The sequence below is a fragment of the Panthera leo genome, chromosome D3 (assembly GCF_018350215.1).
Source record: "Panthera leo isolate Ple1 chromosome D3, P.leo_Ple1_pat1.1, whole genome shotgun sequence".
Taxonomy (NCBI): Eukaryota; Metazoa; Chordata; class Mammalia; order Carnivora; family Felidae; genus Panthera; species Panthera leo.
The window spans coordinates 71382654-71454742 of record NC_056690.1 but is presented as its reverse complement, the minus strand read 5'-3'; the positions used below and the strand labels follow the sequence as shown (position 1 = coordinate 71454742).

Sequence of the window (72089 nt, the reverse complement as noted above, 5' to 3'; positions counted from 1 at the left end):
TAACATTTAACTGAACATTATAAATCTACTTGTAAAACATATATTCATCCCTTGATTTATCTTTGGAAAAAGTAAAATACAACTTACATTTCTATGAAAAGCTTCTAAAATACTTTCAATTAAGGATAAGTGACTAGCATTTGGATAATATTACTCTACTTTAGCAATTTAATTATACAAAGAAGCTTAGGTCATTTTTCAATAAATTTTTCAATTCATTGACCTAATGGTTGATTTCAAATACTAGACTTTTTTCATATGAAACAATAATGACACATATTTGCATATAGTCTTTTCCAATTTACACCAATCATACAAAAAAAACACAATTCCTAACAGCCATGCAAATGAAATTCAATTTTGTTTTTTCTAAATAGTCTTCTAATGGAAAAACTAGGATCAACAGACAAACATTTCAGGGCAGCAGATTTTGGCTCATTTAAGAAAACTATTAAATCTGAAATGTGTCAAATAGGATGGACTAGTTCATACTGTGGGAGTATGCTGGGAGGGATTAAGTATCACCTGAATGATTGTACCCCTTGGAAAAAATGTTGGACAATAGCTCCAGTTACTTGGGTAGTCAACCTGCTATACCATTAAAATTTCTTGCCAGCTTAAGCACATTATGATTCCATGTTTATTTTTATAATGACGAACTATATAAATTTCTACTACTGGTTTGTACAGATTAACAGAAATAGAACATCCCAGATATCAGACCCTCTTAACTAAAAAACATAATGTTTGTTTTATTTAAATTCAAGTTAGTTAACATACAGTGTAGTCTTGGCTTCAGAAGTAGAACCCAGTGATTCATCTCTTATATATGACACCCAGTGCTCATCCCAGAAAGTACCCTCTTTAATGCCCATCACCCATTTAACCCATCCCCCCAACAACCCTAGTTTGTTCTCTATATTTATGAGTCTCTTATGGTTTGCCTCCCTCTGTTTGTATCTTATGTTTGTTTCCCTTCCCCTATGTTCATCTGTTGTGTTTCTCAAATTCTACATATGAGTGAAATCATATGATATCTGTCTTTCTCTGACTGACTTATTTCACTTAGTATAATACCCTCTAATTCCAGAGGGGGGGGGGGGGTTAAAAAAAAAAAGAAAAAAAATACAAACTCCACATTCCTACTCTTCCCATGCATTCCTGGAATTCATCTCCACATATATCCCCATTCACCTATTTCACTTCCTGAATTCTAAGCAAAGTGTAATTATAAATGCATTTTAAAACTTAATACAGATTTTTATAAGGTACTCACCACCACATGGTTTCCTACTCAACAGTAAAATTTTAATCTTAAATACTATTATTACCCCAGTACAGTTCAAACACAATAAAAGAATAAAATGAATGTATACCTCCTGGAGACATTGACATTTTCACAGGAGAAAGAATGAGATTTCACTGCCTTCATTGCTTACTAGCTTTCTCTTGTTGCCTTTTGAACCTGCAGTTAATAGAGATATTTCAATCTCCTAAATGGCTGACCTGGTCCACTAAGTAGGCCAGGCACATGAGGGGAACTGCCTCTCTGAAAGGAGTATGTAAAGATGGGAGGTCCCAGGTAGTATTAAGTGCCAAGAAACACCTTGAGGACACTGTGCCAAAGGGAAAAACGCTAAGCAAGAAAATAAATAAATAAATAAATAAATAAATAAATAAATAAATAGAAAAATAAATAAATAAAATAATTCAGTAATCTATTTGAACTATCTGAAACTGCCATTTTTACAGGTCAAAAAGTTTGAAAGTTGGTGAGTTCATATGGTTCAAATTAGATAAATGGAAAAAGGGGTAGATAAAAGCCACAGTGAAGGACCTACTTATACCAAAACTTTTATATTGAAACTTGGTAGTCCCTACCTGCTCTGAATCTAGGCAGGCTGAAATCATAGCATGGCTCTACACTTTTCTAGTCTCTCTCTTGCTCAACTTGGAATTCTGTTATTGTATGAGAACAACATGAACTAGCCTGCTGGAGGATGAATGACCACATGGAGCAGAGCCCCACATCCCAGCCCAACTTCCAGCTGATCCCAGATGCATGAGAAGGCTCAAGGCTGGACAAGATTTACACAAACTTCTCATGTTTCTGAAATTGGTCCCAGAGTCACAGCTGAGTTTTGTTTTTGCTACTGTTGCTTTTTAAACACCTTCTTCCATTTCCCATTCTTTATTCCCATTGCCTTAAGCAATCTCCTTAGTTGGCCATGGTTCCTTGCTTGATGAAGTGACCCAAATCTTTATTCTTAAAGAGCCTACACTATTAGTAATCCTGACTGAATTAGGCTGTTTAGTTTTCCAGGGGCTTTAATCACAGGGCATGGGAATACTAAGTGGCACTCCAGAGGTACCATTTGTATTGCATACAGAGTTTGGTTTACCCCCCTGTGAAGCAGCAATCCATTTTCCCCTTAATAATCAGAATCAATTATCCCAGCCGGTACAAATAACCCTCTTCTTTGCCTTGATTGGTTGATTACTAGTATGGAGAGCCCCAAGTGTCCAGTGGAGAGTCTCAAAATCCAGTTTAACTATTTGACTGAATGATTGCCTTCTCTTCTGGTGAAAGCATTCTTCACTTGGGAACTACCTTCTAAACCATCAGAGCCCAAAGTTTCAGGGAGGGGAGGCAAAACTTTTGCTAATCTAGCATGAAGGGGTCATAGTGAGAAGATTCACTTCCACAGCCATTGCTCTATAATCACATCCATTAATTTTGTCTATAGTGGAAATAGTACTATATATTAGTCACTAATTTAAACCATTAACCTCCTGTGTGATATTTCCTAGCCCTGCCAGGTGGTGCCACTCTAGCTAACACTGTGTTTCTGAGACTTCAAAAGCCATTCCACAAACCTGTAAAACCAGCTGCTTCAGGGCTATGGGGAACATGGTTAAAGACCAGTGAATTCCATGAGAATGGCCATACTGCCATACTTTACTGCTTTGAAATAAATGCCTTGGTCAGAATCAATGGTGTGTGAAGTACCATGACAGTGAATAAGTTCTCTAAGTCCAGGGATATTGGTTTTGGCAGAAGCATTATGAACAGAGAAGGGAAATCCATATCGAGACTGTCTATTCCAATGAGAGCAAAGTTCTGCCCCTTCCATGATGGAAGTGATTCTATATAATCAAGCTTCTAGCAGGTGTCTGGTTTATCCACTCATAGAATACTACCCCAACTGGGACTCAGTGTTGATATCTGTTATTGGAAGATTGGATACTCAGCAGTGAATGCAGCCAGTTGGCCTTGGTAAGTGGAAAAACCATCTTGCTGAGCCAACGCATGATCATCCCTGCTATTATGGCCACATTTTTCATGAGCCCATGGAAGAATGGATAACTAGGAAAATAGGCTGACTCATGTCCACAGGATGAACCATCTTGTCCACTTGATCGTGAAGATCATTGTTGCTCTTTGGTGAGTATATGAATAGGAAACACATTTATATATATTTTCTGCCTATTTAGTGATGTCTAACTACACACTTTCCCAGATGTGCTTGTCACCCAGTTTCCTCTAGAATCACTTCTAGTTCCAAACTCTGCATTAGATAAAATTTGATCAGACAAGTAAAAATTCTAGTAGATGAAAAGAATGGTAATAAGGAAAAGAGGAAAATGTTAGGGATCTGACCTTGAGCAATGTGAAAATTGGCTACACACTCTGGATGAGGCTGCTGATTCCAAAGAGCAGACATCTGGGAGAAAGAAGATGACTGCAAAGTAGGGGAAGCAAAGACAGACTGGAATCTGTGAGAGTGAGCAGATCTCCAACTCAGAAGACAGGGGTGTTCCTGTAGGAAGCACTGAGCACTTATCTGGCTCAGAGTCAGGAAAGGTGGAGGAAGACATCTAGTGTGAGCTGCAAGAGCTCCAGCTCCACTGCTGCTGGCTGTGAAAATGTGATCAAGAAGATAAGCAGTAATGTGGGTGTGCTGTGACAGTGCTGCAGATTCCACACCTAGCTTCTGACCACACAAAGGAGGCGCTTTAACTTCTGCCTTCCACATGTTGAGCAAAATGTCTCTCATTGTCCACTCTGACCTGGAGCCACTCAACAAAGGGAAAACTGGAAATACGTGCTTCAAGCTTACCTAAGTCGCCACACCATATAATTCACAACCACAGATTCTAAGCTTTTTGTTTTGTGTTCTCACCCCAATTGCTAACCGATGCAGGCTCTAACTGATGTTAGGTTCTGCCTGGGCCAGAAAGAATAATAAGAAAGAAGATTCTGGCGACAGCATTAATTATTTATGAGAATTAGAACAGAGCTACAGGTTATTGAATACAAGTAATCATTTTGTGTGGATGAAAATGATTTTAAAATTTAAAAATAATAAAGAACTGGTAGTTCTAAGAATGTAAATTAATAAATTAAATAAAATTAAATCAGAACCCATGTAATAGTTTGCTTTCACTAATTTTGTGTGTTTCCTCCAAAATTTGTTCTCTACTATTGCCTCTCTGAAAATGATTACTTTTGGTATCTGGTTGTAGCTATGGATAACACCAAATCCAAATAAACATAGTGACTTTCCCTTCTTTGAATATTATAAGGTTTGTTCTTTCTTCTCTCCCATCCCCTTTTTTTCTCCCCATGAATTTCAGGTGTGTATAAGTAAATTTTTTCTGCCCTTAGTTCACGGTACATTACCATTTTTTATCTCAGCTACTTTTTCTTTTTTCTTAGTAATATCTGGGTTTGCTTTGTTACATATCTCTAAGCTTAACCCTCCTTATGCTTCCCCAATCCCATAAAATATGTAGAAAAAAGAGAAAAAAATTAATCCAGAGTTGGGATGAGGCTGAGTAAACGTAAAGAGGATTCTACGAAGACAGCATGTACACCAGCACTTAGCATCAGGTAGTTGAGTTACACTTGAGCACATACCTTAGTGACACTTTATGCTTTTTAAGGTTTTGAACTTTCAAATTAAAAAAAAAAGTAAAGACATATCCTCAAATTCTTTTAACCTTGAAGCACTAGACTTTTACATAAAGAAAACATTTTTATGCATTTTAAAGTACATTCTTCTTTCTTTTTTCTGGAAGGAAAGGAATGAAAGAACCTTTCTTAGAAAAAAAATAAGAAGAGAATACAGTTTGGTTGGAAAAATTTTTATCCCTGAACAATAATATTATGAATTCTAACTACCCAGTGTCAGTTTTATGACCATTATATTACACAGGTGAATACATACATAAAGAAGGCAAAGGATTTTCTCAAATATCCCAATCATTAAGTGCAAATCTTGGCATTCTGAAATAATGTGTTTCAGGGGGACAGGGAGAGAATCAAAGAGAATGGTAATTTTGGAAAATAGGCTTACTTGGTGGCCTGTGAAAAGACTTTCTTGTGTTTCCCTACTTCTGGATTTCATCCAGCCCGTGAAGACCTTAGATGGTTCTCTCTGGAATCAGCTGCCTTCTCCGGGGGCACATGTTCGCGAAACAGACCCAGAGTGACTCCCTTACTTCGCACCAGCAGTTTGTGTTAAGATGGGCCAGTGTAAGCATGGGGTGCAGCTGGTACACATGGTGTAGGGGATCTGTGGTGTGCAGCCCAGAGCCCTCTCAGGACTGAGGCACTCGTGGCTCCCACTTCAGATAGCTGACAGCTGGCAGTAAGATTCCTCTATGGCATGTGACTTAAGCCAAGGAAGTCATCTCTGTCTTACCAGGGACTCAGCTCCTCCCAGACGACAACTCTCACCCAATGGTGACGTGGGGGGATTAGGGACACATCCCCCTCACAGCACAGATGACAAAGGCACAGATGCAAGGGCCTATGAAATCACCTCAAGCACCTGTTATGGGAAATTTCTTCCAGTCACTGGTTTTCCTAAAAGCATGTAGCTTTTGCACTTTACTGTAGGACATGTCCATTTTATGTGAAGACACTTTAAACTGTTTGTTAAATAAAACTTCACAAACACTCATTATGGGGCTTTCTGACCCCAATTAAACACCAAAAGTAAGGTCCCCATTTTGACAAGTGCAGACTTCTGGTCAGGCCCCGTGGTAATGGGTCACGTGGAAGAGGTTGATTGGGATCTCAGTTCTACTGGTGACACCTGATTTATAAGTATTTAGCATCCTTAAAGATTTGCATCAGCCATGTTTTCAAGAACCACACACTGCATTATGACATAGAAAAAGATGCCTGTGAATTGTTTCTGGATTATATATGAAGATGTTAAATGAAGTCGGGTTTGGGTAAAAGAGGTAGGCTACTACATTCAGATTTATGCATTATTTTTTATCTCTATGTGAACAATTTGGTCAGAGTCGGTTTCTTCTCAGATTACACAACTGGCAGTTTGTTTTCCAACTTCTGCCTCTTTCCATTGTCTCCTTGTTGGGCTATGTTTCCAAATTGCTCTTGTCCTTTTCTGGGTGCTTCATGCATCTTCCCTGCCTTACCTGCATCTACTTTGTCCGCCCTTGATTCGCACATACACACACACGTGTGCGCGCACACACACACACACACACACATTCCAGCACAATGGCTGAACGGGAAAGCAGCAGTCTATCAAACAATAGGTAAACCACCCCTCAATTAATCCTTATATTTGTATAACGTTTTAATATTTGGGGACTAGATGACACATTTAGACTTAATGCTTCCTATGATCTTCTTTTTTTAATTTAATTTTTTTATTATATGAAATTTATTGTCAAATTAGTTTCCATACAACACCCAGTGCTCATTCCAAAAGATTCCTTCTTCAATGCCCATCACCTACCCTACCCTCCTTCCCACCCCCCATCAACCCTCTGTTCTCAGCTTTTAAGAGTCTCTATGATCTAATAAGGCTGTGGTAATGAGAGCTTTTATGACATGGAATTAATAAAACAGAAGGATAAAAGAGTGACAGATGTGACCAAAAGCAAAACAGAGACAAGTGGGGAAATACCTCTATTTTATTCTAATCTCACAGTACACCTGAGGGGAGGCAAGGGGTTCATTGTACCCTATTTAATATACCGAAAATTAAGAGAGCTGTGAATGATAGTGATCGACCCCAGACACAGCCCCACTGTTATATAGTATATCTGAGATTCTGAGTCCAGGATTCGTATGTGAGCATATCCCTCCCTTCAGTTCATCTGTTTCTCAATAAATAATTGATGATGGGTTGGACATGGCATTGGCCAAGTCACTTCTTCACACTGAATCTCATCTTTAAAATGATGGCATTGGGCAAGATGATCTATGAGGTCCCCTTAACGCTAACATCCTAAAATTCTATTATTTTTGTAACATAGTTGGGACAAGCACACATATCTCCTAGGTTCTCATTCTGGCTCCGTTTTCCACACTACTTACAATTCCTCCTTAGGCTCTATGGAATTCCCCCAAGGCAGTGATGGATGACCACGACAGGGAGAACGGATGATGTTCATCTTACTCTGTCTACGTCTGACTGTGACTGATGGCAGGACACACGTTCCTTAAGATCTGATGATGTGAAGATGGGAACATCCTGGCCTCTATTAGTTAGTGATAATAGTAGATAGTCTGAAATCTGCTCTGGTCTGTCCAGGAACTACACAAAATGAGTCATCTCTTCCTCTGAACAATTTTCTAAGGATAGCTGATATCTCTAAGAACTGAGCTAGATACTGCCTTTGTGTTGAATACTGAAAGTATAAAGTTTTTTTAATTTTTAAATTAAATTTCAAAGAGTAAAATACATTTAGAATGTTACTATTCTTTTAAGGAAAACCTCTAGTTATTTCCATGCACAGAATATTTAATAATAGTTTAACCTTGCTCTGGAGATCACTTACAAAATTATTCCTGGTTTTCCATGGATATATTTCTTTCAATAACTTTGTCTCAGGTCATAAATCTACATGATTCAAAAGTTATTTCATGATTTTCCTGGATTCTTAAAGATTTATTTCAAAGTCCAGTTTTAAAGACAAATGATTCTGTAGCATGAAGGATATTTTTATTAGAAATACTAAACATTTTTAACATTATTATAAGCAGAAAGTTTGTGCATAGAATGATTTTTTAAAAAAATGAAATATTAACATCTTGCTGTATTTGTTTAAAAATCAGTTTAAGTAATAAAACATTTCCAATCAAGTTTAACCCTTCACAGGACCTACTCTCTCCCTTGCCTCCTCAGAAGTAGCTACTCTTCTGAATTTGTTTTTCATTCATTAATAATATATAGTGTAAACAAACAAACAAACAAACAAACTCCTCTTGTGCATTCTTACAAGCTTAGGATCAATGATGCATTTTCCATACTGAGAGGCACTATTTCTTAGAGCCCAGGCTCGCTTCAGGCTGCCACCTACAGTTATATGACCTTACATATGTTGTTTACCTTATCTGTACCAGCCTTTCCTCTTTTACAAATATGTAGCTAATCCTATTTCCTGTCAGAGACTTGCTTGGAGAATTAAATGTGGAAACACACATAAAGATATTTAAACAGTGCCTAGCATACATTGAACATTCAATAAGTTTTCACTTTTTTAATCTTATTTTTTTTTTAATTTTTAATTTTATTTTTTTTAAATTAACCTCCAAATTAGTTAGCATATAGTGCAACAGTGATTTCAGGAGTAGATTCCTTAGTGCCCCTTACCCATTTAGCCCATCCCCCCTCCCACAACCCCTCCAGTAACCCTCAGTTTGTTCTCCATATTTATGAGTCTCTTCTGTTTTGTTTCCCTCCCTGTTTTTATATTATTTTTGTTTTCCTTCCCTTATGTTCATCTGTTTTGTCTCTTAAAGTCCTCATATGAGTGAAGTTATTTGATTTTTGTCTTTCTCTGACTAATTTCACCTAGCATAATACCCTCTAGTTCCATCCATGTAGTTGCAAATGGCAAGATTTCTTTTTGATTGCCAAGTAATGCTCCATTGTGTGTGTGTGTGTGTGTGTGTGTGTGTATACATATACCACCTCTTCATTATCCATTTATCCATAGATGGACATTTGGGCTCTTTCCATACATTGGTTATTGTTGATAGTGCTGCTATAAACATGGGGGTGCCTGTGTCCCTTCGAAACAGCACATCTGTATGCCTTGGATAAATGCCTAGCAGTGCAATTGCTGGGTCATAGGGTATAGTTCTATTTTCAGTTTTTTGAGGGACCTCCATACTGTTTTCCCGAGTGGCTGCACCAGCTTGCATTCCCACCAACAATGCAAAAGAGATCCTCTTTCTCTGCATCCTCACCAACATCTGTTGTTACCTGAGTTGTTAATGTGAGCCATTCTGACAGGTGTCAGGTGGTATCTCATTGTGGTTTTGATTTGTATCTCCCTGATGATGAGTGATGGTGAGCATTTTTTCATGTGTCAGTTGGCCATCTGGATGTTTTCTTTGGAGAAGTGTCTATTCATGTCTTTTGCCCATTTCTTCACTGGATTATTTGTTTTGTGGGTGTTGAGTTTGATAAGTTCTTTAAAGATTTTGGATACTAACCCTTTATCTGATATGTCATTTGAAAATATCCTCTCCCATTATGTTGGTTGCCTTTTAGTTTTGCTGATTGTTTCCTTCACTGTGCAGAAGGTTTTTGTTTTGATGAGGTCCCAGTAGTTCATTTTTGCTTTTGTTTCCCTTGCTTCCAGAGACATGTTGAGTAAAAAGTTGCTGCGGCCAAGATCAAAGAGGTTTTTGCCTGCTTTCTCCTTGAATATTGTGATGGCTTCCTGTCTTACATTGAGGTCTTTCATCCATTTTGAGTTTATTTTTGTGTATGGTGTAAGAAAGTGGTCCAGGTTCATTCTTATGCATGTCCCTGTCAAGTTTTCCCAGCACCACTGGCTGAAGAGACTGTCTTTATTCCATTGGATATTCTTTCCTGCTTTGTCAAAGATTAGTTGGCCATACATTTGTGGGTCCATTTCCGGGTTCTCTATTCTGTTCCATTGATCTGAGTGTCTCTTCTTGTGCCAGTACTATACTGTCTTGATGATTACAGCTTTGTAGTATAGTTTGAAATCTGGGATTGTGATGCCTCCTGCTTTGGTGTTCTTTTTCAAGATTTCTTTGGCTATTCGGGGTCTTTTCTGGTTCCATACAAATTTTAGGATTACTTGTTCTAGCTCTGTGAAAAATGCTGGTGTTATTTTGATACGGATTGCATTGAATGTGTAGATTGCTTTGTGTAGTATCAACGCTTTAACAATATTTGTTCTTCGTATCCAGGAGCATGGAATCTTTTTCCATTTTTTTTTGTGTCTTCCTCAATTTCTTTCATAAGCTTTCTATAGTTTTCAGTGTCAGTTTTCACTTTCTTAAGTAGTATTATGTAACATAGCTTTATCTTTCAAAATTATTTTTGAGATTTACTCACTTTCATTTGTTCATTTCAAGAATTATGTAGTATTCCTTTATTTGACTGTATTGCAGTTTATCCATTTTACTATTGAAGGGCAATTATAATAAATCTCCAATTTTGTACTATCACAAACAATATAGTCTAAACTTTTTGTCTCATGTTTCCTTTCATAGATCCATGGGTTTCTCTACAGTTTAAACTTACAACTGTTTATACCTTCCTCTTTAAAGACAGTGTCTACAAACTAGCTTGTTTTTCTAAGTCAGGAACTTTTAGTATGCTTTGGAATCCCCAGATTGACTTATTAAAACAGAGCTGGCCCCCAAGCTCAGAGTTTCTGATTCAGCAGGTCTGGGGTGAGACCTGAGATTTTTGCCTTTCTAACTAGTTCCACAAGTGATTCTGTTGTTCTGGGTATCACACTTTGAGAACCAGTGGCCTAAGTGACTGTATCAATTTATACTTCTGTCACAGCGATTATATGATTTTCTATACCCTTTTGACCACTTGGAACTGTCAGATTTTTTAACTTGATATGATTAAAAGCTCTGTGATTTTAATTTATATTACTCTGGTTATTACTGAGAGTATTATTTGATTATTGGTCCTTCATAGTTCACTTCTTTTAAATTACCACTAATATTACATTGTTGACTAGGAGTTCAGTGAGTATCTTTGTCATCATTAATAATACTAGTTAATGCAATAAGAAAAACAAAAGATTATAAAGGGACCTAAATTCCCTTTTTCTACATAGGCAAAGAGTCAACCAACTAAGATAATTCATCAAAATTAGTGAATAAAAGATGTATATATAAAAATCAACAGAATTTATACATGCTGTAAAATAATTAGAAAAAAAAATGAGAATAAAAGATTCCACACACTGTAGCAGTAAAATAAGGTAATAAAGCTCACAAAGGATGTACAAATCATTTATAAAAAATATAATAAATTTAGTCATTAAATGTGTCTTCAGGGGTGCCTGGGTGGCTCAGTTGGTTAGGCACATAACTCATGATTTTGGCTCAGGACATGATTTAACAGTTCATAGGTTTGAGCCCCCCACCGGGCTCTGTGCTGACAGTGTGGAGCCTGCTTGGAATTCTCTCTCTCTCTCCCTTTCTCTCTGCCCCCCCTGTACATACTCTCTCTCTCAAAATAAATAAACATAAGTAATAAGTGTTTTCAGTAAGATCTTGATATATCATTTTAATAAAGGTCAGTTTTTAAAAAATGTCACATCTTCATTTATTGAGATGCTCTTACGATTTTCTCCATAAAACCATTACTGCTATTATATTATGTTTTACATTTTTTGATGATGAACCATCCTCACATTTCTGGCATATTATCCCCTTAGTAATTAGGTAATATATAGGTAAATGTGTTCACATTTCACTTAGAATATCTACATCACTGCTCAAAAATAAAAATGTATGTGATTATCTTGATTGTGTGGCCCTGGATAATTTTGATATCAATGCTACCCTAGACAATTATCTCTTTCTGCAATCATTACTGTTGTTTTTCAAAGGGTTGGCAAATGAGATTGTAAAAATGTCTGGAACCAGTCTTTCAGATAAGTAATTTGATTATCAATCCAATGACTACCGTTTTTGGTGTATTTAGATTTTTGAGGCTCTTCTTTGGTTGATATCAGTCATCTGTATTCTAGAAAATATATGTTCTTATTTAAATTTGTAAATACACTTTTATAATACTGTTAATAGGATTCGCTTAAGATCTAAAAATGTCCATACTGTATATGTAGCTATGGATTTCTTCATTTCTAATATTCTTGTGTTTTTTCTGTTTATTAATCAGTCTTGCTAAATTTATAGTGTTCCCTTTTATTTTTTTGATAATCTGTATAGTCTCTTTGTTTTATATATTGCTAAAATGTTTTAATACTTTGTACCTTTCACTTTGTTATATTAAAAGCAAAAACTATAAGTCATTCTTAATATGCTCAATAGCTGAAGCACAGAGGGGTTAATAATTTGCCCCAAATTTTGTTAGCAGGAGAACCAGGCTCTGTACCTAGGAAATTTCGTTCAATAATCAATATTCATAAATGTATTCCTAAATCAGTCAACACCTATTTGTTGAATGAGTAAGTGTAGCGTTTCCTAGGATTTCTGTAAGACATTATCATAAACTAGGATGGCTTAAAACAACAAAATTTATTTTATGTCACAGTTCTGGAAATCTAAAATCCAGGTGTAAGTAGGGCTATGTTCTCTCTCAAGGATAAGGAAAAATCTGTTCATGTTTTTCCCTTAACTTCTAGTGGAGTCATCAATCCTCAGTGTCCGTTGGATTGCAACTCCATCACTCCAGTCTCTGCCTCCATCTTCATATGGCACTCTTCCCTCTATCTCTGTCTGTCTCCTTTCTCTTCTTAGAAGGATACTAGTCATAGTCAATTAGGGCTCATTCTAATCAAATATGACTCTATCTTAACATGATTACATTTGCACACACCTATTTCCAAATAAGGTCACATTCATAGGTACTAAGGGTTAGAAATGAAACATCTTCTGTTTTCACTGGTGGAAACATCAACCGGTAACAGTAAGATTCAGAGAAGATAAATTCACTTACAGGAAAAAATAATAACTTCTTAGAATATACCTGAAGACTTAGCCAGACTACCCTGGGTTTGAATTTAAGATTCATCATTTACTATGTATATGAGTAGCGTTAAGTTACTAAACCTTGTAAACCTTAATGATAACAATGCTTACCACAAAGAATTGTTGTAAAGATTAAATGTCAAAATAGCATGGGTGAGAGAGAAGTACACCACTTTAAGATAGTGATTCTAGAGGAGAAATGGAAATAGCACTGAGAGAAGGTACAAGCAGAATGTCCAATAGAGCAATTCTGTTTATGTGTCTCTGTTTATAATTAAGATTTGAAACCAAAATGGCAAATATTAAAATGGTCATAATTACGTCTGGAATTGTACAGATTTTTTTTCAGTATTTTTATGTGTAACTGAAATAAATTACTTACTATATGTTTTACTTTGTTCTTTAAAGTATTATTGCATTTATGTCATAAGCCAACCCAAATTTCTCCTTTTTTTTTTTAAATCTGTGCATTAAAAAAGTAGAGTAGCTGCTTTTTAACTATTTTTAAGTCACAGAAGTAATGATTAGTTAGGATTCCAATCCAAATATAATAATGAAGTACAAAATGAAAATTAAATTTCTTTACTCTCTAACCAGTGACATAGTTACACCACTCCCTACATGTACTACATTTAATAAAATGTATTTTATATTTTTCTATAAAATAGTTATGCATACAAATATATAACAATTGACCTCTTTTCCACCTTATGACCTCTTCAAGAGAGTTCAAAATAAGTGATATTAATTTTTGAGCACCTACTACTGTGTGCCAGGCTTTCTACTTAGATGTCCTGGTCCAACCCCATAATCCCCTGCAGTAATTGTTTTTCTAAGTCCCAGTACCTAGGACTGCTTCTCAGGGAAGCTCTGGGAAGAAAGCAGATATGCAGGAAAGTAACTTTCTGTGAAGGCTGCCTGGCTCCCTGCTCTTCTAATGTCTCTAAATTTAGAAACTTCACTTTAGTTCTTCCTCTCATTGCCTGACCCAATTCCAGGCTCTAAGCCCTTTTCTGTCCCTAGAAAGAGAAATACAAAGGATCATCCAATAGTTTAGCAAATGGCTACTAAGTCAGCCTTTTCTCAAGGAAAAGTCTTATGAGAAAGGGCTGATTCAATTTCTTCTCCACAATGCCAGTGTCACTGTGATATTGGTTCTTACTTCCCCGGTCACTGGGTTCTTGGCTTGATAATCAGTCTATACATCCTTGCCTGGAGTCTTTTCGTAAGGACAAGGTTTCTTATTACTAAAAGTGGTTTTATATACTTGGACACTTCCCTGTTCCCAGTCAAGCCTTTCTCCCCTCCCCAGCATGTGCTGATGGCCTTGCTTCTACAGTCTACAGCCTTGAATTTAGATTCAGGTTAACCTATTCACTAATTTAATAAAACACACATTTTAACCCCCAATTCATGCCCAGTTTTTCAGAGGTAGAATCAAATCTCAATACAGATTTTTCTATTTCCTCCAGACCACATGACTTTTTGCTTCTTTTTAGGGTAGTTAAAAATAAAATGAATGGTTCTAACACCTTGTCTTTTAACAAGTAGGTATTTATAAGTCTGAACTAAAGGTTACTTGTACAGTAGGAATATTAGACATATGAGTAAAGACAAATACCAGGCCCTGGAAGGCTCCAGCAGACTCTTAACTTCATCTTTTTGTTTTAAGTTTATTTATTGAGGGAGAGAAAGAGAGAGACACAGAAACAGAGAAAGAAAGAATACCAAGCAGGCTCTGTGCTGTTAGCATGGGGCTTGATCTCATAATTGTGAGATCATGACCTGAGCGGAAACCAAAAGTCTGACGCTTAACTCACTGAGCCACCAGCCGTCCCTTAATTTCCTCTTCTTACAAACTGTTATAGAGTCATCATTCATTAATGCATCCAGTCAGCAGATAGCCGGGATTTTCTATACAGAAGGGGCTTAATGTAGAAGGGCCATAGGAGACCCATGTTAAAGGTGTATTTTCACAGTAAGCAGACTAGGTTTGCTTGTATTTTATATTTTATGTCAAAAATCAATAAAAATGGTTTTCTAAATATGCTTCTAATCACATCTTGTGTATAATTAAGAAAATAGAAGTCTTTCATGTCAGGTTATACTATTGCTATTATTTACATTACCACTATTTTTGAGGGAATAGAAATCTTAGGGAAGTTGAAATTCCCTAAATTCCCAAGGTAATCCTTAGTATACCACAAGGACCAATATCTATCCCCCAAATACAGCCAAGGAATGATGTTCATCAGCTACTATTCTACAAGGTGACAAATGTTGAGCTGTAGTGCATGATTCCCATCACATTGACAATTTCTTTGATTTATTCAGTATAATTCTGAAAGGCGTGGAAGTGTATCTTTCAAAATAACTTGGCTTAACATTTATAACTTGGCTTGGCTTAACATTTACTCATCATTTCAAGTGCATGAGATAAACAGAGAGGCAGTGGGGAAATCAGTATTGTCTAACTCTGAGAAAAGTGCAAGACTGGCTGCTGCAATATACAATAATTGTTTTTATAAACTATCACAGGAGGCAAGGAAATAAAAATAGAAAAGACAGAGTTCCTTGTCCACCCCTCACCTCCCAGTCCAATATATTCCCTTTCATCATCTTTTCCTGAGATTTTTTCCCCATTATCTTTGGCTTAAAAATAAATGTTATTTCCTTGATAAATAATGTGGAAAATATTTATATGGTACTTAATCTTACAAGCTGGAACTGTTGTGACAGTTTTACATGTAATAAATCAATTATCCTCAAAATAACTCTGCCAAAGCAGTTCTAAGAAAGACGTTTACAGCAACACAAGTCCACCCCAAGAAGCATGAAAAATATCAAATAAACAGCATAACCCTACATCTAAAGGACTATAAAAAGGAACAAAACCCCAAACCAATAGAAGGAAGGAAATAATAATTAGAACAGAAATAAATGAAGTAAAAACTAAAAAAAAATCCAACAAAAAAAGAAATGATCAATGAAACCAGGAGTTGGTTTTCTGCAAAGCTCAGCAAAACTGATAAAATGCTAGTCAGACTCATAAAAAGAAAGACCAAGAGGACTCCCCCAAATTGGAAATGCAAGAGGAGAAATAACTGACACCACATAAAAAAGTATAAGAGAATATTATGAGAAATTATAAGCCAACAAACTGGACAACCTATGAAAAGTGGGATAAATTCCCAGAAATATCTAACCTCCCAGAACTGAATCAGGAGAACACAGAAAATTTGAACAGACGGATTACAAGCAACGAAATTGAATAAGTAATCAAAAACTCCTAACAAACAAAAGTCCAGGACCAGACAGTTTCACAGGTTAATTCTACCACGAATTTTAAAAAAGGAGTTAATACTACTTCTTTTCAAACTATTCCAAAAAACAAAGAAGTAAGAAAGCTTCTAAATTCATTATATCAGGTCAGCATTACCCTATACCCAAAGCCACAAAAAGACATTACAGAAAAGAGTTCTCTGATGAACACAGATGCAAAAATCCTCAACAAAGTATTAGTAAATTGAATCCAACAATACATTAAAAAACATCCTTCACAATGAAGTGGGGTTTATTCCTGGGATGCACCAGTGGTTCAATATTTGCAAATCACTGTGATACATCATATAAACAAGAGAAGGGATAAAAACCATATGATCACTTCAACAGATGCAGAAAAAACATTTGACAAGGTGCAACATCCATTCATGATAATAACATTCAACAAAGTAGGTTTAGAGGGAACATACCTCAACATAATAAAGCCCTTGATGAAAAACCCACAGGTAATATCATACTCAATGGTTAAAAACAGAGTTTTCTCCCTAAGGTCTGGAATAAGACAACGATGTCCACTCACCACTTTTATTCAACATAGTACTGTAAGTCCTAGCCACAGCAATCAGACAACAAAAAGAAATAAAAGGCATCCAAATTAGTAAGAAATAAAACTTTCATTAGTTGCAGTGACATGATACTGTATATAAAACACCCAAAAGACTCCACCAAAAAACTACCAGAATAAGTGAATTCAGTAAGGTCACGGAATACAAAATCAATATACAGAATTCCTTTGCATTTCTACACACTAACAATGAAGTAACAGAAAGAGAAATAAAGAAAACAGTCCCATTTACAATTGACAAAAAGTATGAAAATATTTAGAAATAAGCAACCAAGGAGGTGAAAGACCTGTACACTGAAAACTATAAAGAACTGATGAAATATATGAAAGCAACACAAAAAAAATGGTAAGATATTCCATGCTCATGGATTGGAAGAACGAAAATTGTTAAAATGTCCATACTACCCAAAGCAATCTATAGATTTAAAGTAATCCCTACCAAAATATCAGTAGTATTTTTCACAGAGCTGGAACAAGTAACCATAAAATCTGCATGGAACCACAAAAGACCCCCAATAGCCAAAGCAAACTTGAAAAAGAACAAAACTGGAGGCATCAAAATCCCAGATTTTAATATTTACCACAGAGGTATATGAATTAAAAAAGTATGGTACTGACACAAAAACACGCACATAGTTCAAAAAGAACATAATAGTCCCAAAATAAACCATGCTTATATGGTCAGTTAATCTTCAATAAAGGAGGAAAGAATATGTCATGGGGAAAAGATAGTGTCTTCAACAAATGGTGTTAAGAAAACTGGACAGCTACATGGAAAGGAATAAAACTGGAACATTTTTTACACCATACACAAAAATAAACTCAAAAGGGATTAAGGGCCTAAATGTGAGGAATGAAATCATAAAAATCCTATAATAGAGCCAGCCAGGCAGTAATTTCTCTGACATTTGCCACAGTAACATCTTTCTAAATATGTCTTCTGAGGTAAAGGAAACAAAAGCAGAAACAATTGGGACTCCTCTATCAAAATAAAAAGCTTCTGCACAGCAAAGAAAACAATAAACAACAACAAAAAAGACAACACATTGAATGGGAGAAGATGATATATCCAATAAAGGGTTAGTATCCAAACTACATAAAAAACTTACACAACTCAACACCAAAAAACAAACAAACCAACAAACAAAAAAGCAAAGAATCCAATTAAAAAGGGGAAGAACACATGAATAGACATTTAGACATTTCTCCAAAGAAGGTATCTAGATGGCCAACAGACACATGAAAAGATGCTCAATATCACTCGTAATCAAGGAAATGCAAATCAAAACTACAATGAGAGATCACCTCACACCTATCAGAATGGCTAAAATCAAAGACATAAGAAAAAAGTGTCGGCAAGAAATGCATTTCTCATACACTGCTTATGGGAATGCAAACGAGGACAGCCACTGTGGAAAACAGTATGGACGTTCCTCAAAAAAATTAAAAATAGAATTACCATATGACCCAGTAATTCCACTACTGGGTATTTACCCAAAGAATACAAAAACACTAATTTGGAAAGGTATATGAACCCCCAAATTTACTGCAGCATTATTCACAATAGCCAAATTTTGGAAGCAACCCAAATGTCCACTGATAGATGAATGGATAGAGAAGATGGGGTGAATATAAATAAAATGGGACATTATTCAACAATAAAAAATGAAATTTTGCAATGTGCAAAAACATGGAAGGATCTAGAGAGTATCATGCTAAGTGAAGTAAGTCAAAGAAAAATACCATATGATTTCCCTCATACATAGAATTTAAGAAAAAATGAACAAATAAAGAAACACAAACCAAAGAACACTCTTACCAGAGGGGAGGTGTAGGTGTGTGTGTGTGTGTTGGGGGAGGGGTGAAACAGGTGAAGGAGATAAGAGTAAACTTATCATGATGAGCACTGAGTAATATAGAGAATTGTTGAATTAGTGTACTGGACAACTGAAACTGATATAATAACACTATATGTTAACTCTACTGGAATTTTAAAAAAAGTAAAAGGAAATAACAATGTTTTTTTACCAATTAAAGAATATCAATAGAAATTATAAAAGAAAAACAAATGAAAATTCTGGATTTGGATTTGAGAAATAATAAAAATGAAAAATTCACTAGATGGTTTCCACCTTTGAACTGACAGAAGAAAAAAATAGCCAACTTAAAGAGAGATCAATAGAGATTATGTAGTCTGAAGAACAGGGAGGAAAAAGACTTTAAAAATTATCTTTTAAGAAATGTGAAACACTATTAAATATACCAACATACATGTAAAGGTTGTATCAGAGAAGAGAGAGATAAACATAGAAATTTTCAAAAATATAATGGTAGAAAAATTCTCAATAATGAAGCTCTAACTCAAAGCCAAAAAAAGAAACAAACAAAAAAGCCAAAGAGATGCGCGCACGCACACACACACACAAAATAAAAATGTTGAAAGTCAAAGCCAAAACCAAATTTTTTTAGGCAGCAAAAGAAAAATGACTAATCTCATACAAGGAAACCATAATAAAATCAAATCTGATTTCTCACTAAAAACAATGGAGTCAGAGGACAGTAGGATGACACATTCCATACAAGAATTTTATATCCAGCAAAACTATCTTTCCAAAAATGAAGGTGAAATAAACACCTCCCAGAACAAACAAAAACTGAGAAATCATTGCTGATGGATTCACCTACAAGAGGTATAATAAGGGATTTTTTTTTCAGGAAGAAAGAAAGTGACCACAGACAGAAATGTAAATCTGCATGGAAAAAGAAACAATATCCACAAAGGTAATTATATAATTATAAGACTCCTTTCTTCTTTAAACTGATATAAAAAGTAATTGCATAAAATGATTATAATTGCATTGATAGGCCAAAATAACATCTAGAAATGTAATATACTTCACAAAACCTCATAAAGGAAGTGGGTGGAAGCAAAGCTGAATTGGAATAAGAAATATCTCAAAATAATAACTAAACTTTCCTCTTAAAACACTGCAAATGAAGAATAAATTAACCCTACAGCAAAAGGAAAGGAGGAAATGATAGAGTAGCTTTTTACAAAATAAATAGAAAACAATAGAGAAAATCATTGAAAATCATTAAAACATATCAGCAAAATTGATATACATTTTTCTATACTGAACAAGAAAAAGAAAGAAGACTCAAATGATTAGAATCAAGAATAAGAGAAAAACACTAGCAACCTTACAGAAATAAAATAAATCATAAGGGATACTCTGAACAACCAAATGCCAAAATAGTAGGTAGCTCTAAAAAAATGGACAATCTCCTAAAAAGACAAAAAGTACCAAAACTGTCTCAAGAAAATACAAAATCTGAAAAGACTTACAAAAAGTAAAGACAATTAGTTAGCAGCCAAAACCACTATCTACAAAGCAAAACGCAGGCCAAATGATTTTACTAGTGAATTGTACCAAACATTTGAAGAAATAATACCATTTCTCCTAAAACACCTCACAAATTTTTTAGAAAACAGAAAAGGGGGAGCACTTCCCAACTCACTCTAAGGCTAGGATTATCCTGACAACCAAACCAGACAAACACATCATAAAAATAAACAAATACAGCTATAAACCAATATTTCTTATGAACATAGACACAAAAATCCTCAAAAGATACTAGAAAACTGAACCTAGAAACATATAAAAAGGATAATACAGCATAACCAAGTAGAATTAGCCCAGGAATGCAACGTTGGATTAATAGCTGAATATCTTTTTTTTTTTTTTTTGAAATTTATTCTCAATTGGTTTCCATACAACACCCAGTGCTCATCCCAAAAGGTGCCCTCCTCAATACCCATCACCCACCCTCCCCTCCCTCCCACCCCCCATCAACCCTCAGTTTGTTCTGAGTTTTTAAGAGTCTCTTATGCTTTGGCTCTCTCCCACTCTAACCTCTTTCCTTTTTCTTTTTTTTTTTCCTTCCCCTCCCCCATGGGTTTCTGTTAAGTTTCTCAGGATCCACATAAGAGTGAAAATATATGGTATCTGTCTTTCTCTGTATGACTTATTTCACTTAGCATAACACTCTCCAGTTCCATCCATGTTGCTACAAAGGGCCATATTTCATTGTTTCTCATTGCCACGTAGTACTCCATTGTGTATATAAACCACAATTTTTTAAAATTTTTTAAAAATGTTATTTATTTTTGAGACAGAGACAGAGCATGAGCAGAGAAGGGGCAGAGAGAGAGGGAGACACAGAATCTGAAGCAGGCTCCAGGCTCTGAGCTGTCAGCACAGAGCCTGATGCAGGGCTCAAACTCACACACTGCGAGATCATGACCTGAGACAAAGTTGGACCCTCAACCGACTGAGCCACCCAGGTGCCCCTAAACCACAATTTCTTTATCCATTCATCAGCTGATGGACGTTTAGGCTCTTTCCATAATTTGGCTATTGTTGAGAGTGCTGCTATAAACATTGGGGTACAAGTGCTCCTATGCATCAGTACTCCTGTATTCCTTGGGTAAATTCCTAGCAGTGCTACTGCTGGGCCATAGGGTAGGTCTATTTTTAATTTTTTGAGGAACCTTCACACTGTTTTCCAGAGTGGCTGCACCAATTTGCATTCCCACCAACAGTGCAAGAGGGTTCCCGTTTCTCCACATCCTCTCCAGCATCTATAGTCTCCTGATTTGTTCATTTTGGCCACTCTGACTGGCGTGAGGTGGTATCTGAGTGTGGTTTTGATTTGTATTTCCCTGATGAGGAGCGACGTTGAGCATCTTTTCATGTGCCTGTTGGCCATCTGGATGTCTTCTTTAGAGAAGTGTCTATTCATGTTTTCTGCCCGTTTCTTCACTGGATTATTTGTTTTTCAGGTGTGGAGTTTGGTGAGCTCTTTATAGATTTTGGATACTAGCCCTTAGATGAATATCAATTAATGTAATACATTACGTCAAAAAAAAATTTTAATCACATGATTATCTCCATAGATACAGAAAAAACATTTTCAAAATATCCAACACATATGAAAATGTCAAAACAAACTTTAAAAAGTACAATACTGAATAACTCACATGTCCTAGTTTCAAAACTTACTACAAAGGTTCAGTAATCAAGATGGTGTAGTTTTTCCAAAGGGATAAACATAAATGGAATAGAATTAAGATTTTAGAAATAAGCCCTTACACTCATGGTAAATTAATTTTTAATAAGAATGCTAAGACAGTCAAATGAAGAAAGTACAGTCTCTTAAACAAATGCTACTGGTACAATAGGGTATCCACATACAAAAGAACAAATTAGGAAATCTGAATCCCCTACCTCACACCATAAACAAAAATTAACTCAAGTTGGGTCATAGGTCTAATGTAAGAGCTAATCTAAAACCTATAAAACTTTTAGAAGAAAACAGAAGGGTTCATAACCATGGTCTGAGCAATGGTTTCCTATATATAACATCAAACACACAAGTAACAAAAGAAAAAAGATAAACTGGACTTCGTCAATATTAAAAAAGTTTCTGCTTCAAGAGATACCACCTAGAAAGTGAAAAGACAACCCACAAAATGGAAGAAAGATGCTTGCAACTTATATATTTGATAAGGGACTTCTACCTAGAATAGTATAAAGAATGCCTACAACTCAGTAATAAAAAAGATAAGTAATTCTATTAAGAAAAGACAATGGACTTGACTAGACATTTCTCCAAAGAAGATATACAAATGACTAATAAGCACATAAATATCATTAGCCACCAGAGAACTGCAACTCAAAAGCACATGATACTCCTTCAGAACCACTAAAATGGCTGCAAAAAAAAAAAAAAGATATCAACAAACATTGGCAAGAATGTAGAGAAATTAGAATGCTATATATTAATAGTGGGAAAATAAAACGGTACTATTACTTTCAAAAACAGTCTGGCAGTTCCTCAAAGTTTAAACAGTATTACCATATGACTTGGCAATCCACTCTTCAGATACATTCAAGATAAATGAAAGTATATATCTACTTTGCACATAAATATCCATAGCAGCATTTTTCATAATAGCAAAAACAACTAAAAAATCCATAAACTGATGAACAGATAAATATGTCATATCTACAAAATGGAATATTACTCAGCAACAAAAGGAATTGAATATTAAATATATGTTCCACCATGAATGGATCTTGGAATCATCATACTATATGAAAGAAGTCAGTCACAAAGACTAGATGTTGTAGGATTCTATTTATATGAAATTTCCAGAACGGGCAAATATATAGGGTAGATTATTTGTTTCCTAGGGCTGAGAAAGTTAGAGGAAAATGGGATAGAGGGAAATCACTTCATTTTGGAGTGATTAAAATGTCTAAAATTGACTGCAGTAATGGTTGCACAACTCTGTAAAAACACTAAATAACATGGAATTGCACACTCTAAATGAGTGAAAGGTATGGTATGTGAATTATATCTCAATAAAGCCGTTAAAAAAAAAAAAGCTTCATGGAGCCCAGACTACTCCAGCTCCATCTGAACTTAACTCCAGCCCATTTTCACTGATTCATTGATTTGAAAACCAGCTCCTAATTTGGATTCTGTGCTCATACTGCTCCATGGAGCTCTTTATAGTATTGGGGGACATTTTTAAGAAGGTGAGTGTTTGTTTCTCTCCTCTCAGAACCCTTCAGTTCTCCCTGATGTTCCTCCAATCTCTCTTGCACTATTGCTGATACCACACAAGTGTTGCCACTATTCTGTCCCCACTCACTTCTATAGTGGGTGTGATGGTACATTTGTCAACTACTATTTCGTAGAAGTATTCTGGGGTCTATGGTTTTCTTAACTTAATTGTTCTCATTTTCTGTGACCGGATTTAGGAAAATTTCACAATTGCAGTGCTGCCATAACAGTCTTGCTTTTTTTGTTTTGTTTTGTTTTTTGTTTGTTTCAGCCTCATGAGTTTTTTAAGGGAGTAGTTCATGCAAAAAATCTCTGTGGCAGCACAAGACTTAAAATAACCCTGTGGTCCCAATCTAAAGGCACAAAGTAAGCTGAAAAGCCTGTTCAACCCAAAGTAGGCACATTCTCAAATGCCCTATTCAGTTGTGCCCAAGGTAGATGATGGAAAAGGAAAAATTCCTCACACACTGGAATAAAGGGCCACAGAGAACAATAAATTGGGACCCCCTCTCCCCAGGGGGGCATAATCAGTACCTAAAAAGGGATATTCTGCAGATCTAGGACAACTTATGGTGTCTGCACAGTAAGATTTAAAATTGCTACAAAGTAGTGACTGCTGTATGTATTTATTCCTTCTCTTTACCCAAAGAAGTGTTCATTGTGCTTATCTTGTCCCTCCCTCCACCATTTTACTTTACAAGGGAAGATAACTTATATAATTAGTTCAGATATGTCTGGCCCAAAGTAAACCATATCTGAACATTATGGAGAGACTACTGTAGAGTCCTTTCAACATTATCCAGAAATCCTGGACTTTGAACTTGATGGTGTAACTAGATGAGGCTTTTAAGTGGTTGCCTTCCATGCAAACTTTTCCATAGATAAAGCAAAGTATTTTCCTTAAAGAAAGGAAAACAAACCAATATTGGTGACAATACAAATGGACTATGGTAATCATTAAAATAATCAAATATGTCCAGTTCTTTCTCCATTTCTGGTCACATAATAGGATTGCATTTCCATGATCCATGAAATTATGTATAGCCAATGTGGTGTAGTTTGACTGATAATGTTTTACATGTGTCATGGCAGGAACTTTGATAGCCAGTGCCTAATTCACCGTGTTCATTTTTCTTGTCAACAATTATGGATGCATATGTCAAAAGAAGTGTCTTTCAACCTGGGTTTCTGAGAAACTGTGATATGCACATACACTTGCCCATCTGCAATAAACATATACCACGATAAGAAATAAACTTTTATTTTTTACATCACTGAGATCACAAGGCTCTTTTTGTTTGTTTTGTGATTACAGCAAAACATAGCCTCCACTGTGTGATGCTAAACCAACCTCATAGGTTTGTTAAGAATGAAATCTGTAATGTACACAAAACATTTAACACATGAACTGACATATAGCACTTTATTAATTGTAGCTAGTATTACAATCATTGCAGCTAACCAATAAAAATTCTCTAACAGGTTCAGCAAACCACTCTCTGGTTTATATTCCCAGCTCTTCTTCTGATGTGATAGATTTCATTACACACACAAATAGTCTGTCTGCCTCTCTCTCTCTCTCTCTCTCTCTCTCTCTCTCTCTCTCTCAGTCACTCACTCTTTGGAGCCAGGTACCACATCTTGTTTATCCTAACAGCCTTGGTTCCTCTCAAAATATGGAAAATGTACTTGCAGTCCAAGTTTGGAGCTAAATTTTGTGTTTTCTTTGGCTACACAGGGGAAAGGCAACCAGAGAGTTGATTATCTAATACTCCAAATCTATCTTTAAGGGCATTATAGGATGAGTGGGAACTTCAGGATACATTTCTGTTCTTTTACCTCATGGTAAAGAGACAATTACAGGCTTCTATTCAAGGCTTGGGTTATGTAATCACAATTACTTAGGCTTAAATTTGATCTTTATTGTGAGTAATATATCCTTGGACATATTTGTTAATCTTTTATTGTCCTAATTTTCTCATATATTAAATAGGAGTAATTCTAGGTATTTCCTAGGGTAGTAGTGAAGATTAAATATAATGAGGAATATAAAACAATTACCTGACACTTAGTGTACACACATTTAATATTGCATATTCTTTCATTTTTTACATATCTTTATGAAAACTGACCTCTCTTCCTGCTTCCCTCTGCTCATCCTGTCTCTTCCTTACAGTCTCATCCGTATAAAACTAGCCACATTAGCAATAAGCGAGTAGAATGACCCAGAATACTGCTTCCCTAGGCTCTTCCCCATACCATCATTCGTCCTTAGTGGTTCAGCATCACTGGGAAGTTTAAGCATATTATTTTTCTGTTTCGCCACTAGGAAAGTGAGGGGCTCCCTACAATGATGCTTCATGAGTTCAGAGAGTAGAGATACAGAGTTAAGTATATTGCAGTGCATAAATACCTATGTAGATTCACATGTGGGTGTATAATACATATACATACACACACATTTGGAAGAATTCTAAACACAAAGACTAAGGAAAAAATGTCTAGCATATAAGTAATCCCAACTATGGAAGACTAACTGGCAGTTGGAAGGCCAGAAATATGTATGCAAATATTCATAGCAACATTATGCTTACTGTCCAAAACGTAAAAACAATTAAAGTATCTATCAGTGAGAGAATGGATAAACAAAATGTGATATACCCACACCATGGAATACTATTCACTTATAAAAAAGGAACAAGCTACTAATACATGCTATATAATGAGTAGACCACAAAAATACACTAAGTGAAAGAAGCCAAACACAAAGAGGCCATTTATATGAAATCTTTAGAAAAGGCAAACCTGTAGAGATAGAAAACAGATTAGGGACTATATGAGACTAGAAGTGGAAATGGGTATTGACTGCAAATGAACATGAGGGATCTTTGGGGGACAATGAAAGTGTTCTAAACTGGCTTGACTTGATGCTTGCACAAGTCTGTAGATTTACTAAGAATCATTATATTGCATACTTAAAACAGGCAAATTTTATGGCATGTATATTGTGTTTCAATAAAGCTAATGAGAGAAAAGGAAAGAGTAAAAAAGAACAAGAGAGAGGTGCTCAATACACGTTCATCCAAATGTCAGTTGACACTGTGTATCTTGTGCTGGCTCAAGAACCCAACCATCTGAGGTAATGCAGCTATGTTGGACTGCTGTACTTTCATAATTTGGGCTCTGAGTCACTTCCACTCCATCCAGACACATGAGATCCATAGCATTCCTGCCAACACACAGTATTCTCACCTGTTGGACAGCAGTAAGTGAGATTCTGACTCATTCTCTCTCCTTCAATAGACTAATCAACATTGATGATGATTAACAATTATACTACATTAGGCTCCCAACTTTGTTCTTTAAATCCATGGCAGCTCTAATCTTGTTTGCAGCTGTGAAGTGGGGCTCTACCATAAGCATCACTTTTGACTTTCAGAGATTTATTGATGCCACCTGAACAAGGTCACCTGAAAGGATCCTGGGCAAGGTTAGTCTACAGAGAAAGAAGCCATGCTCAAAAACTGAAACAAGATAAATGTACACGATCTGCTGAATGTAGGGGAGTCAGTTTCTCAGCTTCCCCTCTGATTCTGATAAGCACTTCTGGGACCATCAGAATTTGTAATTTCCAAAGAAAATAAATGCAAAGTAAGACTCCAAATTATGCTAATCACACAACTCTACTAAGTAGCTATTTGTGAGTATTTATAAGAAAGTTCCTTCCAGAGAATAAAAGACAAGGAACACTATTCCTTGTACAGAAGATTATCCCAATTTATTCAGGTGAATTCAGGAGAAAGAGGGATTTAAGAAGGAATCTTGTTTAAGGAAAGGGAAAGAAGGCACTTGCCCTATGAATTCTAAGAATTATCTCAGGAGGTCCAAAAGAGTTGAAATATTTCAAACAATATATTTTGTTATTTGTGAGGTCCATGGGGACCAGGACTTTGGCAGGTTCAAAGCTGTACTTTGGGATTAAGAGTACCAAGTACATAGTAATATTCAATAATATTTTTATTAAATGAAGGGTTAAAACTGAATAACTTAGAGAAGCTCTTAAAGACACGGGAATAGCAAAGAGAGCTTCTAAGCCAGAACAGCTTTCAGAGTTAGGGCATTTGCAGAAGTAAGTGGCAGAACATTTATGGCCAAGAATAGTAAGAGAAAGATCCAGAATTTCTTTCTAGGAACTGCATACGGTCGAGAATGGAACTCATATAAAGGTTACCAGAAATGACATAAACACTGTAGATATGCAGGTCTATGTTTCTATTAAGTATTTCCTAAGATATTTTATAGTGTATAATGCTGTGTAGAGTGCAAGGGTGTCTTGCATTTGTATGAGGGAGGAAAGTGAAATTTGATGTTCTCTCCTAAAAGGACAGGTGTGTTCTTCATGATCTAAAATCTCACCAGCCTGGGCCACTTCCATCTAAGTGTACTTGCTTGCTTGTGTTTTGCTTTGCTTCAAGAATTTTTAGATTAGTTACATAAGCAGACTCACAAAGTACCTGAAGCTGTTTCAGCAATGGCCATCTACATCATAGAATGATAAAGACTCTGAATTTCAGTACAAGAAGAAACAAACTCCTCTGAGCCCAATCTGCTTCATTTTACAGGTGAGAAAATTATGGCACAAGACAGACAAGGATAAAACCAATACAAACCTCAGAGGTTGACTCAAATGGCAAATCAAATGAAATCTAGTATTCTTTCCATTACTCAGTCCACTTTTCTAATCTCAAAGCAAAGAGCCTATGCTTTCAGGAGGGAAATGTGATAGAGCATTTTACTGTACAGTTGACCCTTGAACAACATGGTGGTTAGGACCACTGAACCCCCTGTGCAGTAAAAAATATGCATATAAGTTTTTGACTCTTCTAAAATTTCACTACTAATAGCCTACTGTCAACTGGAAGCCTTATCAATAACATAGTCAATTAACATATTTTGTATATGTTTTATATACTATATTCATACAATAAAGTATGCTAGACAAAATAAAATGTCAAGAACACTATAAGAGAAAATACATTTATATCACTGTAATTGCGTCTATTGAAAAAACCCCAAATATAAGTGCACCTGCGTAGCTCAAACCTATATTCAAGGGTAAACTGTAGTCTCTTTCTTAGTATCATTTACTATCTCTTCTATTACTGCCTTTCTGACTTGTTACCACATAATAAGCTCTTTTTAGACAGAGCCTAAGTAGAATGCTTAGTTCACTTACCCTATAAATGACTGGAATTGATGCAAGTTCCTAGTGAGAACTTTTTGAGCAAATCAAAACATCCACCAACCATGCCTAGGTTTGAGGGGAATCCTATCAAAATATGCAGTCATTAAATATCAAGTATGGCCAAACAAAATTAATCTTTAAAGTTATTTGTGGAGGTGCTGTCAAAAGTAACATTGAAAATAAAGCCATATTGAGCAAAATGAAAGCTTGTACAACCATTTTTCTAAGCTTGAAAATGCGAATTGATGTGAACTCCAAAGAACTGCAACTCAGCAAGGAGTTAGGTGAACTTAAACACTCAGAAATTGTACTGTGCCGTTCAGTCTGACTTCCTTTCATTCTCTCCAGCTCCCTCCAACAGTAACAAATAGGCAGGATTTTTGTTTTCATTTTCTGTGGCTCTTCCTTCTTCTGTTAAACCAACCTTTTGCTTCCAAAAATCACTTCTGCATATTCAGGTGCTACAACTGGGAGCCTTACGAACAGAATGGAATTGTGGAGGGATGGTTGGCCAGGGGAGAAAGGAAATATTTCCTACGTCAAAGCTCATTATAAACCAAAGTACATAAATATTTCCTCACTGGTAAAACAGGGGGTAGCCCTGGATACTCTAAGGAACTCTCCAGTTCTAAATCTATGACTGAATATACCTCAACATCATAACAATCCCTATCAAAATAACACCAACATTCTTCACAGAGCTAGAACAAACAATCCTAAAATTTGTATGGAATTAGAAAAGACCTCAAATAGCCAAAGCTATCCTGAAAAAGAAACCCAAAGCTAAGACCCATCTATTTGCTGTCTACAAGAGACTCATTTTAGATCTGAGGACACCTTTAGATTGAGAGTGAGGGGATGGAGAACTATTTATCATGCTCCTGGAAGCCAAAAGAAAGCTGGAGTAGCCATACTTATATCAGACAAACTAGACTTTAAATTAAAGGCTGTAACAAGAGATGAAGAGGGCATTATATAATAATCACAGGGTCTATCCACCAGGAAGAGCTAACTATTATAAATGTCTATGCGCCAAATACCCGAGCCCCCAGATATATAAAACAATTACTCATAAACATAAGCAACCTTATTGATAAGAATGTGGTCATTGCAGGGGACTTTAACACCCCACTTACAGAAATGGATAGATCATCTAGACACACGGTCAATAAAGAAACAAGGGCCCTGAATGATACATTGGATCAGATGGACTTGACAGATATATTTAGAACTCTGCATCCCAAAGCAACAGAATATACTTTCTTCTCGAGTGCACATGGAACATTCTCCAAGATAGATCATATACTGGGTCACAAAACAGCCCTTCATAAGTTTACAAGAATTGAAATTATACCATGCATACTTTCAGACCACAATGCTATGAAGCTTGAAATCAACCACAGGAAAAAGTCTGGAAAACCTCCAAAAGCATGGAGGTTAAAGAACACCCTACTAACGAATGAGTGGGTCAACCAGGCAATTAGAGAAGAAATTAAAACATATATGGAAACAAACGAAAATGAAAATACAACAATCCAAACGCTTTGGGATGCAGCGAAGGCAGTCCTGAGAGGAAAATACATTGCAATCCAGGCCTATCTCAAGAAACAAGAAAAATCCCAAATACAAAATCTAACAGCACACCTAAAGGAAATAGAAGCAGAACAGCAAAGGCAGCCTAAACCCAGCAGAAGAAGAGAAATCATAAAGATCAGAGCAGAAATAAACAATATAGAATCTAAAAAAACTGTAGAGCAGATCAACGAAACCAAGAGTTGGTTTTTTGAAAAAATAAACAAAATTGACAAACCTCTAGCCAGGCTTCTCAAAAAGAAAAGGGAGATGACCCAAATAGATAAAATCATGAATGAAAATGGAAGGATTACAACCAATCCCTCAGAGATACAAACAATTATCAGGGAATACTATGAAAAATTATATGCCAGCAAATTGGACAACCTGGAAGAAATGGACAAATTTCTAAACACCCACACTCTTCCAAAACTCAATCAGGAGGAAATAGAAAGCTTGAACAGACCCATAACCAGCGAAGAAATTGAATCGGTTATCAAAAATCTCCCAACAAATAAGAGTCCAGGACCAGATGGCTTCCCAGGGGAGTTCTACCAGACATTTAAAGCAGAGATAATACCTATCCTTCTCAAGCTATTCCAAGAAATAGAAAGGGAAGGAAAACTTCCAGACTCATTCTATGAAGCCAGTATTACTTTGATTCCTAAACCAGACAGAGACCCAGTAAAAAAAGAGAACTACAGGCCAATATCCCTGATGAATATGGATGCAAAAATTCTTAATAAGATACTAGCAAATCGAATTCAACAGCATATAAAAAGAATTATTCACCATGATCAAGTGGGATTCATTCCTGGGATGCAGGGCTGGTTCAACATTCGCAAATCGATCAACGTGATACATCACATTAACAAAAAAAAAGAGAAGAACCATATGATCCTGTCAATCGATGCAGAAAAGGCCTTTGACAAAATCCAGCACCCTTTCTTAATAAAAACCCTTGAGAAAGTCGGGATAGAAGGAACATACTTAAAGATCATAAAGGCCATTTATGAAAAGCCCACAGCTAACATCATCCTCAATGGGGAAAAACTGAGAGCTTTTTCCCTGAGATCAGGAACACGACAGGGATGCCCACTGTCACCGCTGCTGTTTAATATAGTGCTGGAAGTTCTAGCATCAGCAATCAGACAACAAAAGGAAATCAAAGGCATCAAAATTGGCAAAGATGAAGTCAAGCTTTCGCTTTTTGCAGATGACATGATATTATACATGGAAAATCCGATAGACTCCACCAAAAGTCTGCTAGAACTGATACATGAATTCAGCAAAGTTGCAGGATACAAAATCAATGTGCAGAAATCAGTTGCATTCTTATACACTAACAATGAAGCAACAGAAAGACAAATGAAGAAACTGATCCCATTCACAATTGCACCAAGAAGCATCAAATAACTAGGAATAAATCTAACCAAAGATGTAAAAGATCTGTATGCTGAAAACTATAGAAAGCTTATGCAGGTAATTGAAGAAGATATAAAGAAATGGAAAGACATTCCCTGCTCATGGATTGGAAGAATAAATATTGTCAAAATGTCAATACTACCCAAAGCTATCTACACATTCAATGCAATCCCAATCAAAATTGCACCAGCATTCTTCTCGAAACTAGAACAAGCAATCCTAAAATTCATATGGAACCACAAAAGGCCCCGAATAGCCAAAGTGATTTTGAAGAAGAAGACCAAAGCAGGAGGCATCACAATCCCAGACTTTAGCCTCTACTACAAAGCTGTCATCATCAAGACAGCATGGTATTGGCATAAAAACAGACACATAGACCAATGGAATAGAATAGAAACCCCAGAACTAGACCCACAAACGTATGGCCAACTCATCTTTGACAAAGCAGGAAAGAACATCCAATGGAAAAAAGACAGTCTCTTTAACAAATGGTGCTGGGAGAACTGGACAGCAACATGCAGAAGGTTGAAACTAGACCACTTTCTCACACCATTCACAAAAATAAACTCAAAATGGATAAAGGACCTGAATGTGAGACAGGAAACCATCAAAACCTTAGAGGAGAAAGCAGGAAAAGACCTCTCTGACCTCAGCCGTAGCAATCTCTTACTCGACACATCCCCAAAGGCAAGGGAATTAAAAGCAAAAGTGAATTACTGGGACCTTATGAAGATAAAAAGCTTCTGCACAGCAAAGGAAACAACCAACAAAACTAAAAGGCAACCAACGGAATGGGAAAAGATATTTGCAAATGACACATCGGACAAAGGGCTAGTCTCCAAAATCTATAAAGAGCTCATCAAACTCCACACCCGAAAAACAAATAACCCAGTGAAGAAATGGGCAGAAAACATGAATAGACACTTCTCTAAAGAAGACATCCGAATGGCCAACAGGCACATGAAAAGATGTTCAACGTCGCTCCTTATCAGGGAAATACAAATCAAAACCACACTCAGATACCACCTCACGCCAGTCAGAGTGGCCAAAATGAAGAAATCAGGAGACTATAGATGCTGGAGAGGATGTGGAGAAACAGGAACCCTCTTGCACTGTTGGTGGGAATGCAAATTGGTGCAGCCGCTCTGGAAAGCAGTGTGGAGGTTCCTCAGAAAATTAAAAATAGACCTACCCTATGACCCAGCAATAGCACTGCTAGGAATTTATCCAAGGGATACAGGAGTACTGATGCATAGGGGCACCTGTACCCCAATGTTTATAGCGGCACTCTCAACAATAGCCAAATTATGGAAAGAGCCTAAATGTCCATCAACTGATGAATGGATAAAGAAACTGTGGTTTATATACACAATGGAATACTACGTGGCAATGAGAAAAAATGAAATATGGCCTTTTGTAGCAACATGGATGGAACTGGAGAGTGTGATGCTAAGTGAAATAAGCCATACAGAGAAAGACAGATACCATATGGTTTCACTCCTATGTGGATCCTGAGAAACATAACAGAAACCCATGGGGGAGGGGAAGGAAAAAAAAAAAAAAAAAAAAAAGAGGTTAGAGTGGGAGAGAGCCAAAGCATTAGAGACTGTTAAAAAACTGAGAACAAACTGAGGGTTGATGGGGAGTGGGAGGGAGGGCAGGGTGGGAGGGAGGACAGGGTGGGTGATGGGTATTGAGGAGGGCACCTTTTGGGATGAGCACTGGGTGTTGTATGGAAACCAATTTGACAGTAAATTTCATATATTAAAAAAAAAAAAAAAAAAAAAGAAACCCAAAGCTAGAGGCATCACAGTCCCGGACATCAAGCTATACTACAAAGCTGTAATCATCAAGACAGTATGGTATTGGCATAAGAACAGACACTCAGATCAATGGAACAGAATAGAGAATCCAGAAATGGACCCACAAACGTATGGCCAGCTAATCTTTGACAAAGAAGGAAAGAATATCCAATGGAATAAAGACAGTCTCTCGAGAAAGTGTTGCTGGGAAAAGTGAAGAGTGACATGCAGAAGAATGAGCCTATACCACTTTCTTACACCATACACAAAAATAAACTCAAGATGGATGAAAGACCTAAACATAAGACAGGAAGTCATCAAAATCCTAGAGCAGAAAGCAGACAAAAACCTTTTTGAACTTGGCTGCAGCAACTTCTTACTCAACATGTCTCCACAGGCACAGAAACAAAAACAAAAACAAACTACTGGGACCTCATCAAAATAAAAAGCTTCTGAACAGTGAAAGAAACAATCAGCAAAACTAAAAGGCATCCAACGTAATGGGAGAAGATATTTGCAAATGACATATCAGATAAAGGGTTAGTATCCAAAATCTATAAAGAACTAAATCAAACTCAACACCCAAAAACAAATAACCCAGTGAAGAAATGGGCAAAAGAGATGAATACTCACTTCTCCAAAGAAAACATCCAGATGGCCAACTGACACATGAAAAAATGCTCAATGTCACTCATCATCAGGGAGATACAAATCAAAACCACGATGAGGTACCACCTCACACCTATCAGAATGGCTAATATTAACAACCCAGGCAACAACAGATGTTGGAGATGATGCGGACAAAGAGGATCTCTTTTGCACCGCTGGTGGGAATGTAAACTGGTGCAGCCACTCTGCAAAACAGTATGGAGGTTCCTCAAAAAATTACAAATAGAACTACCCTACAACGCAACAATTGCACTACTAGGCATTTATCCAAGGGATAGAGGTATGCTGTTTCTAAGGGGCACATGCACCCCAATGTTTATAGCAGCACTATCAACAATAACCAAAGTATGTAAAGAGCCCAAATGTCCATCGACAGATGAATGGATAAAGAAGATGTGTGTACACAAACAAACACACACACACACACACACACACACACACACACACACAAATGGAGTATTACCTGGCAATCAAAAAGAATGAAATCTTGCCATTTGCAACTACATGGATGGAACTAAAAGGTATCATGCTAAGATAAATTACAGAAAGACAAATATCATGACTTCACTCATATGAGGACTTTAAGATACTAAACAGATTAACATAAGGGAAAAGAAGCAAAAACAATTTAAAAAGAGTGAGGGGGACAAAACATAAGAGATTCTTAAATATAGAGAACAGAGGGTTGCTGGAGGGGTGTGGGAGGGGCAATGGGCTAAATGGGCAAGGGGCATTAAATAATCTACTCCTAAAATAATTGTTGCACTATATGCTAACTAACTTGATGTAAATAAATACATAAATACACAAACACATAAATGGAAAATACTTCAATACCACAAAGACCATATACAAAAGACCCACAGCTAATATCATCCACAATTGGGAAAAACTGAGAGCCTTTCTCCTACTGTCAGGAACAAGACAAGGATGCCCACACTCACCATTATTATTCACATAGTACTGGAATTCTTAGCCTCAGCAATCAGGCAATAAAAAGAAATAAAGGGCAGTAAGGAAGAAGTCAAACATTCACTATTTGCACATGACATGATACTCTATGTAGAAAACCTGAAAGGCTCCACCAAAAATATTGCTAGAATACATGAATTCAGCAATGTCACAGGATATAAAATCAATGTACAGAAATCTGTCGCATTTCTATACACAAATAACAAAGTGGAAGAAAAAGAAATCAAGGAATGCATCTCATTTACAATTGCACCAAAAACAATTAAGATACCTAGGAATAAATCTAACAAAAGAGGTGAAAGATCTGTACTTTGAAAACTATAAGAGACTTATGAAAGAAATTTAAGTGGACACTAAGAAATGGAAAAGCATTACATGCTCATGGATTGGAAGAACAAACATTATTACAATGTCTATACCATCCAAAGCAATCTATACATTTAATGCAATTGTTATCAAAATACCACAAGCATTCTTCACAGAGCTAGAACAAACAATCTTAAAATTTATATGGAACCACCAAAGACCCCCAAGTAGCCAAAGCAATCCTGAAAAAGAAAACCAAAACTGGAGGCATCACAATTCTAGCTACCAAGCTGTATTACAAAGCTATAGTTATCAAGAGAGTATGGTACCAGCACAAAAACAGACACAGGGATCAATGGAACAGAAAACCCAGAAATGGACCCACAACTGTGTGGTGAACTAATCTTTGACAAAGCAGGAAAGAATATCCAGTGGGAGAAACACAGTCTCTTAAACAAATGGTGTGGGGAAAACCAGACAACAACACGTAAAAAAATGAAAGTAGACCACTTTCTTACACCATACACAAAAATAAATTCAAAACAGATGAAAAACCTAAATGTGAGACAGAAAACCATCAAAATCCTAGAGGAGACCATAGGCATCAACCTCCTTGACCTCAGCTGCAGCAGCTTCCTACTGGACACATCATTGAAGGCAAGGGAAATGAAAGCAAACATGAACTATTGGGCTTTCAAGTTAAAAAGCTTCTGCACAGCGAAGCAAACAATCAACCAAACTAAAAGGCAGCCTACAGAATGGAAGATATTTGCAAATGACATAAAGGGTTAGTACCCCAAATCTATAAAGAACTTATCAAACTCAATACCCAAAAAAACAAATAATCCAGTGAAGAAATGGGCAGAAGACACGAATAGACACTTTTCCAAAGACATTCAGATAGCTAACAGGAACATGAAAAGATGCTCAACATCACTCATCATCAGGGAGAGATACCACCTCATACCTGTCAGAATGGCTAAAATTTACAACACAAGAAAACAGATGTTGGTGAAGATGCAGAGAAAGGGGAACCCTCTTGCACAGCTGGTGGGAATGTAAACTGGTGCAGCACTCTGGAGAACAGAAGGGATATTCCTTAACAAACTAAAATTAGAACTACCATATGATCCAGCAATTCCATTAGCAGGTATTTACCCAAAGGATACAAAAATGCTGATTCAAAGGGGCACATGCATCCCAATGTTTATAGCAGCATTATCAACAAGAGTGAAACTATGGAGAGAGTGCAAATGTCCATTGATAATGGATAATGAAGATGTGGGGGGTGTGTGTATACATATATATATGTACCCCACATCTTCATTATATATGTATGTGTATGTATATATATAAAACAGAATATTACTCAGCCATCAAAAAGAATGAAATCTCGCCATTAGCAATGACATGGATGGAGCTAGAATGTATTATGCTAAGCAAAATAAGTCAGAGAAACACAAATATTATATGATTTTACTTATATGTGGAATGCAAGAAACAAAACATGAAAACTTGGGAAGAGTGGGGGATACAAGAGAAGGAAACAAACCATAAAAGACTCTTAACCACAGAGAACAAACTGCAAGTTGATGGAGGAAGATGGTTGGGAGATGGGCTAGATGAGTGGTGGGGTTAAGGAGAACACTCATAGTAAGTACTGGGTGTTGTATGTAAGTGATGAATCACTGAATTCTACTCCTGAAACCAATATTGCACTCTATGTTAACCACTGAAAATATAAATAAATTTAGAGAGAGAGGGAGGAAGGAAGGATAAAAGAAAAGAAAGATTAACTCAGTTGAGTGATATACACTGAACTTATTAAAAACCACTAAGAGAATCAACAGCTGACAACAGGGTTTATTTTTGAAACATATAAGCCTCTACACTATCCAGTAATCTTATTTAGTTTCAGGGCTGTGTGGCTACCAAGACCCAAAGTGAAATCTCACTGCACTTACACTAGATGCAATTATTGTCTGAATTCACGTTTTGCTGTATGAATCTCATAATTTCTTAGGTTCAGGCCACAGTGAAAGTTCACTCTGATACCCTGCACATATCTCACTAACAGCAGACTGTGGACAGAGAAAATAGGAATGGTAATAAACTAAAGAAAGGGAAAGGGGAACATTCTCTCTCCAAAAAGGTATAGAATGAAATCCAGTACTTTTTATGTCACTATATAAAGAAGACTTGTATATTGATCTTACTCTGTTGTTGCATTGATTAGGATGAAAGCCTGCCTTGCTGCAATGAAACCAAGTTCTGTAAGCACCATCAGCTCTATTAACTTACAGAAAAAAATACAAGCGTTGAGGTAAGATGCACATACCTATTTTTAACAGGACTGGGCTTAACATTAACTCTTGATCCAAACAAGTTTCAAATAGAAGTCACTCATGTAATTAAAACAGTTAATAACACGTGCTTTATGCCAAGCTCTATTCTTAATTTTTTTTTTTACATGTTATTAAAACTCACAACAGCTCCCAGACAAAGGTATCATTTTAATTCTCATTTTACCCATAAAACTTAGAGAATTTTAGGGACAGTATTGGGTTGAACAGTGTACCCCTCAAAATTCATGTCTCCCAGAAAGAGCGAATGTCAACCTTATTTGGTAATAAGGTCTTTATAGATGCAATCAAGTTAAGATGAGATCAGACTTAGAGTGGGTCTTAAACCCAATATGGCTGGTGTTCTCATTGGAAGAGGAAAATGTGGAAACAGAGATGCCCATGGAGAATGCCTAGTGAAGACAGAGGTAGAGACTGGAGTTATGCGTCTACAAGCTAAGGAGCACCAAGGATTGTTGGCATCTACCAGAATACAGAACAGAGGCCTTTAACAGATGCTTCCCTAACACCATCAGAGGGAGCACAGTCCTGCTGATACCTTGATTTCAGACTTCTAGCCTCCCGAATTATACACAATACATTTCTATTGTTTTAAGCCACTCAATTTGTGGTGATTCGTTATGGCAGTATAGAAAACTAATATAGGGACTTCCCTCCAAGCCTATTCAGCTATGATTAGAACTCAGTCCCTCTGGCTACTGAGTTCACCTACAGTACCACCACCTTTCACAATAGCCTTGGGTCATGATATTAGCACTGGATGGCAAAGAGGACAAATGGGTAGTGGGAACAATAGTCCTGTAAGTTTGCCTCATGCTATGTCCTCTATAAGTAGTTAAGATTAATGAAAGCTGGTACAGGTTATCTATTGATAGCACTACCTTGACCTCTCTTAGTTTCACATCAATTTCTCTATTTATGAAATGGTGTATTAGCACTTCATTGGAATTTTTTTGAGGATCAAAGGAGTTAATACAGCAATATTGCTTTTGAGGGGGGCTTGCATATCGTTAAGTGTTCAATAACTGTAATTTTGTCATTGTTATCATCACCACCATCATCACTATTAAAAAGAATAAATTCCAGGCACTCCAAAAAAATAGTTGATGTTTTCTCACACCTGGATTTGCACCCTGTTTCTGCTACTTTTTTTTCCCCTCTGTGTAGCATTGGGCAAGTTATTCAATGTTTTGAGCCTTTTTTATTGGACATTGGGATACTAATGTATGCCTGCATCATGGGGTTTCTATGAAAGATTACAAATAATATACATATTCAATCCAGTGTTAGGAAAACAGTAAGCAGAGGTTCGACACACATGGTAGTTGTTACTGAACACACTCTACTCCAGTGTGTAGTAGGCTTTTCAGTTAAAAATTGCCTTCATTTCTCTAATCTAGATCACTCTAAATGCAATTCAGGAATTTCTTTCTATTGTTCTAACCTCAGTGATGTTGACAGAGTTTAGATCACAAGTTTTTGAAAAATAAACTTTCCCAATCCCCAGCACAAGTCAACATTATAGATAAAGGTGAACACATTTCTAGAAAATATGCATTTTTCTCCAGAAACCTGAACCTACATTTAAGCAAGACAAAATTGAACCTTTAAAAATTGTCTTTGTGGAAGTGAATATTAAAAGATCTTCTGGGAAGATAATGAGATGGATAAACTAATGAAAAATCTCTTTTCTGTGCCTTGTGAAATATGGGTTTAATATTATTTTTAATTTTTTTCCTAGCATTTCACCTATGCCATCGCCTTCCTTTCCTATGCTAGTGTGCCCTTATGGATTAGTTCTTTTATGTATTTTTAATTTTATATTTACATTTGGATAAATGGTTAAGTGGTGAGCTGAATGGTTAATGAGAGGAGTTGTTCCTGATAACCAGGAGGAGTAATACCTTTCATCTTTGTCAGGGATACAAGGTAATTTTGCTGTAGGAGTGACATTATAATGAACACCAAAATGGGATTTCCATTACATCTTTTCCTCCCTGGCCAACTCTCTCCCTCCTCCTCTTTTTTGTTGCTAAGCAAATGCCTAACTTAATTCGATAAGGAAATAATCTTCTCTAACCCCGCTTTGTATTGTAAATAATATCAGACACACATACACCCCTATTTTATTTTTTTTCAATATATGAAGTTTATTGTCAAATTGGTTTCCATACAACACCCAGTGCTCATCCCAAAAGGTGCCCTCCTCAATACCCATCACCTACCCTCCCCTCCCTCCCACCCCCCATCAACCCTCAGTTTGTTCTGTTTTTAAGAGTCTCTTATGCTTTGGCTCTCTCCCACTCTAACCTCTTTTTTTTTTTTTTCCTTCCCCTCCCCCATGGGTTTCTGTTAAGTTTCTCAGGATCCACATAAGAGTGAAAACATATGGTATCTGTCTTTCTCTGTATGGCTTATTTCACTTAGCATCACACTCTCCAGTTCCATCCACGTTGCTACAAAGGGCCATATTTCATTCTTTCTCATTTCCACATAGTACTCCATTGTGTATATAAACCACAATTTCTTTATCCATTCATCAGTAGATGGACATTTAGGTTCTTTCCATAATTTGGCTATTATTGAGAGTGCTGCTATAAACATTGGGGTACAAGTGCCCCTATGCATCAGCACTCCTGTATCCCTTGGGTAAATTCCTAGCAGTGCTATTGCTGGGTCATAGGGTAGGTCTATTTTTAATTTTTTGAGGAACCTCCACACTGTTTTCCAGAGCGGCTGCACCAATTTGCATTCCCACCAACAGTGCAAGAGGGTTCCCGTTTCTCCACATCCTTGCCAGCATCTATAGTCTCCTGATTTGTTCATTTTGGCCACTCTGACTGGCGTGAGGTGATATCTGAGTGTGGTTTTGATTTGTATTTCCCTGATAAGGAGCAATGTTGAGCATCTTTTCATGTGCCTGTTGGCCATCCGGATGTCTTTAGAGAAGTGTCTATTCATGTTTTCTGCCCATTTCTTCACTGGGTTATTTGTTTTTCGGGTGTGGAGTTTGGTGAGCTCTTTATAGATTTTGGATACTAGCCCTTTGTCCGATATGTCATTTGCAAATATCTTTTCCCATTCCGTTGGTTGCCTTTTAGTTTTGTTGGTTGTTTCCTTTGCTGTGCAGAAGCTTTTTATCATCATAAGGTCCCAGTAGTTCATTTTTGCTTTTAATTCCCTTGCCTTTGGGGATGTGTCAAGTAAGAAATTGCTACGGCTGAGGTCAGAGAGGTCTTTTCCTGCTTTCTCCTCTAGGGTTTTGATGGTTTCCTGTCTCACATTCAGGTCCTTTATCCATTTTGAGTTTATTTTTGTGAATGGTGTGAGAAAGTGGTCTAGTTTCAATCTTCTGCATGTTGCTGTCCAGCTCTGCCAGCACCATATTTTAAAGAGACTGTCTTTTTTCCATTGGATGTTCTTTCCTGCTTTGTCAAAGATTAGTTGGCCATATGTTTGTGGGTCTAGTTCTGGGGTTTCTATTCTATTCCATTGGTCTATGTGTCTGTTTTTGTGCCAATACCATGCTGTCTTGATGATTACAGCTTTGTAGTAGAGGCTAAAGTCTGGGATTGTGATGCCTCCTGCTTTGGTCTTCTTCTTCAAAATTACTTTGGCTATTCGGGGCCTTTTGTGGTTCCATATGAATTTTAGGATTGCTTGTTCTAGTTTCGAGAAGAATGCTGGTGCAATGTTGATTGGGATTGCATTGAATGTGTAGATAGCTTTGGGTAGTATTGACATTTTGACAACATTTATTCTTCCAATCCATGAGCACAGAATGTTTTTCCATTTCTTTATATCTTCTTCAATTACCTTCATAAGCTTTCTATAGTTTTCAGCATACAGATCTTTTACATCTTTGGTTAGATTTATTCCTAGGTATTTTATGCTTCTTGGTGCAATTGTGAATGGGTTCAGTTTCTTTATTTGTCTCTCTGTTGCTTCATTATTAGTGTATAAGAATGCAACTGATTTCTGTACATTGATTTTGTATCCTGCAACTTTGCTAAATTCATGTATCAGTTCTAGCAGACTTCTGGTGGAGTCTATCGGATTTTCCATGTATACTATCATGTCATCTGCAGAAAGTGAAAGCTTAACTTCATCTTTGCCAATTTTGACGCCTTTGATCTCCTTTTGTTGTCTGATTGCTGATGCTAGAACTTCCAACACTATGCTAAATAACAGCGGTGAGAGTGGACATCCCTGTCGTGTTCCTGATCTCAGGGAAAAAGCTCTCAGTTTTTCCCCATTGAGGATGATGTTAGCTGTGGGCTTTTCATAAATGGCTTTTATGATCTTTAACTATGTTCCTTCTATCCCGACTTTCTCGAGGGTTTTTATTAAGAAACGTTGCTGAATTTTGTCAAAGGCCTTTTCTGCATCAATTGACAGGATCATATGGTTCTTATCTTTTCTTTTATTAATGTGATGTATCACGTTGATTGACTTGCGAATGTTGAACCAGCCCTGCATCCCAGGAATGAATCCCACTTGATCATGGTGAATAATTCTTTTTATATGCTGTTGAATTCGATTTGCTAGTATCTTATTAAGAATTTTTGCATCCATATTCATCAGGGATATTGGCCTGTAATTCTCTTTTTTTACTGGGTCTCTGTCTGGTTTAGGAATCAAAGTAATACTGGCTTCATAGAATGAGTCTGGAAGTTTTCCTTCCCTTTCTATTTTTTGGAATAGCTTGAGAAGGATAGGTATTATCTCTGCTTTAAACGTCTGGTAGAACTCCCCTGGGAAGCCATCTGGTCCTGGACTCTTATTTGTTGGGAGATTTTTGATGACTGATTCAATTTCTTCGCTGGTTATGGGTCTGTTCAAGCTTTCTATTTCCTCCTGATTGAGTTTTGGAAGCGTGTGGGTGTTTAGGAATTTGTCCATTTCTTCCAGGTTGTCCAATTTGTTGGCATATAATTTTTCATAGTATTCCCTGATAATTGCTTGTATCTCTGAGGGATTGGTTGTAATAATTCCATTTTCATTCATGATTTTATCTATTTGGGTCATCTCCCTTTTCTTTTTGAGAAGCCTGGCTAGAGGCTTATCAATTTTGTTTATTTTTTCAAAAAACCAACTCTTGGTTTTGTTGATCTGCTCTACAGATTTTTAGATTCTATATTGTTTATTTCTGCTCTGATCTTTATTATTTCTCTTCTTCTGCTGGGTTTAGGCTGTCTTTGCTGTTCTGCTTCTATTTCCTTTAGGTGTGCTGTTACATTTTGTATTTGGGATTTTTCTTGTTTCTGGAGATAGGCCTGGATTGCAATGTATTTTCCTCTCAGGACTGCCTTTGCTGCATCCCAAAGCATTTGGATTGTTGTATTTTCATTTTCATTTGTTTCCATATATTTTTTAATTTCTTCTCTAATTGCCTGGTTGACCCATTCATTCTTTAGTAGGGTGTTCTTTAACCTCCATGCTTTTGGAGGTTTTCCAGACTTTTTCCTGTGGTTGATTTCAAGCTTCATAGCATTGTGGTCTGAAAGTATGCATGGTATGATTTCAATTCTTGTATACTTATGAAGGGCTGTTTTGTGACCCAGTATGTGATCTATCTTGGAGAATGTTCATGTGCACTCGAGAAGAAAGTATATTCTGTTGCTTTGGGATGCAGAGTTCTAAATATATCTGTCAAGTCCATCTGATCCAATGTATCATTCAAGGCCCTTGTTTCTTTATTGACCGTGTGTCTAGATGATCTATCTCTTTCTGTAAGTGGAGTGTTAAAGTCCCCTGCAATTACCACATTCTTATCAATAAGGTTGCTTATGTTTGTGAGTAATTGTTTTATATATTTGGGGGCTCCTGTATTCGGCGCATAGACATTTATAATTGTTAGCCCTTCCTGATGGATAGACCCTGTGATTATTATATAATGCCCTTCTTCATCTCTTGTTACAGCCTTTAATTTAAAGTCTAGTTTGTCTGATAGAAGTATGGCTACTCCAGCTTTCTTTTGGCTTCCAGTGGCATGATAAATAGTTCTCCATCCCCTCACTCTCAGTCTGAAGGTGTCCTCAGGTCTAAAATGAGTCTCTTGTAGACAGCAAATAGATGGGTCTTGTTTTTTATCCATTCTGATACCCTATGTCTTTTGGTTGGTGCATTTAGTCCATTTACATTCAGTGTTATTATAGAAAGATATGGGTTTAGAGTCATTGTGATGTCCGTAGGTTTCATGCTTGTAGCGAGGTCTCTGGTACTTTGTCTCACTGGATCCCCCTTAGGATCTCTTGTAGGGCTGGTGTAGTGGTGACGAATACCTTCAGTTTTTGTTTGTTTGGGAAGACCTTTATCTCTCCTTCTATTCTAAATGACAGACTTGCTGGATAAAGGATTCTCGGCTGCATATTTTTTTTTCTGTTCATCACATTGAAGATCTCCTGCCATTCCTTTCTGGCCTGCCAAGTTTCAGTAGAGAGATCGGTCACGAGTCTTATAGGTCTCCCTTTATATGTTAGAGCACGTTTATCTCTAGCTGCTTTCAGAATTTTCTCTTTATCCTTGTATTTTGCCAGTTTCACTATGATATGTCGTGCAGAAGATCGATTCAAGTTACGTCTGAAGGGAGTTCTCTGTGTCTCTTGGATTTCAATGCCTTTTTACTTCCCCAGATCCGGGAAGTTCTCAGCTATTATTTCTTCAAGTACACCTTCAGCACCTTTCCCTCTCTCTTCCTCCTCTGGAATACCAATTATGTGTATATTATTTCTCTTTAGTTCATCACTTAGTTCTCTAATTTTCCTCTCATACTCCTGGATTTTTTTATCTCTCTTTCTCTCAGTTCTTCTTTTTCCATAATTTTATGTTCTAGTTCACCTATTCTTTCCTCTGCCTCTTCAATCCAAGCTGTAGTTGTCTCCATTTTAATTTGCAGTTCATTGATAGCATTTTTTAGCTCCTCCTGGCTGTTCCTTAGTCCCTTGATCTCTGTAGCAAGAGATTCTCTGCTGTCCTTTATACTGTTTTCAAGCCCAGCAATTAATTTTATGACTATTATTCTAAATTCACTTTCTGTTATATTGTTTAAATCATTTTTGATCAGTTCGTTGGCTGTTGTTATTTCCTGGACGTTTTTCTGAGGGGAATTCTTCCGTTTCGTCATTTTGGATAGTCCCTGGAGTGGTGTGGGACTGCGGGACACTTCCCCTGTGCTGTCTTGAATAACTTGCATTGGTGCGCGGGGCCGCAGTCAGACCTGATGTCTGCCCCCAGCCCACTGCTGGGCCACAGTCAGACTGGTGTGTGCCTTCTCTTCCCCTCCTCTAGGGGCGGGATTCACTGTGGGGTGGGGTGGCGTGGCCCGTCTGGGCTACTTGCACACTGCCAGGCTTGTGGTGCTGGGGATCTGGCGTATTAGCTGGGGTGGATGGGCAAGGTGCACAGGGGTGGGAGGGGCAGGCTCAGCTCACTTTTCCTTTGGAGATCCAGTTCGGGAGGGGCCCTGTGGCACCGGGAGGGAGTCAGACCCGCTGGAGGGATGGATCCGCAGAAGCACAGCGTTGTACATCCCTATTTTAGACAGAGGGGAGAAGTCTCTTGATGATTCACAGTCCCAGAGGATTCTTAAAAACCCTCAGCAGTGCCTGTGGGCATGCTGGCAGGTTTTAAGTTCAGGCAGCCAATTGGAAAATAATAAAAGTAGGACATTAGTGATAAGGAAAAAAATGCAAATATTTTTGTTATTTGTGGACCTGATCAAATATTTCTAGGTCCCTCCTCCTCTTGGTTAATGATAAGATTGCACTTCCTACACTTCCGGGCAGTGGGGTGAGTCTAAGTGACTACTTCTGGCTGGTAAGCATGAATCGAAGTCACACATACCATTTCCAGGCTAAAGTATTTGAATGTGAGACCTTCCAAAATTCTTTTTCCCTCTGCCATGGCCATCACCATAATGCACAGCAAAGAGAATAACTGAGTGAAGAGGTACACAGTATTGGAAGTCTGTCCAACAAGATCCTAGATTCAAAACATAAGCAACGCAAGATCAGAAATCCCAGAACACCTGCTATGAACATGCGTTATGTGAGAAACTAAATATCCATTGAGTTAATCATTGAGATTTGGAAGCAGATTTGAGGAAAGGGAAAAACTGAACTTCAGTGCAGGTCCCACAAAACTGCAACTCATTCCTCTGTTCATCAGGATGTCTTGCATCTTGAGAAATGGCCATACCTTATACCCTGCCTTACTTAGCCACCAGGAAGCATGCCCTGAGTAGTTCTTGGCTTAGACAGATCCTGAACATGCTGAGAGCTGCAGGTTACCCGATGATCTTATTGCCCACTACTGTGGGCATCAAGTCCTTCAAGGACCATCAAGTCCTTCGCTGAAGAGGTATGTGGGTAGAGCATCTCCATGTCTAACAGATCTCCTTCATCAAAATCCCTCTTTCCTTTTACCAGGAAAATGTTTAGATCAAAAATTAAATCTCACTTCTCTGAGTTATAAGATACTAACTGGCTTCATTGTAATGTGTGGGAGCTCTGAAGTAAACAGGCCCTAAAACATCTAAATTTGCCTCTAAGTTGGCTGGCCTACTTCCAGTTACTTTCCACTCAAGTTGAACTCGCCAGCCACAATTAGATAAATTTTCACAAAACACCTCTATCACATCACCTTCATGCTCAAAAACTTTGATATTTCCAACCGAAAATTTTCTTAGGCTTTTCCTCAGATGTGTGGATCTCTGGCAGAGGTAATTTTCTCCCCACTCTTCCACGAGGACCTTCCTCTAGCCAATATTCTCATATTGTCAAATATTCTCCAAGTATAGCTTCGGTGTTACCACTTCTATACTGTTCTAGTCCACAACCCTTTCCATCTTCTCCTGTCAAAATCTTGCACAACCCTTAATTACCAACTCACTTATACCTTCCTCTGAGGAGTTATCCCTGACTATCCTAAGTCCACACTGAGTATACTCTGCCTTCTCTGAACTCTTAAAAGATTGTTACCTATTACCTTGCTTTGTTGATATTTGCATAGAACTCTAGGTCCAGGAGAGTCAAGGAATGAGCCCTCATGCAGTATCCTTCATGGTTTTTGCAGTGGCGCAATAATAGTGCAGCAAAAGAAGCCAAGGACCTATTTTTGGGAAGCATGATACCTGCTATGGCCAACTAGTCTCAGTTTCCATACCTATAAAAGGGGGAGAGTAAACTGGGTTTTCCTCTCTATTGTTTTGAGAGGGCTCAAATACTCTACAGTTGATTACAGAGCGATGAATGGGGCTGGCAAAGACGAGTCTCTTTGGAGACTGAAGCTGTCTTAAGTAGTTTCCATAAGAAATGAATAAAGGAACAAGCATTATCTAGCCTAGCCATTAAGTCACTGAGAAAAAGCATTGCCTTATGTTGGGTTTGGGTAAATCAAAGAACTCATCTCTGTTAGTAAAAAAATGGCCTCAAGGGATGGTCGAGAAATAAAAAAAGGGAAACAATAGACAAGATGTGATGGTCATCTCTCTGGGACTGTGAAAAAGGAAATTGTCTTAGACCACTCTATCAAACAATCAACAACTATTTACATATGTCTACTGGGCAATCATGAAAATCTTTAAGCAGTGTACTAAAGAAATATAGGGTTGGTTTCTTGCTTAAAGGACCTTATAATCCAGTTTGGCAAGCAAAAATGAGACATGAGACAACACTAACTATACAGCAGCATGGAAATTAAGTTATGTGTGGTGGAAATTCCCTTGGTTTGACCACAGGCCTCACCTCTATAGAGCAAATGGTTTCAGACATTCGCTAATCCTTCTAATCGTCAGTTGCAAAAAAACGTGGATGATGATACTATCTACCTCACAGGTTATTAGGAAGATTAAGTGAGATAATATTGGTAACCTGCAGTCTCGGCACATTGTAAGAGCTCAATAAATACTTATCAATATCTCCTCTTTATAATTCTATATGCCACTGAGCATTCATACTCATGAGCTAGAGTAGCCAGGCAGGACTTCCCAAGGAAGAATGGAATTGGGTCACAAATTATAGGTGGGTTGAAGATTGAGAAGGAAATGAGGGATGAGGGAAGACCTTTACAAGTGAGAGGAAAATCATAATGAATTTGGATAGAGGTAAACAACTGAGAATCCTGGGTAGGAACAGCCTTTGACAATGGTCTCTGGAAGTGTGTGTGGCTCAAGCTGCGTGTGCTTTCCTGTGACTGGTGAACAATCTAAATACTTACCTCATCTTGGCCTCCACTACATCATGGACACAGGACATGAAGTACAAAATATGTTGAGAGCCCTTGTCTACTGAATTTTAGAATTCAGCTACAAATTTTGGCAAAAGGAAAATTTTGCCTATTTTGATGGAGACTTAAAAAGAATTGTTTCATAAAGCCTGGTGGCTCTGGAAAACAGCGTACTGTAGAATATGAGGATTTAGTAACATTTGCAATATCTCAGAATTATGGAGCAAATTCCACCTTTTTCATAATGACCTTCTTCCCTGAAAGGTTTTCTGTATCATTATGACTACTGGTTAAATTAAGCATTAAAGAAAAATAATAGAATAATTTTAGGTTCTCCAGGTTTCTAGTAATAAACATTACTAATGTTTCATTTTGGGGCCACTGGTAACTAAACTTTTTTTCTCATTATATAGTCAATTTACTTAATCTGAGGAGGCTGTGTTATTTTATCCCTTTACTTTTATTAGTTTTTGGCCTTTCTCCAACTTGTCTGGATCAAAATGCTTATTATTTGTGTTTTACCATTAGGGATAATCTAGTTATTCTATAGACAGCAAATTGCATGTTAAAAAGAAAAAAGGAAAAATGCAGTTGCTATCACACAATTTCACTGATTCTTCCAAGTGAAAGCAGAAATATTTGCAATTCAACAGCATGGAGTCATTCCAGGACAAGGGCTAATGGCAGTTAAATGAAATATTTTTTGCCAACAGCACTGTGCAAATTAAAGTCCTTTACTTTGAATGTTGAATGACATTAATTGCCTATTCTCCATTGCCAATCGAAAGCACGGAAGAAACTTTGCAAACATTTCATTTTCCTTTATCAAATCCTCACTGAATCCCTACTGTGTGCCAGGTACTCTTCTAGGGTCTAAGGATGTGATCATGGAGTGAGACAGAATCCTTGCTCTCATTGAGCTCAGAGTCTAAGTAGAGAGTCCGACAGCCAGAATAGATGTATGTATTGAGTGGCAATACATTCTATGAAGGTACATAAAGATGGCATAAGAGAAGTGACAGTGGAGGATGGGGAGGAGTCTTATTTAACAAAGTATGGTCAAGGAAAACCTAGCAGATAAAGAACATTTGACCAGGGACCTAACTGAAGTGAGAGAGTAAGCCTTGTGTATACCAGGGGTATGCAAAACTCTCCAACACACACTCTCCAACACTCACATCTGCTTGCACATACTCACAAATGAACACCTTGGGTAAAGAGATTGAGAAGGGCTTTTCATTCGTCAAAATTCTCTAAACTTGTAGTGCTAACCAGAACATAGGTCTTTGTCTTTGAAATGTTAATAAATGGTTGCCTGCTTAATTTTGACTCAAAGGAGAGACTGTAAATCTGAAAGGTTGCTGTTCTGTTATATATCATGCATGCTGTAGAAATTAGCAGGCTCAAAATGCCCAGGAGGCTGAACAAAAGTGGGATTTATACACCTCCCTCACTGATCTTTCACACATGAATCAAATGATATATTCCCAGAGAAGAATTAGAAACTGACATGCTCCATGCCAGCATGCAGATAAGGTTGAGACCTGTGTATATCGATGGTTACACTCACATCTCTTGTGCCTCTCTGCCATATGGAGATTAATCTGGCTCGGGCCCTGCTGATAGCTGGAATTAATAATCATCCTTACACAATACCAGACGGTCACCAGAGAAACATTCTCCCAAAGTCATCAAGTGCAACCCAGCCATCACCTGCTCCCATTTCCCCCTTTGTTAACCTTAAAATTAAACACAGTCACAAACCACTTATAGAGAGGACAGATTTCCACAGCCTTTAGGAATCCTGGAAGCAGCTTTCACAAGGCCTCAGTACCAAATCCAGGGCCTACTCTTTTCATTCAATCCTACTGATTGCAAAAAGCCCAAAGAACTCATGTATCTGGATTTTCAGCTCCCAGAGAATTTTAATTTGCTAACTAGTAGAAGCAGGAAAAGGAGACCCATAAAAGAAGTAAATAATGGAAATCGACTACTTGGTAGAGACAGCATATGGGGAAAAAAATTAAAGATGCAGCAGAACCCAGCAGTGAATTATAGCACTCAACAGAACTGGATGCTGACTCTGAACTAGGCCTGCCATTTCTTGTCTTTGTGACGCTAAGCAAGTTCCATAACCAGTCTGTGCCTCTGTTTCCTCAGCTGCAAAATGGAATTAACAGTAACCTTGTACCATGAAGTCTGTAACTTACACTGTATGCAGCACTGACAGTGCATATGCATGTTTAGTTTGAGGAGTTTAGTCCACACTTTTTGAGGAGATAAGTTTCACCCTGATCAAGAATACATTTTCCAGCATTTAATATGAAAAGACCCAGCCACTATAAGCATTTTAACTATTCTGATCCACACTGGATGTTTTGTTATTTAGCACACCAAATTTTTAAATGAGTTTTCACTGATGAAATTAGTGGGTTTTTCTCAACTTAGTGGGTATTAGTAATGGGTTTTCATTAATTAAAATTCAGGATATTTAAGATACAGATTGGCTAATATATTATAAATGCATTTATTTTTTACCACTCCAGGGTAAAGTATAAGATCCTAGAATTCCTTCACTCTTAGAAGGGTTGGTTTAATTCCTAAATAACTATTGGTTCTGAGGATTTAGCCAACTGAGTTAGACTAGTTAGACAATTCCTACTCTAGCATGTTGTCATACTTGCTTTGGGGGAGCCTTTTATGTAAGCACCAGTCAGATCTCCCCAAAGCACAGTGATCTTATAGAACAGGTTATAACTATCATGTTGTGTATCCATACTAATAAATGTCTGTGTGTTTCTACCATCTGTTGAAAATGACACAATAATTTGTTATATATATTTTGAATGTTTCCATCACAAGTGCTTATCGTTGGAAATTTTGGCACCCGCAAGTATAAACTTCAGGTAAATGAAACGTCACCTGTATGAAACACTGTTTCCAATGAAGTTCCCATTTTCAGGTGCTGCTTTTTGATTAGGTTTGTCATTGTAAAAACGTTGAAACTAAATGATTCACACTGCTGGGAGACTGTTTTCCACAAGTCTCACATTTATGTACGTGTTGCATGTACAAGCACTACTGACTAGCTATGTTTTAGGCTATCTTTTCAAGAATATTTGTATCACAAACAATCTTGAAAGATAAAGATAGTGTCTCCCTCTGTAATAAAAGGCAGATTTATTTACTGTCCAGTGTAAGAAATATAATGCCTCTCTCTGGTGCAAAGTTGAGGCAGGACTCTTGTAAAATATACAAGATTTGGGTTTTCTAAACTGAGGATTCCTCTCCTATAATGCAGAAGTCACCCGACCCTCATGGTGTTGTCATGTGGGAACTGGGGCTCAAGTAACCAAAATAAAATGATGATAACGTGACTATGGCTGTTGTTCTAATGAATTATGCTTTCTGTTTCATCTAAGAATCTTGGGTCTTCTGCCAGCATCCATGAAAAGTGTGGTATGCTAACCCGTTAGCTTGTAAGCATGGTAAAGTCTCAGATTGTTCACAGTTTTGACACACATCAATTCCGAATCAATTTCATTTCAAGTAAACAATCATGATGAATACCATGGAGTCCAAACATAAGCAGGAATACCATGGAGACCTCAAGAATTCTTAGCCAAGAAACAAAGGAAAGAATTATTATTCTACTTTAGACAGGGGCATGACTGAAAGCTACAAAATCTTGTGTAAGAATTGATTGTAAAAGGGAAGTTAGAATATTTAAAAGAATCAACTCTTTTCAAGTGCCCTCAAGCTGATTGGAAGCATCTGTGTATATGAAAGTAGTTGAAATACAAATGATTCTCTTTTAGTAATTAGAAAAATCCTCTGAAAATATGCTAAACATATTTCCCCCAGTTTTAAAACACTAATGTTTTCCTTTAAATATTTTACTTTTTAAATGGTATCTGATAATGCAAGTAACAGTCATGATACAAACAATAGGAATTGTATGAAATTATGAAATCTTAAGAATATATTCATTGGAGTCCCTCTTCTAGAATGGTGATAGGAAGAGCTCTGTGGCCCTACTCTCTGGTAAAATCATCATAACTGATGAAAATGATTTTAAACAACTACTTAAAGTCTTTTGAAATTGCACCAAAAATAAAATACCCAGGAATAAACTTAACCAACAAGGTGAAAGACATAATGCTGTGAAGACTACAAAACGATGATGAAAGAAACTGAAGATAACACAAATAAATGGAAAGATATCCCATGCTCATGTATGGGAGTAACAAATATTGTTAAAATGTCTATACTACCCAAAGTAATCTACAGATTTAAGGCAATTCTTACCAAATACCAACATTTTGCACAGAACTAAAATAATCCTAAATCTTCTATGGAAACATAAAAGATCCCACTAGCTAAAGCAATTTGGGGAAAGAAGAACAAAGCTGAAAGTATCACAATCCCAGATTTAAAGATTTACTACAAAGTTGTAGTAATCAAAATAGTAGGGTACTGGCAAAACAAAACAAAACAAAACAAAGAACCAAATAAATCAATGAAACAGAAGAGAGAACCCAGAAATAAACCCACACCTATATGGTCAATTAATCTACGATGAAGGAGGCAGGAATATAAAATGGGGAAAAATGGGGGCACCTGGGTGGGTCAGTCGGTTAAGTGATCGACTTTGGCTCAGGTCATGACTTCATGGTTTGTAGGTTCAGGCCCCACATTGGGCTCTGTGCTGACAGCTCAGAGCCTGCAACCTGCTTTGAATTCTGTGTTCCCCTCTCTGCCCATCCCCTGCGTGCGCTCTCTCTCTCTCAAAATAACCAACAAGGTCGGTTAGACAAACATTTAAAAATAAACATTTAAAAAAATTTTTAAAAATGGGGAAAAATGGTCTCTTCAACTAATGGTGCTGGAAAAACTGTACAACTACATGCAAAAGAATGAAACCTGATCACTTTTTTACACCATATCCAAAAATAAACTGTAAGTGGATTAAAAAGACCTGAATGTGAGACATGAAACCATAAAATTCCTAGAAGAAACATAGGCAGTTACTTCTTTTACATTAGCCGTAGAAACATTTTTCTAGATATCACTTTAGATAAGAGAAACAAAAGCAAAGCTAAACTATTGGGACTACATCAAAACAAAAAGCTTTCACACACAAAAAAGCCATCGACAAAACAAAATGGCAACCTACTGAATGGGAGACTACATTTGAAAATGATATATCTAATGAGGGGTTAATATCCAAAATATTTAAAGAATTTATGCAACTCAACACTCCCAAAATTTGATTAAAATATGGGCAGAGGACCTAAATAGACCTTTTCCCAAAGAAAACATATGGATGGCCAACAGACACATGATAAGATGCTCAACCATCGCTATCAGGGAAATGCAAAACAAAACCGCAATGAGCTATCACCTCACACCTGTCATATTGGCTAAATTCAAAAAGGGAAGAAGTAACAAGTGTTGGAGAGTTCACAGAAATAAAAAAAATCTTCTCTTGGTGGGAATACAGATTAGTGCAGCCACTGTGGAAAACAGTATGGAGATTCCTAAAAGAAATTAAAAATATAATTACCATATGATCCAGTAATTCTACTACTGGGTATTTACCCAAAGAAAATGAAAACAGTAGCTTGAAAAGAAATATACACCCCTATGTTTACTGCAGCATTATGTGCAGTAGTCAAGATATGGAAGCAACCCAAGTGTCTATCAATAAATGAATGGATAAAAAAGAGGTGATATATATATATATATATATATATATATATATATATATATATATATATATATACACACACACAATGGAATATTGTTCAGCCATAAAAAAGAATGAAATATTTTGCCATTTACAACAGTACAGATGAACCTAGAGTGTATAATGCTAAATGAAGTAAGTCAGAGAAAGACAACTACCATGATTTCCCTCACATATGGTACTTAAGAAAACAAATGAATAAAGAAAACAACAATGAAACAGACTCAAATACAGAGGAAAGGTGGGTAAAGGGGATAATGAGTATACTTAGTGAATGAGCACTGAGCAATGTGTACAATTTTTGGATCATTATATTGTACATACTAATATAACACTGTATGTTAGTTATACTTCAATAAAACATAAAAAACCTCTTTAAATTGTTCTAATTAAGACAAATAAGTTGTCCATAAAGATCATAGACTAAAAACATTTATTCGTGAAAATCTATTAAATCTTGCTAAGAACAGCTAGATCCTGTGACATATAAGCCATAGCCCACTCCCTCTCCCCATTCAACTCAGGACAGAAGCTCCACTCTGGATGGGTAGACAAGAAGGTAGGACTGTCATCCTTCAGCTCGCACTCAAGGGATGCAGTGTTTTATTGTAGGAGGCAGCCATTAGAATTTCTCACCAGTGTCCCTCCAGCTACATGTTTCAGGCTAAGTTCCTGGCAAGTGTGGCAGAGAAGTCAGGGGCTCTTTTATCCACCTTTCCACTATTCCTAAGATAGAATTTTTGCCACAGGTACAGAAAGAAAAAGAAATACTTAAGTCTCAATTTCCTTTATCCCAGTTCATTCATAGGGTAGAAGTTTCATCCCGTAAAGGTAAAACAAGAGGATTAGAAGCTAGTGTCCCCATTTAAGCACATTCCTTCTAAAGCACAGATGTCTGAAGAAGTAGGCCACTGTCCTATCCCCCCCATATGAGTGTGTTCCCTTAGTTTGCTGTGTCCTTTTCTAGGTGTGTGATCAGACTGTTAAGAATACTCCAACTTGCAAAAGCAAAGTCATGGGATGTGGTTACTAAAAAGACTGACAGTATTATTTTGAATGTAAGCATAGTGAGGCTTCATGGAATCTGAAGTTGGGAATCAGAAAGTTAGGGACTCACTCAGGGGTATCACTTTCCATCTCTTACACTTGTTACTGACCAGGTCTTGCCCCACCTCCCTGTTTGCTAGGCTCCCCTCTCTGCAGGCCCAAGTCATCCACTTGCACATTTCCTGCTCTTCTTTCATAGTTCACATGGGATTGACTTGACTGCAATTGTTCTTTCAGCTCAGGAAATTTACTAACTACCTTTTCTTTGTCTTAGTTGAAACTTTAGAGAAACAATTGCAATGGCTTAGTCCAACTTATAGACTGACTCCTCTAGATGTCTGTAAGTTGGAATTGTCTCCTGTGAAAAAGAAATTCATGTACGACTGCCCTAGAAGAAGTGGCAAGTATGGGCAGCTGGATTTAAAGAGGACACAGGTGTGTGTTGTCAAAAATTCAAAAACAATAAAGATTAAAACCATGACAGTGAAATAGCGTTTAGTAAGTTACTATGCACAAAAGAACATATCATAAACTGGGAGTCTTCAATCCAAAATTGATGCTCAGCCTGCATGCACCCAAACAAGTCATCCCAAGGCAGGACTAATGCAATGCATCCTGGGACTTCACTGGCCTGTGCCTCATCCAGATGCCATGCAAAGAAAACTCCAGTGTGGCACACCCAGATCCCTTGCCCCATGCTTGCTCCAGTTGCAGCCACTCTACCAAGGCAGCCTCAGTGTAGCATGCCCAGGGACCCCATTATCCCATGCCCACTCCAGGTCTAGCTGTCTTCTAAGGCAGTCCCAGCATGGTACACCCCAGGATCTTCCTAGCCTGCATCTGCTCCAGTACCCTGCCAAGGAAGCCCTAGCATGGGGCACCAAGGGACATCTGGATCATGTCTTCTCTAGCTCCAGTTGTCTTGTCAAGGTAGCCCCCATACAGCAAGATCCAAGACCCTCGCACCCAGTCTGCACCCTCTCCAGTCAGGTACATGCAGTCTACACAGGAAACGCTCCTACATAAGGCCACTCCTTCAAGACCAGGAGAGGTAGCTGTTCTACCTAATTCATAAAAACAAACAGAAAGCCAAACAAAATGAGAAGACAGAGGAATATGTTCTAAATGAAAGAACAAGATAAAACCCCAGAAAAAAAATCTTATGAAAAAGGGATAAGTAATTTACCTGATAAAGAGTTCATCGTAATGATAATAAAGATGTCCACTGAACTCAGGAGAAGGATGGTGGAACCATGAGTGAGAATCCAAACAAAAAATTAAAATATATAACAAAGAACCAACCAAGTGCTGAGGAATACAAAAACTGAAATGAAAAATACACCAGAGGGAATCAATAGCAGATGACACAGAAAAAAATGGACCAGCAACTTGTTAGAAGAGTAGAATCACCCAATCAGAACAACAAAAAGAAACAAAATAAGTTTTAAAAATGAGGATACGGGTGTCTGGGTGACGCTTTCAGTCGAGTGTCTGGCTCTTGATTTAGCATCAGGTCATGATCCTAGGGTCATGAGATTCAGCTCTGTGTCAGGCTCCCTGCTGAGCATGGAGCCCTCTTGAAAGTCTCTCTCTCTCTCCCTCTGCCCCTCTCCCCAACTTATGTGCTCTCTCTCTCCCTAAAATAAAATTGTTTTAAAAGCTTTAAAAGTGAGGATAATTTAAGGGACCTCTGGGACAAAATGAAATTTCTTATATTCACATTTGTAAGGGTCCCAGAGAAAGAAAAGAGAGAAAGGGCAAAATAGTTACTAAAGAAACCATTGCTGAAAAATTCCCTAACCTGGGGAAGGAAATAGATACCAGGTCAGGAAGCATAGAGTCCCAAAGAAAATGAACACAGAGATCTAAACTAAGACATAATCATAAAATGGCTAAAGATAAACAAAGAATATTAATCAAATAGTCACATGGGAAATTCTTTAGAATTGTCTGATATTTCAGCAGAAACTTTTCAGGCTAGAAAAGCAGCAGGATTTAGGTAAAGTGCTGAAAGAGAAAAACTTTCAATGAAGAAAATCTACCCAGTAAGGCTATCATTCAAAATTCAAGAAGAAAGATTTTCCCAGACAAGCGAACTAAATGAGTCATCACCTCCAAGCCAGCCTTATAAAAAAATGTTAAAGGGTATTCTGTAAGAGAAACAGAAAAGGTCATAGCTAGAAATTTTTTAAAAAGTCTACGAAATCTATATAAGGAAAAATTCTTACCATATAGGCAAATATATAATAAAGGCAGTGGGTCAGCCACTTCAAGATGCTAGTATGAAGGGTAAAGACAAAAACAGTAAAGGTAACTATAGCTAAAATAAGTAGTAAGGGATACATAAAATAAAAAAGATGTCAAATATGACATCAGAAACATAAAATGTGGTAAAGGAGAAGTAAAATTGTAATGCTTTTAGAATGCATTCAGACTTAAGCAACTATCTAGATTAAAATAGATTGACATATACATATATATGTATATATCAATAACATAAATGATATATATATGTGTATATATATACACACACACACACACACACACATATATATATATATACACACACATATATATATATATACACACACACACATATGTATGTCAATGTATATAAACCTCATGGTAACCCCAAGAAAAAAAACTTACAATAGATACACAAAAAATAATGTGAAAGGATCCCAAACATAACACTACAGAAAACCATCAAATCATAAAGGAAGAGACCAAGAGAAGAAAGGAACAGAGAAAAACTATCAAACAACCAGAAAATAATTAAAATGGCAATAAGTACATGTCTATCAATAATTACTTTAAATGAAAATGAACGAAATGCTCCAATCAAAAGGTACAGGGTGACTGAATGGATTTAAAAAACAAAACCCATACGTATGCTGCCTATAAGACATTCACTTCAGATCTAAAGACACAGAGTGAATGTGAAGGAATGGAAAAATGTATTATTATATATAATATAAATAATATTATATTCCATGCATATAAAATGAAAAGAAAGCTGGAGTAGCAGTACTCACGTAAGAAAAAATATATTTTAAAACCATAATTGTAACAAAAGACAAAGAAGGGAATTACATAATGATAATGGGATCAATCCAAGAAGACGATACAATACTCATAAATATTTATGCACCCATCACAAGAACACCTAAATATAAAAAACAAATATTAACAAACATAAAGGGAGAAATTGACAGTAAAACAATTATAGTAAGGGACTTTGCTACTCCATTTACATCAATGAATAGATCATCTAGACAGAAAATCAATAAGGAAATACTGGCCTTAAATGACATGTTAGATCAGATGTACTTAATAGACAGATACAGAATACTCATCCAAAAACTGCAGAATACACATTCTCTTCAGGTGCACATACATGAACATTCTCCAAAATAGATCACGTTAGGCTACAAAACAATTCTCAGTAAATTCAAAAAGAATGAAATAATATGACGCATTTTCTCCAACCACAAAACTATGAAACTAGAAATCAATTACAGTAAGAAAACACACAAATATACGGCAAATGAAGAACATGCTACAAAACCACCAGTAGGTCAAATAGAAATCAAAGAAGAAACAAATGAAAATGGAACACTTTACAAAATCTGTGCAGCAAAAGCAGTTCTAAGAGAGAAGTTCACAGTGATACAGGCCTAACTCAAAATACTAGAAAAATCTCAAATAAATGATCTAATGTGACTTCTAAAGGAACTAAAACAAAGCCCAAAATTAGTAGAAAAAGGAAATGATAAAAATCAGAATGGAAATAAATGAAACAGAATAAAAATGATGAATGAAACTGAGGGGAGGAGCCAAGATGGAGGAACAGGATGGAAGTTTTTTGTGTGTCTCCTGTCCATGAAATACAGCCAGACCAACACTAAACCATCCTGCACACCTAGAAAACTGATTGGAGGATTAACACAACAATCTGCACAACCTGAACCACAGAATTTAGCAGGTACATGGCACAGAGATGTGAACTTGGGGAGCGAGAAGCCACAGCGGGCAGGGAGTTGCTTTTGTGGGTGGAGAGAGGACAGAGACGGTGGGGGGAGGGGGGAGAATACGGGAAAAGCAGCCCTCCCCAAAAGCAGCTAGAGGGAAAGTGGAAAATTGGAAACAGCCACAGGGACTAAACTAAAAAGGGAGAAGGGAGAAGGGAGAAGGGAGAAAGAAGGGAGAAAGAAAGGAGAAAGAAAGGAGAAAGAAAGGAGAAAGAAAGGAGAAAGGAGAAAGGAGAAAGAAAGGAGAAAGGAGAAAGGAGAAAGGAGAAAGGAGAAAGGAGAAAGGAGAAAGGAGAAAGGAGAAAGGAGAAAGGAGAAAGGAGAGGGTTTAAATTCCATTAAGACCGTAAAGAAGGGGAGAGCAAAGTCTGCAACTCCGCAGCTTGATACCTGGCGGTGCTCTGGTGGGAAGGGCAAATCCCCAGGAGCAGAGTGGGGTCCAGGAGGTTCTTGATCCACATGGGGAAAAACGGTTCCACTGCTGGAAGGACATTTGGTAGAGACTATTGAAGCCACCTGGTCTGAGCAGACCCGAGAACAGCCACATTCTCTGGCGCTGGAACAAGGTCATTAAGGGTGGAGTCTGGTGCCAAATGTGTGTTGTGATTTTCCATAATCCCTGAAAAGCTGCTGCTCCACTATCTTGCAAACTTCTTCTGGGGTGGGCTGGCACCTGGCCGCAGTCTCAGGGCACTGGCAGCAGCAGGGTCCAGCAAGCTTTCCTCAGCGCAGCCAACATTTGGCCATCGCTCGGTGAGACCCTCCCACAGAGGGGAAGAACAGGTCAAAGCCGCAGTCCTTCAGAAGTAAGGGGCTGGGGAAAACAAGACTCTGAGACAAGACTCAGGAGAGAGGTATTACCTGGGGCTTGGCCACGGACAGTGAAAAAGTGGGGAGCGGACGAAAGCTGAAGATAGGACGGGTGTGCGATTGCTGATCGGGGAGAACAGAGTTCTGATACTAGAGACTGAGTACCTGGGTGACACCATTTTCACCACTCCTGCGCATGCGCATAGGCACCTACAAGCGCAACACCACTCCACCCCAGTAGGCTAGCAGCGCCAGGTAGTGGAGAATGGAGCCATTACACTGAGCCCCACCCAACTGGGCCAACTTCGCTCTTCAAGAACACAAGTCTCACTGCCGGCTTAGTTTATGGACTAGAAAGCACTACATAGACTGACTTCTAGGGGAAAATGAAGTAATTTCAGTCCTATTTCAATCTGTTAGCAGGTCCATCTATTCAATTTTCTTTTTTTTTTTTCTCTTTTTCACTTTTCTTTTTCTTGAATACAGAAAGAGAAAAAATTCATTTTTATTTTCAATTTTTATTAAAAATATATTTTTTTAATTTTTTACTATATTTTTTACTTTTGTGTAATTTTTTTCAAATTCTATTTTACTTCCATCATTTTATTTTAGTCTACTTCAATGTATTTCCTTTTTCAAATTTTCAAAAGATTTTTTTTTCTTTTTTCTCTTTTTCATTTCTTTTCTTTTTCTTGAATGCAGAAACAGAAAAATTTCTTTTTTACTTTCAATTTCTATTAAAAATATTTTTCTTGAGACTGCTGAGCCCCCGTCCGTCCACCTGCCACCACCCACTCTGGACACAGAACATCCAGTCATGGATAAAAATGAGCTGGTGCAGAAGGCCAAGCTGGCCGAGCAGGCTGAGCGATATGATGACATGGCAGCCTGCATGAAGTCTGTAACTGAGCAAGGAGCTGAATTATCCAATGAGAGGAATCTTCTCTCAGTTGCTTATAAAAATGTTGTAGGAGCCCGCAGGTCATCTTGGAGGATCGTCTCAAGTATTGAGCAAAAGACGGAAGGGGCTGAGAAAAAACAGCAGATGGCTCGAGAATACAGAGAGAAAATTGAGACCGAGCTCAGAGAGATCTGCAATGATGTACTGTCTCTTTTGGAAAAGTTTTTGATCCCCAATGCTTCACAAGCAGAGAGCAAAGTCTTCTATTTGAAAATGAAAGGAGACTACTATCGTTACTTGGCTGAGGTTGCTGCTGGTGATGACAAGAAAGGGATTGTGGATCAGTCACAACAAGTGTACCAAGAAGCTTTTGAGATCAGCAAAAAGGAAATGCAACCAACATACCCTATCAGTTTGGGTCTGGCCCTTAACTTCTCTGTGTTCTATTATGAGATTCTGAACTCCCCGGAGAAAGCCTGCTCTCTTGCAAAGACAGCTTTTGATGAAGCCATTGCTGAACTCGATACATTAAGTGAAGAGTCCTACAAAGACAGCACGCTAGTAATGCAATTACTGAGAGACAACTTGACATTGTGGACATCGGATACCCAAGGAGATGAAGCTGAAGCAGAAGGAGGGGAAAATTAACCAGCCTTCCAACTTTTGTCTGCCTTATTCTAAAATTTACACAGTAGACCATTTGTCATCCATGCTGTCCCACAAATAGTATTTTGTTTACGATTTATGACAGGTTTATGTTACTTCTACTTGAATTTCTATATTTCCCATGTGGTTTTTATGTTTAATATTAGGGGAGTAGAGTAAGTTAACATTTAGGGAGTTATCTGTTTTCATCTTGAGGTGGCCAATATGGGGATGTGGAGTTTTTATACTAGTATAAACATTTGGCATAGTACTTTTGGTACATTGTGGCTTCACAAGGGCCAGTGTTAAAACTGCTTCCATGTCTAAGCAAAGAAAACTGCCTACATATGGGTTTGTCCTGGTGGGGAATAAAAGGGATAATTGGTTCTAGAAAAAAATATTTTTTTCTTTAATTTTTTTCTACTATACTCTTTACTTTTGTGTAAATTTTTTCAAATTCTATTTTACTCCCATCATCTCATTTTAGTCTACTTCAGGGTATTCATTTTTTTCAAATTCTCAAGTGATTTCCTTTTTTTCCCATTTTTTTTTTTTCTCTAATCTGTCAAACCATTTTCAACACCCAGACCAAAACACACCTAGGATCTAGCACCATTTATTCAATTTGTGTGTGTGTGTTTAATTTTTTAATTTTAATATTTTTAAATTTTAATTTTTCTACCTCATTAATTCCTTTTCTCCCTTAAAAATGACAAAATGAAGGAATTCACCCCAAAAGAAAGAGCATGAAGAAACGACATCCAGGGATTTAACCAACACAGATACAAGCAAGATGTCTGAACCAGAATTTACAACCATGATAATAACAGTTGGAGTCAAAAATAGATTAGAATCCCTTTATGCAGAGATAAAAGAAGTAAAATCTAGTCAGAATGAAATAAAAAATGCTATAACTGAGCTGCAATCATGGGTGGATGCCACGGCAGCAAGGATGGATGAGGCAGAACAGAGAATCAGCGATATAGAGGACAAACTTATAGAGAATAATGAAGCAGGAAAAAAAAGAGGGAGATTAAGGCAAAAGAGCACGATTTAAGAATTAGAGAAATCAGTGATTCATTAAAAAGGAACAACATTAGAATCATAGGGGTCCCAGAGGAGGAAGAGAGAGAAATAGGGGTAGAAAGTTTATGTGAGCAAATCATAGCATAAAACTGTCCTAACCTGGGGAAGACACAAACATCGAAATCCAGGAAGCACAGAGGACCCCCATTAGATTCAACAAAAACCGACCATCAACGAGGCATATCATAGTCAGATTCACAAAATACTCAGGCATGGAGAGAATCATGAAAGCAGCAAGGGGAAAAAAAGTCCCTAACCTACAAGGGAAGACAGATTAGGTTTGCCGCAGACCTATCCACATAAACTTGGCAGGCCAGAAAGGAGTGGCAGGATATATTCAATGTGCTGAATCAGAAAAATATGCAGTTAAGAATTCCTTATCCAGCAAGGTTGTCATTCAAAATACAAGGAGAGATAAAAAGTTTCACAGACAAACAAAAATTAAAGGAGTTTGTGACTACTAAACCAACCCTACAAGAAATTTTAAGGGGGACTCTCTGAGGGGAGAAAAGATAAAAATACAAATACATATATACATACATACATACATACCAAAAGCAACAAAGATTAGAAAGGACCAGAGAACACTACCAGAAACTCCAACTCTACAAGCATCATAATGGCAATAAATTCATATCTTTCAGTACTCACTCTAAATGTCAATGGACTCAATGCTCCAATCAAAAGACATAGGGCAACAGAATGGATAAGAAAACAACACCCATCTATATGCTGTTTACAAGAGACCCACTTTAGACCTAAAGACACCTTCAGATTGAAAATAAGGGGATGGAGAACCATCTATCATGCTAATGGTCAACAAAAGAAAGCCAGAGTAGCCATACTTATATTAGACAATCTAGACTTTAAAATAAAGACTGTCTCAAGAGATGCAGAAGAGCATTATATCATAATCCAGGGGTCTATCCACCAAGAAGACCTAACAGTTGTAAACATTTATGTGCCAATTGTGAAAACACCCAAATATATAAATCAATTAATCATAAAGAAACTCATTGATAGTAATACCATAATAGTAGGAGATTTCAGCACCCCACTCACAGCAACAGACACATCATCTAATCAAAAAATCAACAAGGAAACAATGGCTTTGAATGACACACTGGAGCAGATGGACTTAACAGATATATTCAGACATTTCATCCTAAAGCAGAAGAATATACATTCTTCTCCAGTACACATAGAACGTTCTCCAGAATAGACCATATACTGGGACACAAATAGCCCTAAGTACAAAAAGATCGAGATCATACTGTGCATATTTTCAGACCAAGATGCTATGAAACTTGAAATCAACCAGAAGAAAAAATTTGGAAAGGTAAATACTTGGAGACTGAAGAACATCCTACTAAATAATGAATGGGCTAACCAAGAAGTTAAAGAGGAAATTAAAAAGTATATGGAAGTCAATGAAAATGATAACATCACAACCCAAAACCTCTGGGATGCAGCAAAGGTGGTCATAAGAGGAAAGTCTATAGCAATTCAGGCCTTCCTAAAGAAGGAAGAAAGATCTCAGATACACAACCTAACTTTATGCCTTAAAGAGCTGGAAAAAGAACAGCAAATAAAACCCAAAACCAGCATAAGACAGGAAATAATAAAGATTAGAGTAGAAAGTAATGCTATCAAAACCAAAAAAACAGTAGAACAATTAAACCAGAAGCTGGTTCCTTGAAAGAATTAACAAAATTGATAAACCACTAGTCAGTTTGATCAAGAAGAAAAAGGAAAGGACCCAAATAAATAAAATCAAGAATGAAAGAGGAGAGATCACAACCAACACAGCAGAAATAAAAACAATAATAAGAGAATTTTATAAGCAATTATATGCCAATACAATGGGCAATCTGGAAGAAATGGAAAAATTCCTAGAAACATATACACTACCAAAACTAACTGGAAGAAAGAGAAAATTTGAAGAGACCCATAACCAGTAAGGAAATCAAATTAGTAATCAAAAATATCCCAAAAAACAAGAGTCCAGGGCCAGATGGCTTTCCAAGGGAATTCTACCAAACATTTAAGGAAGAGTTAACACCTGTTCTCTTCCAGGTGTTATCAAAAAATAGAAATGGAAGGAAAACTCCCAAACTCTTTCTGTGAAGCCAGCAATACCTAGATTCCAAAACCAGACAAAGACCCCAATAAAAAGGAGAACTATAGACCAATTTCCCTGATGAACATGGATGCAAACATCCTCAACAAGATATTAGCCAACCAGATCCAACAATACATTAAAAAAATTATTCACCACAACCAAGTGGGATTTATACCTGGGATGCAGGGCTGGTTCAATATCCGCAAAACAATTAACATGATTCATCACATCAATAATAGAAAGGACAAGAACCATATGATCCTCTCAATATATTCAGAGAAAGAATTTGACAAAATACAGCATCCTTTCTTGATAAAAACCCTCAAGACAGTAGGGATAGAAGGATCATACCTCAAGTTCATAAAAGCCATCTATATGGAAAACCCAAAAGATTCCACCAAAAAATTGCTAGAAATGATTCATGAATTTAGCAAAGTTGCAGGATATAAAATCAAGGCACAGAAATCAGTTGTATTCCTATACACCAACAATGAAGCCACAGAAAGAGAAATCAAGGAATCGATCCCAGTTACAGTTGCACCAAAAACCATAAAGTACCTAGGAATAAATCTAACCAAAGAGGTGAAAAATCTATACACTGAAAACTATAGAAAGCTTATTAAAGAAATTGAATAATACACAAAAAAAATGGAAAAAGATTCCATGCTCCTGGATAGGAAGAACAAATATGGTTAAAATGTCAATACTACCCAAAGCAATCTACACATTCAATGCAATCCCTATCAAAATAACACCAGCATTCTTCACAGAGCTAGAACAAACAATCCTAAAATTTGTATGGGACCAGAAAAGACCCTGAATAGCCAAAGCAATCTTGAGGCATCACAGGAGTCAGATTTCAAGCTATACTACAGCAGGAGGCATCACAGTCCCAGATTTCAAGCTATACTACAAAGCTGTAATCATCAAGACAGTATGGTACTGGCACAAGAACAGACACTCAGATCCATGGAACAGAATAGAGAACCCGGAAATGGACCCACAAACATATGGCCAACTAATCTTTGACAAAGCAGGAAAGAATATCCAATGGAATAAAGACAGTCTCTTCAGCCAGTGGTGCTGGACAGCGACATGCAGAAGAATGAACCTGGACCACTTTCTTACACCATACACAAAAACAAATTCAAAATGGATGAAAGACCTCAATGTAAGACAGGAAGCCACCACAATCCTCAAGGAGAAAGCAGGCAAAAACCTCTTTGATCTTGGCCACAGCAACTTCTTACTCAACACGTCTCCAGAGGCAAGGGAAACAAAAGGAAAAAATGAACTACTGGGACCTCATCAAAACAAAAACCTTCCGCACAGTGAAGGAAACAATCAGCAAAACTAAAAGGCAGCCAACGTAATGGGCGAAGATATTTGCAAATGACATATCAGATAAAGGGTTAGTATCCAAAATCTATAAAGAAGTTATCAAACTCAACACCCAAAAAACAAATAATCCAATGAAGAAACAGACAAAAGACATGAATAGACACTTCTCCAAAGAAGACATCCAGATGGCCAACCAACACATGAAAAAATGCTCAAAATCACTCATCATCAGGGAGATACAAATCAAAACCACAATGAGATACCACCTCACACCTATCAGAATAGCTAATATTAACTCAGGCAACAACAGATGTTGGAGAGGATGCAGAGAAAGAGGATCTCTTTTGCATTGTTGGTGGGAATGAAAGCTGGTGCAGCCACTCTGCGCGCGCGCGCGCACACACACACACACACACACACACACACAATAGAGTATTACTCGGCAATCAAAAAGAATGAAATCTTGCCATTTGCAACTTCGTGGATGGAACTGGAGGGTATTATGCTAAGTGAAATTAGTCAGAGAAAGACAAAAATCATATGACTTCACTCATATGAGAACTTTAAGAGACAAAACAGATGAACATAAGGGAAGGAAAACAAAAATAATATAAAAACCAGGAGGGGGACAAAACAGAAGAGACTCATAAATATGGAGAACAAACTGAGTGTTACTGGAGGGGTTGTGGGAGGGGGGATGGGCTAAATGGGTAAGGGGCACTAAGGAATCTACTCCTGAAATCACTGTTGCACTATATGCTAACTAATTTGGATGTATATTTAAAAAAATAAAAAATTAAATAAAAAATAAAAAGAAGTTGATAGCTCGTTCCCTGGAAAGATAAAACTGATAAACCTCTCACAAGAATCATCAAGAGAAAAAGGGAGAGGACCTAAATCAGAGATGAAACAAAATAAATAAAATCAGAAATGCAAAAGTTTCAACCGACACCACAAAAATACAAAGGATCATGAGACTACTGAAAACACTAATTTTCAAAACCTAGAAGATATGGATAAATTCCTAGAAACACACCACCTTCCAAGACTGAATCATAAAGAACTAGAAAATCTGAATAGATGATTAAAAGTAATAAAATGGAAAATTAAAAAACTTCCCCACAACAGAAGTCCAGGTCAGACAGCCTCACAGCTGCATTCAACCAAGGATCTAAACAAGTGTTAGTTCCCAACCTTCTTAAATTTACTCAAAAAAGTTGAAGAGGAATAAATGCTGTTTTCAAACTCATTTTATGAGATCAGCATACCCTGATACCAAAACTAGACAAAGACACCACAAAAAGAATAAAATTACAGGCCAGTATCCCTAATGACTATAGATGCAAAAATCCTCAACAAACATTAGCAAACTGAATCCAAAAATACATTTAAAGGTCATATACCATGAACAAGTGGGATTTATTCCAGGGATGCAATGATGGTTAAATACCACCAAATCAATCAGTTTAACACACATTAACCAAAATGAAGGATAAAAATCATATGATTATCTCAATAGATTTAGAAAAAGCAGTTGACAAGTTTAACATCCATCTATGATTTAAAAAAAATTCTCAACCAAGTGGATATAGGAGGAAAGTATCTCATTATAATATAGACCATTGATGACAAAGCCACAGCTAAAATCACAATTATGAAAAGCTGAAAGCTGTTCCTCTAAGATTAGAAACAAGACAAGAATGTCCACTCTTCCCACTTTTATTCAGCATACTAGTAGAAGTCCCAGACACAGCACTTAGGAGAGAAAAATAAATAAATAAAGGCATCCAAATTAAAAAGGAAGACACAAAACTATAAGTGTTTGCATGATCCTATATTCAAAAAAACTAAAATCACCACCAAAGAAATCCCCGAACTGTTAGAATAAATGAATTCAGTAAAGTCACACAATACAAAATTAACATAGAGAAATCAGTTGTATTTCTATAAAGTAATAATGAGGATTCAAAAAAGAGAAATTAAAGTACTCCAATTTACAACTGCATCAAAAAGAATAAAATACTTAATAATAAATGTAATCAAGGGAGTGAAAGATCTGTACTCCAAAACTTTTGAGACACTGATGAAAGAAACTGCAGATAACATAAATAAATGGAAAGATATCCCTTATCCTTGGATAATAAGAATACTGTTGAAATGTCCAAAGCAATTTACAGATTTAGTAAAATCCCCATCAAGATATCAATGACATTTTTCATAGAACTAAGATAAAGAATACTAAAAATGTTATGGAATCCCAAAGACCCTGGATAGCTAAAGCAATCTTAAGAAGACAAAAGCTGGAAGTATCATGCTGCCTGATTTCAAACTATACCACAAAGCTACAATAAAGCATCATGGTACTGACAGACAAAAAAAAGACACATGGATCAAAGGACAAGAATAGACAGCCCAGAACCTTATGAAGATAAAAAGCTTCTGCACAGCAAAGGAAACAACCAACAAAACTAAAAGGCAACCAACGGAATGGGAAAAGATATTTGCAAATGACACATCGGACAAAGGGCTAGTATCCAAAATCTATAAAGAGCTCATCAAACTCCACACCAGAAAAACAAATAACCCAGTGAAGAAATGGGCAGAAAACATGAATAGACACTTCTCTAAAGAAGACATCCGGATGGCCAACAGGCACATGAAAAGATGTTCAGCGTCGCTCCTTATCAGGGAAATACAAATCAAAACCACACTCAGATACCACCTCACGCCAGTCAGAGTGGCCAAAATGAAGAAATCAGGAGACTATAGATGCTGGAGAGGATGTGGAGAAACAGGAACCCTCTTGCACTGTTGGTGGGAATGCAAATTGGTGCAGCCGCTCTGGAAAGCAGTGTGGAGGTTCCTCAGAAAATTAAAAATAGACCTACCCTATGACCCAGCAATAGCACTGCTAGGAATTTATCCAAGGGATACAGGAGTACTGATGCATAGGGGCACCTGTACCCCAATGTTTATAGCGGCACTCTCAACAATAGCCAAATTATGGAAAGAGCCTAAATGTCCATCAACTGATGAATGGATAAAGAAATTGTGGTTTATATACACAATGGAATACTACGTGGCAATGAGAAAAAATGAAATATGACCTTTTGTAGCAACATGGATGGAACTGGAGAGTGTGATGCTAAGTGAAATAAGCCATACAGAGAAAGACAGATACCATATGGTTTCACTCTTATGTGGATCCTGAGAAACATAACAGAAACCCATGGGGGAGGGGAAGGAAAAAAAAAAAAAAAAAAAAAAAAAAAAAAAAAAAAAGAGGTTAGAGTGGGAGAGAGCCAAAGCATTAGAGACTGTTAAAAGCTGAGAACAAACTGAGGGTTGATGGGGGGTGGGAGGGAGGGCAGGGTGGGTGATGGGTATTGAGGAGGGCACCTTTTGGGATGAGCACTGGGTGTTGTATGGAAACCAATTTGACAGTAAATTTCATATATTAAAAAATAAAAAATAAATAAATAAATAAATAAATAAATAAATAAAAAAAAAAAAAAAGAATAGACAGCCCAGAAATAAATCCACCCATATGGCCAATTAGTCTATGACAAAGGGGGCCAGAATATACAATGGAAAACAAAAACAGTCTCTTAAATAAATAGTGCTGGAAAAACTAAGCAGCTACACTCAAAAGAATGAAACCACAGTCACATCAAAACCACAGTGAACTATAACCTCACACCGATCAGATTGTTTACTATCAAAAAGACAAATAATAAAAAGTGTCGTTGATGATACGAAGCAAAGAGAACACTTGGAACACTATTTGTAGGAATGTAAATTGATACAGCCACTATGGATAACAGGATGGAGGTTCCTCAAAATATTTATTACAAATAGACCTACCATTTGATGCAGCATTCCGCTTCTGGATATTTATCCAAAGAAAGTGAAAATAGCAATTCAAAGAGATATATGCTTCCCTATGTTAACTGCAGCATTATTTACAATAGCCGTAATATGGAAGCAATCTATATAACCACTGATGGATGCACGGATAAAAAAGGCATGTGTGCACACATACATGCGCACGCACGCGCGCACACACACACACACACACACACACACACAGGAATATTACTCAGCCATAAAAGAGTATGAAATCTTGGCATTTGTGATAGCATGTATGGATGGACCTAGAAAGTATTCTGCAAAGTGAAAAAAGTCAGACACACAAAGACAAATGCTGTATGATTTCACTTATATGCATAATCAAAAAACAAAACAGTCAAAGAAACAAAACTAAACAGAAAGAGGCTCACAGATACAGGAAAAAAATAGTTGGTTACCAGAGGGAAAAAGTCTCAAAGGGTAGGCAAACTAGGTGGAGGGGTTTAAGTAGCACAAACTTCTAGTGATGAAATAAATACATCTTGAGGATATAATATACATCATGAAGAATATGGTCAATAATACCATAGTAACTTTGTATGGTGACAGATGGTAACTAGTTTTATCATGGGGATCATTTCCTAATGTACAAAAATATCACATCACTATGATGTATGCCAAAAACAAATAGGATATTGGATATCTATTACATTTGAGTTAAAAAAAAAACTGATATGAAACTCAGAAGCATGACGTTAAGAATAGCTTATAAAGTGAAAATGAGGAGGTTGTTTAACTTTTACAATGATTCTTTATTACAAAGGGGGTTCCAGATGGCAGGGAACTGGTTAAAAGTGATTCTCTTATACCATTTTAGAAAGATGACTTAAGTTTCTTATTTATGATTATCAGTAGCACTTACAAGAAATAATCTAAGTAAAGTTTTACTTATGTTTGTGAAATGTTTAGTTTTGCTTATGCAGTTTAAATGGTTTTGTCTGCTTGAGGGATTTTCAAGACTTGTGTTTATTTTAAGGCTCAGTGTCTGTTATACTGCCCTTTATTAAGTCATTGCCTTTCTTATCTACAATACTCATCTAAAATCTCCATGGAGGTGGCCTTGGTGGCTCAGTCAGTTAAACATCCAACTCCTGATTTTGGCTCAGGACATGATCTCTCTGAGTTCAAGCCCTGCATCAGACTCTGCACTGACAACACAGGGCCTGCTTGGGATACTCTCTCCCCCTCACAACTCTCTCAAAATAAATAAACTTTAAAACAAAATCAAATGAAATCTCTGTGGCTCCTTCTAGTTCAAAAAAGAATAGTTTACTTTTCAAGGGATACATGAATAGCTAGTACCCAAGACCTTTAAGTCTTGGGTTTCCTGCACACCCCCTGAGATTTTTAATACATGACACAAAACAAACTTATTTTATAGGACATTTCCAGAAGTAGGTGATCTGTGTACTAGCACCAACTCCACACCCCCACCACACACGTTACCAGCATGACCTGATAGCTTCTTTGTAACTTAGGAAGAAAGAGAACTTCATATTCTCTTGGTTCATTGTGAACGAACCTGGCTCTAGTCTAAGCACCTGACTTGAGGATTTCCCCAATTACATTTTGAAAGAAATCCCTACTTTTTTTTCCTACATGGAAATGCTTATGCATATTTAAAATTTCTTAAAGGACTAAGCAATTCTAAAAAAAAAAAAAGAAGTCCATCTCTAAATATTCAACCTAATTCTTCTCTTCACACTGCAACAAATGTCAATCCTATAAATAGCACATAGGCAATAATGTGAGCAATTTGAACCCATAATTGGATGAATACATTTGAGGCCCAATGATGAAATTTGTTATTAAGTTGAAACTGTAGGTCTTCATTGCAAAATTTCCAACAGATGTCCTCACTGGTTGCTGACATGGGGGAGGCAGACACAGAGTTGAGGATGAATCAAAACAAAGTTAAAATGGATTTTACCAATAAAATAAGCTGAGTTGCTGTACTCACAAGCATTTCAAGGCACAATGGCAAATCTATTGTTGCCCTCCCCAGATTCCCTGCCATTTCTGACCTAAATTCTGGCACACTTGACTAAATGGGGTGCAGAAACACATTTACTACAAACCTAAGGGATGCCCAATAAATCTCTTAAAAAATATTATATGATCTAATTTACAGCTTGATTATATTTCATTCAAAATCTTATTAGAGCCTCACACTCTTCTTTTTACCACAATTAGATTGTTAGTTCTTTATTTTAAAAAATTGGGCTGTATTTTCCTTCTGAATCTTATTGGAGTCCTTGATATATTACTAGCTAAATGAATAGTAGACACACAATAAATGCTTATTCTTTTGAATCAAGTTGAACATATGGTCCTTC

General features: G+C 37.0%; 1 protein-coding gene across 1 annotated transcript; it reads left to right on the top strand.

Moving 5' to 3' along the window:
• The first annotated feature begins 60542 nt into the window (after positions 1-60542).
• Positions 60543-61312, top strand: LOC122203580 (14-3-3 protein zeta/delta-like). The gene has a single exon (XM_042910533.1). It carries the CDS (start codon positions 60567-60569, stop codon positions 61296-61298), a length of 732 nt encoding a protein of 243 aa, XP_042766467.1. The 5' UTR covers positions 60543-60566; the 3' UTR covers positions 61299-61312.
• Positions 61313-72089: the final 10777 nt, after the last annotated feature.

Coding starts and splice junctions, on each gene's coding strand:
- LOC122203580 (XM_042910533.1), top strand. CDS start 60,567: ATGGATAAAAATGAGCTGGTGCAGAAGGCCAAGCTGGCCGAGCAGGCT.